Below are 72089 nucleotides of genomic sequence, written 5' to 3' on the forward strand. Positions count from 1 at the left end.
ATCAATGTACACAAGTTGCTCGTCACCCCCCGGTTATTTTGCTGCAGCCGGACTGCAGCAAGGATGAGTGATTGGAGGGGACATGTTGGTCTAAGGATACATAATCACAACTAAGAGGAATAAGGTATTTATTACATAGCATGATGACTATATTTAATGACAATATATTATGTTCTTGAAAAATGCAAAAAATGGTTGTTATGTGCTCTTAACACAAAAATGGTAACTATGTGAGTTAATACATGTGTAAATTAGATAGATTTAATCATGGCACAATGTATTTATACTTCTAAACACTGTCGAACATGATAAATACATGTAAATTTACTATCAATTAAAAATTATTTATGTTCTAATAATTTTATATTCATTTATGAACTAGAGAGATTCTTTTTAAGTACCTATGATGATCAAGCTCATTCAGTAATAAAGCACTTTAAATTCTTACTCTCTTTATTTACTATTCTCCTCTTTTATATTTGACAGCAAAATGTATTTTAAAACCAAAGTCTAAATATGCATTTCCCTGGCCAAACCAAATTAGTAAAGTTGCTAAACATAACTAGAGATGGAGGCAGTTCACTAGAACCTAGAACTTGGTATAAACTAAGGTAAATAGACCGTCTAGAAGATGGGATGCAAAAAAAAAAAAAAAATCTCTGAACAGTAGGACAGGTACTGAGAAGCTAGCCTCCTAGGTTTGGAGCCTAAGAGCACATATGCATACACATATGTAAAATAAATTTTCAGTTAAAATATTCATCTGACACTTGTTTATAAATTATGAAATACAGTGATAGAAAATGCAAGAAAACATTCCTACTCTAACTCTAAAACAATAGTTACGCTGACATCTAGTGGTAATGTACAGAAAAATCCAGATTTTACCAAGTTTGATGGTATCACTTTTCTTCACAAATTTCCTTCCTTTTCTGATACGCTTTCCTAAACTCTTCACCAAGCATATCAATATCATCCTCTTTTTTAAATATTCCCTATAAGAAAAATATTTTGTGTTACTTTTTGAATGGCAGAATATTGTACTAAATGCTTTAAGACTAACAAATATACAGACATGAGTTTAGTAAAGTTATCCAAAACAATGAAATTTATTCAATAAATTTATGAAACTTCCAAAAATATGACTTTACGTTATAAGTATTCTTAGACATAATTTCCTGACTTATCAGATCCAGAGCAGGAACTTGTGATAGGAATCTGGGATCTTCCACTTTATAATTACAATTGCCTGGAAGGAAAGGAATTTATATTGTACCCTACTCTTGTCTAAAACAGTTCTATAATAAGATGGAGGTTAAAGGTGAAGAGACTAAGCTCTACTAGACTCATACATGGAATCAGTTCTTCATGCCTCTCTTCTATGGCTAATCAGTGAACATTCTATCTGTCAGGAAAGAATCCAGATTTGGAGTTAAGTCATTTAAACAAGCCCTTTGAAATTCTTTGAAATTCTTCATACTTCTATTTATTTTTCTTTTCCCCTATAGAAAACAGCAAAAGCCTCTTTAAAACAAAATTAAACTGAAATATTTATCTTGCATTCTAAAGGAAGAGGTTAGTTAAGTTATCCAAAACAATGAAATCTATTCAATAAAATTTATGAAACTTATATCAATATTTTCCAAATGATTAAAACAATCATTTAGGTCATTTGGGGCCATTAGGACAAAGAATAAAGGTCATTTTGGGGTGATCAGGATTATAAGATCATCCTCCTGCCTCCACAATTATTCTCCCCACAAAAAATATTGATACCCAGTTACTCTCCTAGAATTTATAACTATTTTATGAAATTTATCAATTACATATAGATTTTTCATTAATAAGTCCATTGAGAATAATAATAAACATAATTAATTTCATTAAGTCTAAACAATTAGACCAAAAGGTCCTGAAGCCAGGCAATAATTACTCATATATTTATCTTTCTTCTTCCTTAGTTTTGGACTGAACATTAAAGATGCATTTGATTCTATGACATTAGTAAAAAATCAAAAGATAGATTTATATATTTGAAGTATGGTGATTTTAATTATATGAGTCCAAATGTTGAGGTGACCTATGAAACTCATTATTTTATGAGATATCTATGAAAATTTATGATCTTTTGGAATTACTTTTGAAAATTAAAGTTACCTAGACCTAGTTATAACATAACCTCCTAATATAGAAAAGATCTGTCTCAAACTCAGTTCAAGCAGAGACCTGTCACTGTGTTACCAATTACAATGTTTTCACATAATTTATTATCTTTGGTACATAAAGTATTGTGGTTGCTTTAGGGTGGTTTATTTCTAGATCTCTGATGCTGAAAAGGGAGAAAAGAATCTAAAATCTAAATTCAATAAATAATCTCATAGCTCAATGTGCCAAGACCAATTCTCTCATTTTAGAGATGTTTAAATATGATCCCAGTGAGATTCAATGCCTGGCCAAAGTTCCACTAATGCTTTATAACAGAGCAAGATATGTGTGACAACTTCATTTTCTGATATTCTAATATCACATTTTTTCCACTATTAGAGGCCACGAAGGTTATACCTTGAGCTAAATCTCACTTACCTTAGGGAGATATCCTAATAATTTTGTAGCATGTTCTTTGAGAAGTTTTAGCCTTTCTTCCTCAATAATATTGTTAATACAACCTTGTCTTCTTTGCTGTAACTGCCATTCTTCCAGCTCACGTTGCTGGAAATGCAAATCAGGTTTTATTAATGGTCATAGAATATGTTAATCTTTTAAAAAAGTTTTCAAATAAAACTATTCTTTCAGTGAATTAGGTGATAAAATTGATGAATTATTTGTGAAAATAAGTTCAAAAGATATTAGTGCATAATATCTCATACTATTTTATATGTACATACATAAGTTTTTTCATTTTTTAAAGTTACAAGAATAACAGTTATGACTACAATTTTTTAAGGAAACAAGTATATATAGCAAAATGTCAATACCAAGTATTAAAGGAATGATTTCCTAATAAACAGTGTAAAAACAGTTTACTGTGTAAGACAAAAACAATTAGTGAATAAAACAGAGTAATCTAAAGGATAAATATTTTCTTATATACATTAAATTTTTTCAAAGTCGATATGAAGCAAAGGAGAAACAGCAAGAATTCCAGCAGAAGAACCAGCATTTCTCAGGAAAAACTCTTAACACTCAATCACATTAAAATTCTGTGCCATGTAGTGCAAATGTTATGACTGTAGGTCAAAGTTTGAGGTCTTAATTAGGGACTCATGGAACTATCCAAATGTGCCTATTGGATAGGGAAGGATACAAAATGCAGATCATTGAAATAGTGATGCATCTCTACCAGGAACTGCTTGGGAGTAATGCTAAATTTTCCCTTGAAATAATAGACTGAGGTCACTACTTATTCGGTCTACTCCTCATCGAAGATATATAAACCATAGGGAGTATGTGAAAACAAACTTCTATATAAGCTAATAACTCATCTAAGTTACTGGATAAATATAAACAAGAATGCTGGCACACAGCCAATCCAATGCCACTGAAAACTGGAACTGCTTCTCAAAATATTTTTATCTACTATATTAGATAAATTTTTATTTTTTTACAGAATAAGAAAACATTGATGTTCAACTGAGAAAAAACTTATACTCTCACTGATTATTCTTGCTACTGAATCAAGGGTTGAGTTGCTCTTAATTAATTTGTCTCTAAGATAAAATAGGGTATTGGAATCTGCCATGAAATTGCTGTACCTGATTTTTATTTTTTGAGTTACACTTCTAAGGCTTCTTTATAGCCAGCTGTGGGCACAAAGTCAGTGGAATGTAAGTGACCTTCATATGGAAGCTTCCACCTTTTATCACTAATCTCTGCTTGAAACGTGGATACAAAGGCTAAAGATCTAGCTGAGATCATACACACGGGGTGAGATCATACACATCTATGGGTTACACCCATAGATGCCGGAGTGAAAAGCTAGAAGGAATCTGAGTCCCTGAAGACCATGAAACACAGCCTCCATTTCAGCCCTGGATTGCCTACCTGTAGATTTTCATATGAGAGAACAATAAACTAACCACTCATCTACCGTTAATGAGATTCAATTTCTAATCCTAATTGTGACATTCTTAATAAAGGGGAGATGTAAGAAACTCCTGTAATATTGGGGGAAAGCACAATAATGCAGAGTATCTCATTTAGGTATAATATAGCAATTTCCTTCCTTGGACACTGGTCACAGTAAGTGTATATCCTAAAAAAAATTCTGGTAAATAGTGTAAATGACTTAGCATGAAACCTATTTACCCATATAAGAGAAATTCTGAATAGCTCTCCTAGTAGGAAATTATGGGGAGTTTCAGATTTTGTCTAATTATAAAACTCTTTAGAGGTAAACACTAGCTAGGAACAGTTCTGAACTCTAAAAAGCAGGATCAGAACCTCACACTTAGCAGTGTAAGTCTAATGGAATGATGATTTTTTTGTTGCCTGAGGCCAAAACAAAAACATGGCCCAATCCTCCTGACACTTAGCTAAGTCCACAGCCTCATACTGGGGCTGTCCATGATTTTTTTAAAAAATTAAGACATAAATTTTATAATTTACAATTTATGCATTAGGTGGTTTTCTTTTTTTCCATCTTCTGCCTCAAAAAATTTTTTTATTATTTTTTTTGCATTACAATTCTTAATACACCTTTATACCACAATTTATCATGTCTCTGATTGTATATAAGGTATGTTGAGGTGGGTTTTTTTTTTTTTATTGATTGTTCAATACATTACAGAGCTCATGATATATCATCTTTCATACATTTGACTCGATTGGGTTATGAACTCCCATTTTTACCCCAAATACAAATTGCAGAATCACATCGGTTACACACTCACATTTTTACATAATGGCATATTAGTGACTGTTGTGTTCTGCTACCATTCCTATCCCCTACTATCCCCCCTCCCCTCCCATCTTTCCTCTCTACCTCCTCTGCTGTTGTTCAATTCTCTCCCTTTTTTCCCTCCTCCTTTCCCCTCACAACCTCTTATAATTTTGTGTAACATTGAAGGTCTCCTACCTTTTCCATATGCTTTCCCTTCTCTCTCCCTTTCTCTCCCCCCTCTCGTCTTTGTTTAATGTTAGTCTTTTCCTCATGCTCTTCCTTCCTGTTCTGTTCTTAGTTGCTCTCTTTATATCAAAGAAGACATTTGGCATTTGTTTTTTAAGGATTGGCTAGCTTCACTTAGCATAATCTGCTCTAATGCCATCCATTTCCCTGCAAATTCTATGATTTTGTCATTTTTTTTGAGGTGGCTTTATTTCATTGCCATTTATAGATGTCTTGCTGACTATCTCTCTAAGCCATAAGAGAGGACAGTCAGTCACTGGTTCTACTTTTTTTTATAAGCAAGATTCAAAGCCTTAAGGGAATTCCAAAAATCTTTTAACTTTCTGTCTTTTTAATTACTGTGCTTCCTAACATGGTTGGTCACATTCATTAATACAACATTAAGTATTTATCACACATCAGGCACACTGCTAGGTACTTTATAATCATGTCCCTTAATGTATAGAGTTAAATCATGACTGGTTTATATCAAGGCTAAGAAATTGAGATTTTACCCTGTAAGAGTCCACTGAAGTTTAAGCAGGAGAGGGACATAATGAGATCTTTTAAAACCCTGGTAACTTGTGGCAGACAGACTAGTGTTACAAAGTGAACAGTTGGAAGACAATTTCAGTTAGTCTATGGGAATGCTACTGAATGTCTGAACAAAGTTACAAATGAAATACATTTCAGAGTAATTGCTGAGGTAGAATCAGTACAATTTGGTAACCAACTAAAAATCATTAACTGAGTAAGAGGGAAAATCTAGGAATGCTTCCAAGGTGTGTTAGGCTTTTGTTGCTGTGACCAAAATACCTTCCTTTTCACAGCTTTACATGTGGCCCTCTCAGGACTACCTGCAGGGGTTCTGACCCTGCGACACTTGTCTGACCTCCCAGTTCTCGTTCAGTGACTCTTACTGGTAAAGGTCCAGCTTCTTAACACAGTATTCCAGGTACTCATGCCCTGTCAGCTCTACTCTGCCATCAACACCATGCATATCTGTATAACAGTACATGCATGTGACATATCTTTATAATTAGTTTTTGTATTGTTCTCTCCACCAAGCCCATAAATTCACAGATGACACAGACTTAGCTGTATTTACCTTTATGTTCTCAACACCAAACCGTATTTAGCACATACAAAACACCAATAAATAGTTTCTTGATTCCTTAATAAATGCTTGGTCAGAAAATATATCATATGATTGATAAACAGATATCTAACACTGGCATATAAAAAGGTCTCAGTAAATGTTTAGTGGATGAACAGATAAGTTTATTGCTGTTCAGTGCCAACAAAAAACCTTTTGCTCTTACCTTGTCTGCAAGAAACTGGTTGCGACGTTCTTCAATAAGTTTTTCCACAGCCCTTCTATGTTCCAGTTGCTTCATTCTTTGTTTCTGAGCATTCATTAATTCTATTCGGTCATCCTCAGCAAGTTTAGCTAGCATTGTTTTTCTAAAAGCCTCCTCTTCTTCTTTTGCAGCCTGTAATACTAATTCCTTCAAAGCCATTTGTTCTTCAAAATCTTGCTTCAACTCTCTCTGCTTTCTCAATTTCTCTTCTACTTTTTCCTAAATAATGTAGATAAGTTAATTTAGTAATCATTTTTTAAAATCCAATTTACAAAGAGTGAGACAATTGGCTAAGCTTAATACTACAATATGAAATCAATTATGAAAAACTAAAAAAATTATGCCTTTTTATGACACTTTGCCCCACCATTTAAAACTATTTGGATAAAGGACACGTTCCTATTACTGTATATATTTCTGATCTTGGTCCTATACTCATAATTAACATATAGCACTTTGAAAAGAGTTAATTTTGCACACCTGACTGTACTAATCTGTGGTCTCTGAAATGTGCACCAACTATGAATCATTCTAGAAACTTGCCGGAAACAGCTGTCCAAACCACTAAGTATTTTTCAGTTTCCAACTTCCTGTTTATCAAAGCTGCATTTATCCAACTTTAGTCTTCTAATACTCTCTTCATTCTCAAAATTCTCTAAAATTTAAAAACAATAATCTAACAATGACAATTAGAGAATTTTCAGGGAAATTCAAATTCACTTGGAGCAGCAAAACTCTTTTCCTCCAAGTTTTATTTTCCAAACACTGATGAAAAATTTCAAACACACCAAAAAATTTAAAAAATTTTACAGTAATCATCCATATCTAATACCTAAATTCTAATTATGTTTTATTAGTCTTGCTTTATCATCTGTCCATTCAATTAGGACTATTATAAAAAAATTATATGTATACATATATACATATTATATATAAAGTTATAATTTACATATACATATAAAGTTATAATTCCTTTTTTAAAAATCTAACCAACTTTGCCCAATTCTAGCACAAGCTCCATGTAAGCCAATATCCTCAATGCATCTAAAATAACTGTCTTAACACCTGTATTGGTGAGGGTTCTTACAAATAACAGGGACCATAAAAGATTTACTACAGGTCATTGTGTTGCATACAGGACTTCTGGAAGGACCAGAAAACCAACGTTTCCCCATGACAATGCTGTCAAAACTGCCCCCAAATGATCTGCTCTTCCTGTGGTGTGGCTGTTATCTCATTTTGCTCACTTGTATCTTCACACCTTAAAAGGAGGGAGACAAATGTGGGAGATAATCTAGGTCATATGAAGACCTTAACTAAAAGAAGAGTCATTTTTACTTTTTAGTTTTTATAATATAGTAAAACAACTGTTTCCAAAAAGGGAGGGTAGGAGTAAGTGAACATCAGCTTTATCAACACTGTTCCCTATATATAGCTACATTGAGTATTCATCTCTTCTTTATCCCTTCTTCATTATGTCCCTGAAGTCCTACTCTGTCTATAAAGTTTTCTCCAGTCTAATATTCATCTTCCTTTCTGGCCTCTTAATTTAAAAACATCAATTTATCATCTAATTGTATATTATATATATAATATGTCATATGTCCTCACTGAAAATAATTTCCTAGAGGACATATTTTGTTTTTCATTGGGATGCTGGCTGCATAAATGTTTCTATGATGTATATTTTGTGTTTATTTGCTACGTATTATGTAGAAGGCTCACAGAGGGTAGAGTTACTTTCTCATTTGGTTTGGAATTCCTCTAGAGTTTATCACAACACTCTGCATACAGAAATGTAATATATACCAAATTTAATATAGTAATATAGTTGATATTTCCTGAAATCCATCTCCCATACAAAATTTTAGTTCAATTCAATAGTGAAGACATCTAGCTAAAAAACAGGTAAATGTTTGGCAAAAACAAAATATTTCCAATATAGAGTGTTCCTGTACTCTTTGATAAGTCTAGATCAGTATTATTCTAATTATATACCATGAACTGCATGATTTTCCATTCTGTGGTTTTAGAAACAGCTGTTCATTGAAACTTTGAAATAATTTGCTATAAAACTACTTTGACTCTGGGAACTTTCAGGAGATCTCCTAGACTGGATTCTCCTACAAAGACTAGATATTTTAATGGGGGAGATAATCCCAGTAAACAGCAATGAGGGACAAGCAGAGTAAAACAGGAAAGGAAGAAAAGCTAACACACAATGTTACATCGCTGAGCTGGTGACCATGGTGGACAACTGAGGCTCAGTCCTGACAGGACCTTGTGAGGAGTATGTGGATGTTAACTTTCTGCTCCCAGAAACTGTCAGCACCCAGTCAGTCTAAGCTTTCATAAAAGTTCTCCATAGCCGTCACTGAAATTGGAGGTGGGACTGAGAGGACATGAGGCAAGGCACAAAAGATTTTGGAGGCAGGAGATATCTGTCACAATATTTTGCCTGATCATACTATATTTTTTGAAATTATTTTTAATTTGGAAAATTGGCTGGTTTAGATTTCCACATTAATATATAATTGAATAAGTAACCTCTCTTTTTTCCCCTGATCATCTCTATATTTCCTTTGATAGACCACTTATCCTTTCTAAATCTATTTGGACTTTTTCTTTCTTATGCTCTTTTTGATAAAATGTCTTAGTTTTTCCCTAATAGTAAGCAACTGGATTAATTGATGATAGATAGTGTGTTTCCTAATCTTAGTTAATTTCCACTTGTAATCTTTATTTCCTTATACATTCTCACTCTAATACTTGAATTTGTATCCTTTTTCTAAGTTCACTGCCTAATTTTTTTCCACGAAACTTCTCACTAATTGCCACAGGTATCAGTATTATAAAATCTTATATATTTTGATATATAGAAATAGCATCCTCTGAATAGTTGCAGTTTTTCTCTTCAATCAATAACCGAGAAAGATGTTTTTGAATATTTAGTTAGTTGATTAAAATATTTCTTACTAATTTCCTGTGATGTGTTAAACACCCTTGCATTATGCTGGTAAATTTCCTTTAGATTTCTAACAGCTTTAAAAATTATGTATTTCAAGGCAATGCTACATGGAAGATTAGATGTTTCTTTTATTACACCTTCAGTATCAATTATATTTTTTAATCTGTAATACTTGGGATTTGTTTGATGTTCTACTTTATCTGGTGATAACCCTGAATCTATCTGCTTCCTATTTGTTCATAAATACATAATATGCCTTTATTTATGATTTTATTAACTTTTCTGCACAGTTTGATCTTATGTATGTAGATTACATTAAGATATTCTAAAAGGGTCTATACATACTTTTTACATTTTATGTTGTTAATCAAGAATATACATGCAATGTATTTTATATCAATACATGTATGTATCAATTTCCTCCTCACTAATGAAACAGTGTATCTAAAAGAACAATCTGTTTTGATAAAGCTGAAAATTATTATACAAAACAACAGTACTAGTTACAATTTATTATATGCATATATCTTGTTTTGTGAAGAATATGTTAAAATCTTTTTGCTTACTTAAAGATTGGATTCTTTAAAGACTTCAGTATACATACAGTAAAGTGTTCTTTACAACTTACATAAAGGTTTTCTGCAAGATTGAAATATAGGAAGTATTTTATCCCAGACTGTGGTTTGCATTTCATTTTCCTAGAAATGTTAGGAAGTTATTAATGGTGAAAAAGCCCAATCTCTAAATTTTTCTTTAAAAAGACATGCCTTCTTTTAACCTATCAACAAATGCCATTCCCAATTTCATGAAGACCCTCTTGTGTTTGCTTCTGTAAATTATATAGTTCTAGCTTTTTTGTTCATATCTGAGACCCATTTTGAGTTAATATACTAAAAAATAAAATAACAGGAGTTGGTAAAAATGTGGAGACATTGGAACCCTCAGACGTTATTAGCATGAGAATATAAAATGGTACAGCCTTTGTAAAAAGCAAAGTTAGGCAGTTCATAAAAAAATCAAACACAAAATTACCATACTGGGGCTGAGGTAGATAGCTCAGCAACAGAACTCTTGCCTGGCATGCCTGAGGCCCTGGGTTCAGTCTCCAGACCCCCCACCCAAACACACAAAATGGCCTAGCAATTCCACTTCTATGAATATACCCAAAATAATTTTTTAAAGGCGTTCTAACAAAAACTTGTATACAAATATTCATAGTAGCAATATTCAAAAACGTCAGAAGGTAGAAACAAAAACAATCAACTGTTGAATGGATAAACAAAATGTGGTATGTCCATATAATGCATATTATTTAGTCAAAAAAGGAATGAATTACTGATACATGAATGACCTTTAAAAACGTAATGTTAGAACTGAGGATGCAGCTCAGTGGCAGAGTACCCAGCATTTGCAAGGTTCTGGGTTCAATCTTCAGCACAAGAAAAAAAAATATGCTAAAAGAAAAAAGCTGAGCATAAAAGGTCACATTTATATGAAATAACCAGTAGTAAAGTCTATAAAGACACAAAGTAGACAAGTGGTTGTCAGGGGCTAGGGTAGAAGAGAATGCACACAAATACCCTTCTCAGGTAATGAAGATGTTTTGGAATTAGAGGTGATAGTTTCACAACATTGTGAACATTCTAAATGCCTCTGAATTATACACTTTTATTTAAAATAGCTAAACTGGTAAATTTTATGTCATGTGAATTATACCTCAATGTAAAAAATACTGATATAACTGAAAGGCGAAATACACAAATTCACAATATGTTAGAGACATCAATAAACCCTCTCTTAACACTTGACAGAACAACCAACACAGAAAATCAGTAGGGATGTGAAAGAGTCAACACCATATCACCAAGTAGTACCTAACCAACATGTATAAACGATTTAATCAACAAGAGCAGAATATGCACCCTAAGTGCCCCAGAACAAATTTAATGAAATCGAGATCAAACTGAGTGTGTTCTCTGACCACAGTGGAATCAAACCAGAAATCAGTAACTAAAAAGATAGCAGGAAAAATATCTGGATATTTGGAAATTAAGCAGCATAATTCTCCATAATTTATGAATCAAGAAAGAAGTCTTAAGAAAAATCAGAGCCAAGTATAGTGGTGCACACCTGTAATCCCAGCGGTTTGGGAGGATGAGGAAGGAGGATCGCAAGTTCATAGCCAGCCTTAACAAGGCCTTGTCTCTAAATAAAAATATAAAAAAGGACTGGGGATATGGCTCAGTAGTTAAGCAACCCTGGGTCCAATCCCCAGTACCGAGAAGGAAGAAAGAAAAAAATCAGTAAATTTTAGTTAATGAAAATAAGATGTGGCAAAATTTGTGAGATGCAACTAAATAAGGACTGAGAGACATTTATAGCACCAAATACGCACACACATTTAGGAAAATGCATATGCAGGTTCAGTATCCCTAATCCAAAAAATTCAATATCCAAAATCCAAAGCTTTTACACTTCATGCTGGCATGTCAAGATTTGGATTTTAGAGAATTTCTGACTTAGGGTTTTTAGATTAAGGATGCTCAACCAGTGAAGTCCATAAACATATTCCCAAATCCAAACACTCCAAAATATGGAACACTCTGAAAGCAATAAAAGATAGTAAACCTGTGTGACACTAATTGCATGCATGTGAGAAAAGTCTAAAATAATCTCAGCTTCTACCTCTAGAACCTATAAAAAGAGAAGTAAAGTAAACTGAAAGCAAGAGAAAGAAAATAATAAAGATATGACCTGGAATCTAATGGATTTAAAATTAGGAAACAAAAAGATAATAATTTATGAAACAAAAGGCTGTTTTTTAAAAAAAAAAATCAGTTAAGCTGAAAGACCTTTAATAAAGTTAACCAAAAATAAATATATAAATAAATGACCGGTATTGGGAATGAAACATAGGATATCAGTAGAGACCTACAGACATCAAGAGATAATAAGGGAATACTACAAACAATTCTACACACATAAATTTGGCAACTTAGAAAAAAATGGATCACTTTCTTAAGAAACACAAGCTACCAAATCTCACCAAATATCGAAGATAATTTGAATAGCTCTGTAACTATCAAGGAGTTTGAATTAATCACTTAAAACTCCCTCAGAATAAAAATCCAAGCCAATATGGTTTCAAAGGAAAATTCTATAAACATTTAACAAATTAAAATTAATACAAATTCCTTATAATCTCTTCCAGAAATAGAAGAGGAAGAAACATTTCCCCATTCATTTATGAAGCTGAATCACCTTGAGGTCAGTATAAAAAACGAAAACTACAAACTGATATTCCTCACAAATATGGCTGCAAAAATCCTTAACATGGTATTATAAAATAGAATTCAGTCATTTAAAATAAGTATTCACCATGATCAAGTGGGATTTATTTTAGGGATACAAGGCTGGTTTGGTACTCAACAATCAATCGATGTAGTTCTCCAGACTAAAGAAGAAAAAGCATATGACCCTAAGAGCATCTGTTACAACTCTACAATTAACATTATACTTTACAGTGTTAAGACTGAATGCATTCCCCCTAAGATGGGCAACACTATTATTCAACATAATGCTAGCAAATGATGCTGGAAGTATTAGCCAATACATAAGGCAAAAAAAAAAAAAAAAAAAAAAAGGAATCAAAGGTATACAGATTACAAGAGGAGAAAATAAATTGTCTCTATTCATAGAAGACACAGCTAATAAGTCAATTTAGCAAGATTGTAAGATACAAGATCAACATAAAAAAATCAACTCACTAGCAATGAATACATGGACACTAAAATGGGATTTGTATGCTGAAAACTATTTAAACACTGATGAAAAAATACAGAGATCTAAATAAAGGGAGCTATGTTGTATTCATGTACTAGAAGATAGAACATGTTAATTCTCCCTAAGTTGATATTCAGACTTAATGCGATTTCTACCAAAATTGCAGCAAGGTTATTTGCAGACAGAGACAATTTATTCCAAAATTTATACAGAAAGGTAAAGGAACTAGGATAGTTAAAACAATTCTGGAGAACTACTATACAGCTAGAGTAATCAAAACTGGCTGGTATTGGTGAAGAGAACAAAATAAGAGGTCTCAGGATTTAGACTCATCCAAAAAGCTCAATTGTATTCTAACAAAGGTGCAAAAGCAGCTCAAGTGTTAGAGAGAGTCATTCCAATAAATAGTGTGGAACAACTGGACATCCAATGGCAAAAACTATATTTCAATCTATGTCTCATACCTTGTAAAAAATATTAACTGAAAATCACAAATTTAAAAAATAAAAATGCAAATAAAAAACTTTTAGGAAAAAATAAATTCTTCAGAATCTAGACAAAGAATTGACACCAAAAACTCATAACTCATAGAGGAAAAATTGACAAACCGGACTTTATAGAAATTGAAACATTTGGCCTGAGAAAGACTGTTAGGAAGATGACAAGACACTTACAGACCAGGAGGAAATATCTGTAAACTTCCTACTTGACAAAGGACTTGTATTTAGAATACAAAAAGAACTCTCTAAACTCTATAAATGAACAAACACCTCAATTAGAAAATCAGCAGACATGAAGAAATATTTCACTGAAAAAGATGGTAAGTAAGCATATGGAAAGATGTTGGCATCATTAGACATCAGGGAGATGCTACAATAAGATATCTAAAACAAGATATCACTACAATAAGATATCACTATGTAGCTATTAAAATGACTAAAATTAAAAAATAGTGAAAACACCAAAGGTTGGCAAGAATGCAGAGAAAGTGCATCACTCATACATTGCTGGTCAGAGTGTTAAATGATATGACTGTTTTGGAAAACAGTTTGGCAGTTACAAAACTAACAAGTGTTATCTCAAAACCCAGCTAATGTACTCTTGAGCATTTATCTCAGAAGAAATGAAAATTTATGTTTATACAGAAATCTATACCTGAATGTTTATAGCAGGTGTATTGTATTTGTAAGAGCCCAAACTTGGAGACATTCCAGGTGCCAAATATACCAGTTCATTTGATACATGGATGAAGTATCAAATGAACTGGTACATGCATATCAAAGACAGACTACTCAATAATAAAAAGAACAAAGTATTGATAAAGGGCAACATGAATGAGTCTCCAGGAAATTATGCTCAGCAAAAAAGAACCACTCTCAAAAGGTTACATATTTATTTCTTCCCATTTATATAACATTCCTGAGATACTTTTTTAAAATTAAGAAAAAATTAAAAGGTTCATCAATACTTTAGCATATATCAGCACTTCATTTCTTTATCATTGAATAATATTCTACTACATGGATATGTTTTGCTTATGAGTTCATTAGATTATTTTCACTTTTAGCCATTATGAATGGTGCTGCTATGAACATTAATATACAAATTTTTGTGTAGACTTAGGATCACTAATTTTTCATTATTGTTATTTTCTAACATATTTATTAAAACACATGAACTCCCCATTAAGTACTGCTTTAGCAGCTTCACACATATTCTGGTATACTCTTCTTTTATCATCAATTTGAAAAATCTAATTTCCACTATGATTTCTTCCTGTGCTCACTGCTTATTTAGAAGTGCATTTTTTATTTAAAATATGTTTAAGGATTTTACAGGTGTATTCTCAATATTGATTCCTAATTTAATTACATTGTAGTCAGAAAACATACTTGGTATGTTTTAAAACCCTGTGAATTTATTGAGAATTACTTATGTCCTAGAATATGTCTGTCTTGGTGAATGTTCTATGTGTACTTGAATGGAATTTGTATCCTGCTGTTGTTGGGTGAAGTATTCTCTGAATGTCAGGTCAGGTTTGCTGGCATTGTTGCTCAGCACTGAATCCTGTGATTCAGACCACTTAGTCTATATATTAGTAAGAAAGGAATATTAAAATCGTGGGGACTTGTCTATTTCTCTTTTCAAACCTGTCAGTTTTGCTTCATGTATTATGAAGGTTTGCTAGTTAGGTTCACATGCCTTTAAAACTATTATATCCACTACATTAATCTTACAAAAATCCTTGTTCTGAAGTTGACTTGGTCTTATATTAAAATAGGCACTCCAACTTGCTTTTAATTGACTAGGGTCTATGCAGTATGTATTTCTCTTTTTGCTTTAAACTACATGTTGTCTTCATACTTAAATTGTGCTAATTATAGACAACACAGTTACATTACACTTTTTATGATACAGTCTATGAACTGTTCTCTGAGTGACGCTTTTTTATTCAACTCGAAAATGTCTTTTAACTGCATTGTTTACACCATTTACCTAGAGTGCGATTATCGATAGGTTGGGTTTTAATTTACTCATTCTACTGCTTCATCTCAATATTATAGTCTTCTATTAATAATTCTTTTAATATCTGAAACTTACTCTTAGTTGCCTCCTGTATATTTCAGCTTGTTCTTCCTGGTATAATTCCTGTCGTACTTGTTCCAGGTCTTCACGTTGCCGCAGCATTTCCGCCAATTTCTGAGTCAGCTATTAAATTAAAAATATATATATATTTATAGGATCCAAATTCGATACCTAATTATTTCAGAAATTCACCAGTGTCAGAGAAGTGGTTATTTTAATACCGCATTCTGAAGCTGCAGCCTTTTTTCCTCATTTTCCTGAACTTTTGCCATCCTATGTTCTTCTCTTTGCTGCTGCATGTTGGCAAACTCTATAATTTTTCTGTTTTCTTCTTCCATCTCCTCACGTTTCTTGTTTCTCCAGATAGTCTGCTCTTTCTGAAACTCCTCAATGTATTTTCTAGTTGCATTCATTTTTTCTAATTTTTGTTGTCTTTCCCTAAAGAGCAATAGCAGATATAGTTTTATAGTAAAAGAAATAATAAAATATCAAAAAATAAAAAGTTCCTTCTGTTAATAATAATGTGCAGGGAAACAACTTCCCTATTTACAGTTTGTTCATTAATACAACAAATGCCTATTACGTACACTACAAATTTTCTCTGGATAAAATACTACTGTACTTCTCTTTTAACCTACTAATGGAGTTTTATGCATCTCATTTCAGAAAGGCCATGACCTGTTAATATGAGCCTTGTAGTCTACTCTTAAACTGTCTACTAAGGAAATTTATCAGAAAACATGTCCCATAACATATGGTATGGATATATTTAAGAAACAAAGATTTAGTCAGTAAATAAGCATTTATTAATTATGAGATACTTATTAACAATCATGCTGACAAAGATAAAGAAGAGCTGGTCTCAATTTTTGTGATCATAACTAATATATATTGAGCATTTACTATGTATTCACACTGTTATATGTGCTTCAACTCTTCACAACAAACCTGTGATCAATCTGAAGTAAACGTTCAGGCATTAAGAATTTTAAGTCTCCATGACAAACTTACATTTGATCTTCTTCATAGATTTTCCTAACAATTTCATCAATCATGAGTTTCTCTTTCAGCAAGTGCTCATAAGCTTCCTGCTTTTTTCTCTCTTGTTCTTCCAGTTGTTTCTCCAAGTCAAGACAGTACAGTGCTTTCACTTTGTTTTTTCTGTCTTCGGCAGCATGCTCTTCCTTCATCATTCTCTCGTGCTCTTCCATCATGGTCTTGGCTATTTCAGCATCACGTTTCTGATATTAAAACAAAATTTATCTTTCTCTTTTCAAATCTGAACCCAGTATGATAGAATACTTTAAATAAATGTAACTGAACATTATAAAGCCTGTTATATAAAATAAAATTTTTCAGCTGTCTAGGTAAAAAAGTCAAAAGTAAGTCATTGTGACCTAAAGGGTCTGAACGATGAGTCAGACCCTAGAGATGCTTGGGTAATACCTGATAAGGATAATCAATAAGTCTGTACCAGAAAAACAGTAATAAAAATTATGAGTACTTTATTAGTAACCATTTTAAACTGTGAAAGCAGTAGTGATCTTTTTCTTTTGTTATAAGTTGATTTTCAATTTTGATTTTTCATCGTATCAGTTGCTATTTGGAATCAAGATGGCACTGCCATTTTCATACAGGTCTGCTATTAAATGACTCTGAGCAGCTATTAAGTTTCTCCTAGTTGAAGCTTTCTTTCCTCCCATGAGCCCTTGAGTTTTTTCCTTCTCATGTATTAAAGGCCCTTTGTAATCTCTTTTACTTGAAAGGGTCATATATGCTACTGTGCCTGTTTTCTGCAGTTTGAATACACTCACTCTGTACTATTCCCACTAAGTTAGAGACAATCCTTTTCTTGGATGGATTAAATCCCTTAATTCTTTTGAGCAATTTCAAATCATTTAACAAAATATGTTTAAATTAAATATAATGGAGCATTTTTTTAAATTAATGTTTGCCTTTATGATCACATCCTAGCATTTTTGGGTGTGGGGGGGGTACCAGGGATTGAATTCAGGGGCACTCGACCACTGAGCCCATCCCTACCCCCATCTGTATTTTATTAGAGAAAGGATCTTTCTGAGTTGCTTAGCGCCTTGCTAAATTGCTACGGCTGGCTTTGAACTCATGATCCTCCTGCCTCCGCCTCCCAAGCTGCTGGGATTACAGGCATGTACCATTGCACTTGGTCCACATCATAGCTTTAACAGCATCAAATATAAAAAGCAGATTAAAATATGATAAATGTCATTCGTTATATAATTAATGCTTATAACATGTACCCTGTTAATATATCTTAACCAAAATTTCTTTACACTTTTCTTTGTACATGTTGACTAAATTCTTTAAAAAAAAAAAAAAAACTTTTATGTACAGATTACAACATACTTATAGAAATATATTGTTCTTATTTTATAGATGAGAAAACATAAGCTCAGAGAGACAGGGCCAAATACTAGTACCTAGATATCTGTCACCTAGTTAAGTCAAGTCCTAGGAGTATTTGGTTTCAATTTTGTGGATCAATTTTGACTTAGAAAATAGCAGCAATTCTTTTAGAAATCAGATTAGAATATCTATAATGGTCTTGAATAACCTCAACTATCAGGATAATTAAAACTACAAACCACTAGACAAATCATACATTGTGTTCTAGTTTATTTTGAAAGGATAGACTTTATCCTTTCAGAGGATATCCTTTCAAATAGAGGATAGAGGCAATGAAGCCTCTCAAATTTTCCTACCAGCTGCTATACCTAAGGTTTTCATTATTAATAGCATGCTATATTTATTTCTACAAATATATATATATATATATATATATATATATATATATATATATATATACACAAAACATATATACCATTTATAGCCTGAATCTATTCCTAATGAATACTGCACTAGTTAACTATTTTGATATCACCTCTATAACTGTGTGTATGAACATATTTATGTTGATATACATATCTATGTGTACATACATTCAAATATAATTGGCCTTTCTGTGTGATGATACAAACTCAAGAGATAAGGTATACCCTGTTTGTGTTAACTTATGGACTGTACTTTATATTTATACTGTATTACATTTCTTGCCCTCAACTGAGTAGCATGTGAGGAGTTAGAAAAGGGGAACAAATAGAAACTTGAGAAAGGGGCTGCTTTTGTAAAGCAGACAAGTTTCCCATACAAAATTATCAAAATATAAATCAACATGCAAAAAATATAGTTATCAGCTAAAAGACTCTAATATTAAGTTAAACAGTGTTTCCTATGAAATCGCTGAAGATTTTGGATACCTTAAGAATCTGAAAAGTATACCAGTATTTGGAAATCGTGCAGTGTAAATTCTTTACAGAATGCAACAATTTTTAAAAAAAGGACTCTTTTTTAGTATCATAAAGAAAACCAAAAAAGTGACCAGAAACAACATTACCATTTGCTCATATTTAATGGCATCCTTCTCAGCAATCTGGGCTGCTCTTTCTTTATTCATGTAAGCTGCTTTTAATTTCTTCTCCAATTCTCTGAGCTCAATACTATGGGGAAAAAAGTCAAATTTAAATCTGCAGATCCTTAAGAGAATTAAGCTCCACAGAAAATTAAGTGACAACATTTTAAATTTTCTCAAAGATAGTATACAACTGGTATTATTTTAGATCCATAAGAGAAATAAGTTAGTTCCTTAATGGATGACTCACATTCCTATCAGCAATGTCTGAGGGTTCCAATTATTATTTTCCATTGTTTTTAAAGAGCCTAACTGATGCAATAACACCTTGTTGTGGCTTTAATTTGCATTTTCTTAGTGACTAATGAAGTTGAATATCTTTTCAAGTGCTTATCACCTATTGTGTATCTTCTTGATATAAATGTCTATTTAAGTGCTTTAGCCATTGTTTTAATAGGATTGTTTGGTATTTGTTGTTGAATTATCATTTTTCTTTATATATTCTGAATATTAAATCCTTATCAGAAATACTAATTGTTCTTCCAACCTGAATGAGTTCTGAGTTAGGTCAAACAGAGATGAAAATTTTTTGTTAATCCTCCAGGTAGCCTCAAGGCAAGTTAGAACAGACATAAACAATAAATTGTAAATAAGGTATGCTCTGCTCCCTCCTTAAACCAGGGAGCAAGGTCTCACTAGGAACATGGGCTTAAAGACTGCCTCGGAGCTAGGAGGAGATCCCACAAGGGCGAATAAAAGTACCACGAAACTTTCCTACCATTTTTAAGGTGCCTTTTTCTTGATTCAATATTTGCTTGGTTGCTATAAATCTTTGGATATTAACCAGAGTTTTTATAAATTTGGTTCTGACTATTTCTCCATGTTTTTTGATGTTTCTGGTAGGGGAAGAGGTGGGGAGGAACAGGAGTTTGGAGCTGCCCACGCTGCTATTTTGTTAATGTCACTCCAATCCCACAACTTTTACTATGAGGTATTTTCATGATCAGTTAAAATACTTTCTAATTTAAATTTTGATTATTATTTTTTGATCTAAAGGTTATTTTGAAATACATTTGAAAATATACTAATCTACAAAGATTGGTAATATTTTTGTTTCTGGTATCTAGTGTAATTCCACTTTAATCAGAGAGCATACTATGTGTAAATTGAATCCTTTGACAATCTGTTATGCTTTCATTTCAGTACAGTAAGTCATCTATTTTGGTAAATAGTTCAAATATGTTTACCATAACTACTAATAGAGTTGAGTTGAGTTTAAGTTGACAAGCTCAGTATCTTCTACTTGTCCTCCGTTCTGTGTTCTCTTTTTTGCTTCTATGATGGGGTTCCATAACCACCCCCAGGTTGGATGATTCACTAAGAGGCTACACAGGACTCAGCATATAGTTTTACTCAACTGCTATAACGAATTCCAGTGAAAGGTAACAGAGCAAAATTGGCAAAGGAAGAAGGCACATGGGTGAAATCCAGAGGAAACCAGGTGCAAGCTTCCAAAAGTCCTCTCTCAGTGGAGTCTCACATAACATGTAAATTACTGAGTTGTATCAACACATGAGAAATGCTGTCTACCAGGGAAACTCATTAGAAAGTCCACACCTAGAGTTTTTATAAAAAGCTATATTAAAAAAACTGCATGGTACTGATGTAAAAACAGACACACAGATCAATGGTACAGAATAGAATACACAGGGACAAACCCACACACCTTCAGTCACTTGATCCTTGACAAACGTGCTAAAAACATACATTGGAGAAAAGATAACCTTTTTTTTTTTTTTTTTTACTTGTAGAACTAGTAAGTTTTTTTGTTTGTTTGTTTGTTTTTTTTTAAATTAATTTTTATTGTAGGTTGTTCAAAACATTACATAGTTCTTGATATATATTTCACACTTTGATTCAAGTGGGATATGAGCTCCCATTTTTACCCCATATACAGATTGCAGAATCACATCAGTTGCACAACCATTGATTTACATATTGCCATTCTGGTGTCTGTTGTATTCTGCTGCCTTTCCTATCCTCTAGTATCCCCCCTCCCCCCTCCCCTCCCCTCTTCTCTCTCTACCCCCTCTGAAATGCAAATCAAAACCACCCTAAGATACCATCTCACTCCAGTAAGATTGGCAGCCATTAGGAAGTCAAACAGCAACAAGTGCTGGCGAGGATGTGGGGAAAAGGGTACTCTTGTACATTGCTGGTGGGACTGCAAATTGGTGCGGCCAATTTGGAAAGCAGTATGGAGATTTCTTGGAAAGCTCAGAATGGAACCACCATTTGATCCAGCTATTCCACTACTCGGTCTATTCCCTAAAGACCTAAAAAGAGCACACTATAGGGACACTGCTACATCCATGTTCATAGCAGCACAATTCACAATAGCAAGACTGTGGAACCAACCTAGATGCCCTTCAATAGACGAATGGATTAAAAAAATGTGGCATTTATACACAATGGAGTATTACTCTGCATTAAGAAATGACAAAATCATAGAATTTGGAGGGAAATGGATGGCATTAGAGCAGATTATGCTAAGTGAAGCTAGCCAATCCCTTAAAAACAAATGCCAAATGTCTTCTTTGATATAAGGAGAGTAACTAAGAACAGAGTAGGGACAAGAGCATGAGAAGAAGATTAACATTAAACAGGGATGAGAGGTGGGAGGGAAAGGGAGAGAGAAGGGAAATTGCATGTAAATGGAAGGAGACCCTCAGGGGTATACAAAATTACATACAAAAGATAACCTTTTTAACAAATGTTGCTAGGAAAATTGGTTATTCATATGTAGAAGAATGAAACTAGACCCTTATCTTTCACACTACATAAAAATCAACTCAAAATGGATCAAAGACCAAGGAATTAGACCAGAAACTATGCAACTCCTAGAAGAAAACATAGGGTCAACACTGTAGCATACAGACACAGGCAATGACTTTCTCAACAGGACCCTTAAAGCTCAGGTAATAATGCCAAGAGTTAATAAATGGGACAGCATCAAATTAAAAAGCTGTTCAGCACAGAAAACAATTAGGAGCGTAAAGAGAGAGCCTACAGAATGGCAGAAAATCTTTGCTAGCTACTCTTTTTACAGAGGAGTAGAATGTACAAAGAACTTAAAAAAACTTTACACCAAAAAGAATCAAATAACCCAATTAATAAATGGGCAAATGAATTAAAAAGTCACTTCTCAAAAGAAGAAATACAAATGGCCAACAAATATATGAAAAAAATGTTCAACATGATTAGCAATTTGGGAAATGTAAATCAAAACTACACTGAGGCTAGGCATAGTAGTGCATGTTTGTAATCCCAGTGACTCAGGAGGTTGAGATAGGAGTATTACAAGTTCAAGGCCAGCCTCAGCAACTTACCAAAGCCCTAAGCAATTTAGTGAGACCCTGTCTCGAAATAAATAAAAATTTAAAAAGGGCTAGGGATGTAGCTCAATGGTAAAGTGCTCCTGGGTTAAATACCAGTGCCACTCCCCCGACTCTGCAGAAAAAACCCTACACTACACTAAGATTTCATTTCATACCAGTCAGAATGGCAGTCATCAAGAATGTAAATAATAAAAATGAAGATAATAAATGCTGGAGAGGATATGGAAGAAAAGAAATAATTTTATTATGCCAGCAGCTGGATTGTAAATTAGTACAACCACTATGGAAATCAATATGTAGGTTCCTCAAAAGATGAGGCATAGACTCATCTTATGACCCAGCTATACCACTCCCCAGTATTTATCCTGAAGAATCAAAATCATCATACTACAATGATGCATACTCAAGTTTATAGCAGCACAATTACAACAACCAAACTATGGAAACAGCCCAGGTGTCCTTCAGTAGATGAATGGATAAAGAAAATGTGGCATATATACATCATGAAGTTTTATTCAGTCATAAAGAAAATGAAATTATGTCATTTACAGAAAATGGATGGAACTAGAGACAATTATGTTAAATGAAATAAGTCAAACTCACAAGGTTAAGGGTCATATGCTTTCTCTCATATGCAGAAGCTAGAGAGGAGAAAGGAAAAGGTGCAGGCATGAAAATCAAAAGGAGATCAATAAAGGAAAGTAGTGGGAGGTGGGGTGGAAGAGGGGAGTGGGAGGTGGGGAAGAAGAGGGGAGCTGCCAGGGAGTGATACTGGCCAAATTATGTTGTATATTGTGTATTGTGTGCATATACAAATATGTAACAACAAATGTTGGGTGTAGTGGTGCACACCTGTAATGGTAGCAGCTCAGGAGAACTGCAAGTTCAAAGTCAGTCTCAGCAAATTAGGAAGGGCCTAAACAACTTAGTGAGATCCTGTGTCAAAACAAAAAATAAAAAGGGCTGGGAGTGTGACTCAGTGGTTAGGCGTCCCTGGGACCAATCCTTTGTACCCCCCACCAAAAAATCCCATCAGTGTGTAGAACTATAATGCACCAATAAAAAATGAGAGGGGGGAATATTTTCCTGCATCTAAGAAACATGTATTTTAAAATTCCTTTGGTGAAAATGATTGTATAAAATGGATATAATGAAGGGAATCTATTCACTTCATGAATTGGGAAATGTAAATCAAAACTATACTGAGGCCAGGCAGTGTAGTTAAAATTTTAACAATAAAAACAAGTATTTGTTTCAAAAAAATAAAGAGCCTAATTTTAATATAGGTGATTCTGAATTGCTTATGATACATTTTAAGCACCACAGCAAAAAGTTCCCTGAATTTAGACCTGCCCCTGCATGTCTGTCAAAATGTCAGCATGGCTTACACACAAAATAAAAAATAAAACTTGAAAATTCTGGCACTGTTAAGTGAACATATTCAATTTCAAAGAATATCCAACTGACTGACTCTGCCCTTAATTCTGAAGAGATTTTTTCACAAAATATAGAATTCTGGATGAGCTATAATTTTTTTTCAGCTCTTCAAATCAATCATCTTCTAGTTTTTACTGTTTCTGTTCAAAATTCAGTGATATTTCTTATTATTGCTTATTTGAAATAGCCTTTTTGTCTGGCTGCTTTATTATTTTTATGTATTTTGTTGTTGTTTTACAGTTCGGGGAATGAATCCAGGATCTCTTGTGTGCTAGGCAAGTGCTCTGTCACTGAGCTACATTCCCCATCCTTTTAAAAATTACTATTATTTTATATTGTTGGGTTTCAATAGTTTGACAAGGATGAGTTTAGGTAGAGTTTTTATTATTTTGTGTGTTTGACACTGAGACTTTATGTCTTGTATCATTTTTTTAAAATTCTTGACCAGTATCTCTTCAAATAATGCTTCTATATCATGTCTTTCATCTGTGCAACCAGGACTAAAATTATGTGTTAAAACTTTCCACCATAGCCCATATTTTCTTTTAAGTTTTTATCTGTATTTTTTATCCTTTTATCTCTCCATGCTTTATTCTAGATATTCTACACTAATCTTTCACAAGACAGCCATCATTCCTATGTAATAAAATCTAATTAAATTGTATTATTAAGGAATAAGAACTTAAGAGTAAAACTTGATGAATGGTATTGAACATGTTGCCATGAGTTTATCAGCCAAGCTCTGCTTTGCATAACTCTCAGTTATGTTTTCAGTAACAACAGAAGCCTCCAGGAGAAATGCAGCCACCAATGCCAGGCTCACCAGTTTGGTTTCCTTCCTTTCCCGGTTCTTATTTTTACATTTTCTCCAGACTCTTTTCTCTGAGGGAACATAAATCTAAATCATCTAATCTGCAATGCTAGACGTGGACAACTCTTCTATTTAACTCTTATTATCAGTGAATTAGACAAAGGCATGAGGAAATATTTGCTTCATCTTCAAATGATATAATGCCACAAGTGATAGCTAAAAATGATTAGAGAATTAGGACTTCAAAAAGATAGTTTGAGACTAGTATAACATATAGATTTTGGCAGTAATTTTAAGCCCACCTCCTCCCCTGGGACTAATAATTTCTTAGAGAATATGATTAAATTGTAGACCCAGAAAAATACAATATATTTACTGAATATATATTTTAATGAGGCTCAAAATCCCTGAAGCTCATCCACGATTCCTATGATACACAAAGAAGTCCTTTGAAATAAAAGGAACAATTATCAAAGTAAATTTCCAATATATTCAACTATACAGAAACAGAATGAACATTAAGTTGGCCATAAGTTTGATCAACAGGTGACATGGCTGTCCCTAAAAAGTCATTTAATCTTAAACATTAAGAAATCTATTCTATGAATCTGACCAAATTTCCTATCTAAATATATGAAATACCATAGTGAAGCTCATCTTTATGTATATCGACAAAGTACTAATTAAAAAAAAAAAAACTATAAATAAATAAAAGAAAGACCAGTGAAGTAGAGAAAGGGAATGGGGGGGAGGGAGGAAGGAAGGGAAAGGAGAAGTACTGGGGACTTACATTTCATGTTTATATGTCAAAGTGAACCCTAGTATTATGTATGAATAAAATGAACTAATAAAAAAAAAGAAATCTATTCTAGAAATAAGTAAGTCTGTTTTTTGTAAGAAGTCATTTTAAAATTTGTGCTTAAGGGAAAGAACAGAAGGGGCTGATATTTATTAAATATTCAACAATTACTTCTATGAATACAACCTATTCTCTCAAATGAATATTCTGGGATTTAAAGCAATATTTCCAGGCAAAATATTAAATAAGTGCAATGATTTAAACAAAGAAATTTCACTTTCAGGTGCTAAGAATTACTTAAAAGTTTAATAGTAAATAGACTAAATAAATACAATTATAGAAACCACAATACCTGTTTTCTCTTACTTGTTGTCTCATCTTTTCATCCTTTAGAGTTTCATGTTTTAATTTTGCCAATTCCAGAGCCAATTTTTCTTCTTGTTCAAGCTGGAGTTCCCTCAATCTCTTGTTTTCTTCTGCCTGAATAAAAAAGACAACTTTAATTATTTGTCCTGAGGAATCAGACTTTTTTTCATCCAAGGTTGAGTTTGTTTATTTTACAATGTAAAACTAAATGCCTTAACAGCAAAGTTCAATTATTTGTTTTATTTTAAAGTATAAAATATTTCAATAAGTACTTATTCAAATATTTTATCATGGAAAGATTTGGAAGAATATTAAGTAATGTTGAAGGCTTTTCGTCACTTATCTTTTCAAAAATTAACATTGTGTGTTAATTGCTTTTTCTCTTGAATTCCACTCTATTTTCTTATTCATTCTCTGCTATAATATTTTACAACAAATCTTAGACATAATATCATTTACCATGTAAATAATTCAATATGGATTTCTACCTGATAAGAATTTCTTTTTATATAGCAACCATGCCATTAAACTGTATAAATAAATTAATGATTCCTTACTAATACCTACACACATTCAAGCTTTCACACCTGTCTTATAGATAATTTTTCTTCTGGTTGTTTGTTAATATCAAAATCCAAACAAGGTCCATATGCTGCATGTAGTTATTATTTCTCTTAAGTTTCTTTTATATTCTATAATGGTCACCTACACATACATGCATGCACTGTTTTTCCAAGCCATTGATTAGTTGTAGAAATTAGAACATACAGCTCAAAGAATGTCCCAAATTCTGCATTTATTTGAGTGATTGTCAAAAGCATGTCACTAGTTTGTTTTATATTTTATATAAAATGATAGATCTACAAATTCAGATCTGTATTTAAGAAAAATAAAGACTGAAAAAAATGTTCAACATCATCAGCCATCATGAAATGCAAATTAAAATTACACTGAGATATCACTACATCTCTATTAGAATGACTAAAATAAAAATAGTAGCAATACTAAAAGTGAGAAAATGAGAAACTGCATACTCATAATGTTGGGTGGGAAGGTAAAGTAGTACCTCCACTCTGGAAATCAGTCTGTTAGTTTATTATAAAGCTGACATGCAACTACCACACAAATCAACAGCTACACTCTAAGCATGTATCTCAGGGAAACAAAATTTATATTCATTTCAAAATTAGTACCCAAATACTTACAGAGATTTATTCATAATAGCCACTGCTAGAAATATACTAGACAACCTTCATCAGGTGAATGATCAAGTAAATTTAGGTATATCCACACTTTGGAATACTACTCAGCAATAAAAAGGAATATAAACAACAACTTGGGTGAATCTCCAGGGATCATGCTGAGTGGGGGGAAAAGCCAATTCCCAATATGTTAAATACTGTCTGATGCTACCTATGTAACATTCTTGAAACACCCTTTTTTAAAAATTGAGATAATTTACATAGAATAAAATTCACCTTTCACAATCTACAACTTAGTAGCTTTTGTATACTTACAATATTGTGCAACCATTACTATTATCTCTTTAAAAAGATGGACTTTATTTCTTTGGCATTTTGGGTTCATAGAAAAATTAAGCTGAAAATACAAAGAGTTCCCATGTTTTTCAAATTTCTTGGGTATATACTTAGAAGCAGAACTGCTCTGTTAGTATGCTTAACTTTTTAAATTACATTTATGTAACTTTTTGAAAAGAAAAAATTACAGAGATGGAGGAAAAAAAAAGTAGTGGTTGCCAGGCACAGTGAGGGTTGAAAGAAGTGCATGTTACAACAGAGTAGCAGACATGAGATCTGTGTGGCGATAAAATAGTTTTATAATTTAAGATGGTGGTTGAGCACATCGATGCATGTAATAAAATAACATGTAAGTATACAGATATATTGTGCCAATGTCATTTTCCAGAGTTCGATATTATACTTCACTTATGTAAGACTTGACCAGTGGGGAGAACTGGCCAAGAGCACAATGGAGCTCTCCATACCATCTTTGCAAATTCCTGAGAATCTATAATCATTTCAACATAAAAAGTTAAAGAGAAGAACAAAAACAACCAGATATGGGGGAAACAATAGAGTGCAGACTACGGCAAATTAACCTATTAAAAGTGAAACACTTAACCACACCAGAGGAGAACAGGAAATGTGGACGTGAACTTTGGGAAACAGTGTTTGACTCGATAATGGGAGACTAAAGACAGAAAGAACTATACCTGTCTGTACTACAGAAGTAAATTTGTTTTTCGTAGGGGTGCAGGTAAGCAATTCCAAAAGTACTTGTGTAGTAGGGTTGAAAGAATGTAGATATCAATAGCCAACCTTCTTTTTGTTGGAGAAGGCAATTACAAATAAGGTAAGGGAGAAGAGTGAAATGCAGCTGACAAGGCAATGGTTTCATTCCAGTCTGAGTCTGAAGGCTTGAGAACCTAGAGGACCTACATATAGTTCCTGTCCAAAGACCAGCAAAGTAAGACCTAAGAAGGGCTAATGTTTCAGTTTGAGGCCAAGCAGGGAAAAAGCATCAGTCAGGCAGAAAGAATTCTCTCCTATCTGGTGAAGGGTCAGTATTTTTGTTCAGTTCAAGCTTTCAACTGACTGGATGAGGCCCACCCTCACTAGGGAGGACAATCTGCTTTACTCAATCTACCAATTTAAATGTTAGTCTTAGCCCCAAACACCAGAACAATGTTAGATCAAATAACCTGAACACACCATGGCTCTGTCAAATTAAAACAAAATTAACCACCACAAGCCTAAAACATATTGTTCTGATAAAAAGCAAGGAAGATATCAAAGATTAAGGGTGTCTTGTTAAAAGAGCACAGAAGCAATATAAAAAAGCATTCATTGGCCAAGGACAAGATAATTTGAGCATCAAAAAGAATAATAATGTAATTATAAGTATATAAAGACCCATGAGTTCAGATATTTTAAAAAACATTCAAAAAGAAAACAAATTTTTTAAACAACATAGATACCAATCTACTCTAAAATTAACTATTTATTCCCCTTTCCAGTAAGAACAAATGAGTCTAGTTGATGAGGAAAAGTTCATTATGAAGGAATTTTCGCTAATTAAATGTGAAAGGAATAATAGAAAAATCAGTGTATTGCAACTCCTAATGAAAGAAAACTTTTTTTGTGTGAAACTACCTATGAAAGTTTGATGAAAACTTTTATAATAAAGGAAAGAGGCTCTCTCACTGAACCAAGTGATTAACACTGGTATTGTTAAAAGTGGAATGACCAGACCACAGGTTCCCTAGGATGTGACACAATGCCAGTATCACCTATGAAGCATTCTTGCCAAGAGACCTGATCTCAAACTAATCATTTCTTTAGGGCTAACTTCCATTTAGAGAAAATATAAGAGGTAGAGACATAAAGTAAAGAAAACATGAGGAAACAAACAGATAAATACAGAATGTGGAACACTAAACAACTGCCCTAGGTAATTTTAACAAGTTAAAAACATTAGGTTAGGGCTGGGGTTGTATCTCAGTGGTACAGTGCTTACCTAGCATATATGAGGCACTGGGTTCGATCCTCAGCACCACATAAAAACAAATAAATAAAATAAAGGTATTGTGTCCATCTACAACTAAAGAAATATTTAAAAAACATGAAGTTAAAAACACAAAGGATGAAAAAGGAGCTGTTTTAGATTAAAAGGGATTTAGACATAGCAAGCAAATATATTGTATGAACTGTACTGGGCCCTGATTAAAACAAAAAAAATTGTAAAAGAATATTTTTGATTCAGTCATGGAAATTTTTTTAAGGAATGGATAAAATAATGTCATTAGGGAACTCCATGAAACTATCCATATTTTGTTTGATGCATACTAAAATATGCAAAGACAGAGAGGGTATAATATCTGGGATTTTCTTGAAAAATTGTAGAAAAAATTGAATAAAATCTTCTTGCTCAAAGTTAAAAAAAATCACATCTAAGCTTTTAGAATTTGGAACACAAAAAGGAATGGATAAAACTTTTAAAACTTGGTTTTGCTATTCCCTGCAATATCCTACAAGATGGGGAATATACAGCCGGCACTCAAAAAACTAGTATCATAATATTTCCTTCACATTTATGAGACTTCATTTCTTTCCTGTATCTCACTTCTTATGAGTTTCCCTTTTTATATCAATTTGATCCTTGAAAATATTTAGAAATAGCATTGAAAAATGATCTCCATATTTTAGGAGTTACATACATATATGTGATACCTGAATTATTCAAGGTAGTATTTAAAATAGGAATCAATTTATACCTAATATGTAAGTGTTCGGTTTCTACTACTTCATAATGTACCTGTTTAATTTCAGTAAATTCAGAAAAGACATCCTTATATTTTTGTCCTTAGAAATATACAGAAAGTAACACAATTATACTTACATGAACTGTGGAAGTTAATAATTATGCATTTCACATTTATGTTAAAAAATCCAGGCGCTTCTTTACCGAGAACTATTCTAAGGGTTGTGCATGTATTTACTTATTACTAAAAATTTCTGAGTAGGAGGTACCATTATTACTGCCCAGTTGTAGATGAAGATAAAAAGTAAAAGTAAAATACCTGAGGTTCTGAAGCAATGATATAGTATAGGATTTTAAAAGCTGGTCTAGCTCCAGAAAGTTGGCTCTTTATAACCATACTGGATGACTTACAATAAGGCATCCCTTACCTAACATTTGTCTTTCTAGACAACTACAGTATTAGCAGTTGCTTTTATCATTTCCAAGGTGAAAATGAAGGGGGAAAATGTAATTATCATAGTAAAACTTACTTTTTGGATGGCTTCTTCCATATCCAACTCGAACTGTTCATTCTGTAATAATCTGAGGAATCTCCTGCACTCAATACTGTCATCAGTTTTATTCTTCTCCATTTGTTTGCTGATTTGAGTCTGCATCTCTTTTAGTGCTTTAATATCCAAATTTCTGCGAAAGTTTTCATCTACTAATTTCTGATGCCTTTCACTAAAGTTCAAAGTTCTCTTTGGGGTAGCCTATAATGGATAAAATGTGCATACTGAAATATTCCAAAGTCTGACTTAAAAAATATATTGAGGTAATATAACAAAATAAATAATAATGATGAAGAGTCTTTGGCTTCCTTCCTAAATTCAGACTATACCTAATAAAAGAGTAAATGTAGTAGCTTAATACTTTATTAATTAAATAGCTACTAATATTATTCCCTATTTCATACATGAGGCATGAAAAGCAAAAGTAATTAAACCCAAGGTCCCGCAGCTTCTAAGCACCAATACTAGGCTTCAAAGATAGGCCGTGGAACTGTACAGACCCAGCTGTTAACCACTACCCCGGGAATTCCTCCTCTCCTTCCACCCACCACCACACCAGAGGGCCACAAAGTACTATTCAGAAGCTGGCCAGCTTTTCCTAATATAAACTAATAGGTAAACCGCTGCTACTAATCTGTTGGCTCTGTCCCAGATCCATATCTCCACTCATTGATTCAGAATTCCTATAAGGCAGATTTTAAAATAGATCTACTACTGTGCAGGGCGGGGGTGGGGGGGTGCCAGTGAATGGAAATCACTGCGACTGCCCCTTAAGTAACAGCACCCGAGGCCTCTGAAAAGCAAACACCAAGTTTCCCACTTAGCTCTCAGATTAAGCACTTCCGAGTCCTTTTTCAGAGGTTGACGAGCTTTAAACCATAAATAAGTAGTTTTGAGTCCCTCAACTGGCTCACCATCTTGGCTCCCACAGCCACCACCTTTCTGCAAACGCAGGCTCCACCAGGTGGAAGAGACACTGGCTGGACCGCGCGCTCCTGTGTTTACGCGGTGTCCCGGCAACCGCCGCCACCCACCCGCCCTGCCCGCGCAGGACGCGGCTTCCCATTGGTCACGGAAAGATCCAATCAACATTGAGCTTCTTCGGAGGCAGGCAGAGGGGCTCCTTCTAATAGGTCTGAACTAGACAGGCGCGAAGTTCAGATCATCGCAGGCCCAGCTGCAAGTCTTTTGCAGACAGCTAGGGAGCTCAAGATTTCCCTCCAGCGTCTGTACGCTGGTTTAGAAGCCACCTGAGACCGGTGTAAACTATTTGCAAGAAATACACAAACCATTGTTTAGTATATTGGGTCGAAGACGCTTTCACGCCCTGAGCATCCTGTGCCTTCAATGCCTACCCTACCTTGGAAGTGGGAGTCCTGGTTACCGGCTGCTGTGCTGGGTAACAGTGGGTGGTTTGTGCTTCCAGGAACCTTCACCTCGCCCTTCACAGACACTGTTAATAAACTTTGGGGATAAAATATGCAAAGCCACATGGATCTTAATTCTGCCATATGGTCCAGGTACCAGTGAGAGAACAGGACAGATGATAGCCCAATATTAGTCTGACTTTTTTCACTGTTGGTTAGATACGAAAGTCCATTTTAAAGAATTTTAAGTACAACAAATGATCAGAGAAATAGCTAATTTCTGCTTAAAGATTAATAATAAAAAGGACTTAACTTTTTTTCCACATGTAAAATGCTAAGAAATTGCCCTCCCAACCTTACCATCAGGAAAAAGTTGAACAAACTAAAAATAATTTGAAGTCTCTGGCACTTTAAGCTATAAGCTAATATTAAACACAGTCTAAGTCCTAGTCACACTAAATGCCTATTAGTTCCTATTATCCAATAAATCACATTCAGCTTTCAACAACAACAAGGCACAGTAAGCATCTGAACCAGATTAGGTATGACGCATTTGAGGATTATTAAATGGGAATTTTAAATAATTGAGTAATGTGCTAAGGACTAAAAAAATGTGAATGACATGCAATTATAGAATGGGTAATATGAATATAGAGATGGAAACTTAAAAAATCCTAAGGAAATGCTGGAAATGGAAAACACTATAAAAAATGAAGAATGCCTTTGATGGCTTATCAGTAGATGGACACAAGTGAAAATCAGTAAAAATGAAAATATATCAATAGAAAGTTTCCAAACTGAAATGCTGAAAGATGAATAACAAGTTAAATAACCCTACTGCTCATTTAGACCTCATGTTAGATGCAAATTCTTCTCCTACATGAAAAGACTACTTATGAGAGGCATGGGAGGGGGAGGGGTATCAAAGTTTTGGTCTTTTGAGGCTCTTACAATCCCAATTACCACAAATATAAAATTGTCTGAAATGTGTTCACATGCAAAAAAATTTGAATCCAGTATACATCTCTTAACATGCATAAAATTCCCTGTTAGTCTAAAAACCTCCACAGGAACTCTATAAAATAATATGATATATATATATATATATATATATATATATATATGTATATGTATATCTATGTATGTATACCTATACATACACATACATATAATTTTATTTTTACTGATATATAAAAACAAAATTTTTTACATATTAACAGGGTACCATGGAATGTTTCAATGCTTGTATATATTACATGTTTGAATCAGGCTAAACATATATATCTTTTTAAACATTTGTCATTTCCTTTTTTAATATTTATTTTTTAGTTGTAGTTGGACACAACACCTTTATTTCACTTGTTTATTTTTGTATGTGGCGCTGAGGATCAAAATCAGGGTCTCGCTCGTGCGAGGCAAGCACTCCACCGCTGAGCCACAACCCCAGCCCTTATCATTTCTTTATGCTGAAAACTTTCTAAATCCTTTCTTCTAGTTTTTAAAAATGTACTGCACATTATTGTAATCTACAATCACCCCCCTATGCACACTAGACTTGTTACTCCTATCTAACTTAGTACCCATTGATCAAGGCTTTTCCCATCCTTCCCTCCTTCCCTTACTTTCACTGGTCTCTGGTAACCACTATTTTCCTCAGTCTCTATTGGATCAGAAGTTTTAGATTGTACATGAGGGAGAACAATACTGTACTTGCTTTCCTGTTCCTGCCTTATTTCACTTAACAAAATGATCTCTGGTTCACCATCTTGTAATAAATGACAGGGTTTCGTATTTTTTATGCCTGAATAGTATTCCATTTTGTTTATGTAGCACATTTCCTTCATTCATTAGTTGATGATCACTTACGTTGTTTCCAGTTCTTGGCTATTGTGAATAGTGCTGCAACTTACTGATTTCCTTGGGATATATATATATACATTCAGTAGGAGGATTGCTGGATCAGATCTTAGCTCTATTTTTAAGGTTTTTGAGAAACCTTTATACTGCTTTGCATAATGGCTATACTAATTTACAATCTCACCAACAGTGTGCAAATGTTCCCTTTTCTCCCCATTCTTACCAGCGTCTGTTATCTTTAGTCTTTTTTTAGCCATTCTTATTGGGGCAAGTTAATATATCATTGTGATTTTCATTTGCATTTTCCTAATGATTGATGTTGATCAATTTTTCATATGCCTGTTGGACACTTGTATATATATTTTTTGAGAAATATCTATTTAGATCCTGTTGCTGGTTTTTTACCAGGTTATTTGTTGTTTTGCTATTAAATCTTTGGAATTCCTTTATGTAGTCTGGATATTATCAGATGTATAGTTTGCAAATATTTTCCCTGGTTCTGGAGATTGCTAGTATACTCTGTTAATTGTTTTTAGTTTTTTTCCATTTGTCTATTTTTGCTTTTGTTTCTTATATTTTGGTGGGTCTTATCCAAAAAAATCTTTGCCTATTACAAAAAGAAAGAAAGAGCTGCCCATTTACAGGGACCACCACTTGACCATTTTCCCAAGGTACCACACCCTTCACTCTCTTCCCATCAAAGCCCAAAGCCTCATCCACAAAATACTGTGAACCCCAAGAATTGGCCCACAGTCAAGCAAATCTTACAGCACCCATGGCTGAGGCAGGGTGAGCAGTATGTACCCCATCATTATAGTGTGGCACTCCCCAAACACCCAGACCCCCCAGTAATGACAATCCTGTTTGACAAGTGTTTTGATTCATACAAAATCCTGGGTGTCTCTGGCCAAGAGGAAGCTCAATGCCACAATGGCTATGTACCTGATACTGAAGCATCAGAAAGGCCAAGGGGTAGGCGTTTCCCAGGGTTATGCCTCACCCATGCCCCAAGGATTTTCCGATGTCCCTGTCCTCCCACAGAGGAGCACCAGCAAGCCTGCCCCTTACATCTTCCCCTTGTCCTGTGAGCATCAGATGCTTGAGGATGCTCAACAGTCAGGGCAAAAGGGCATCAGAAGTGCCACCCTGCCTGCCATTCCTCTCCGCATCTTGCCTGCAGTGCCACCCAAGATGACAAGAATCATCGGAGGCAAAATAAGCCTGCTTGCTGTTGGGTTAAGGTGGGAAGCTAAACCAACAGGACTGAGTCTCAGGAAAGGTTGCTGGGAAACAGAAATCAAGCTGTTCACTGAAAGTCGGGACTTGAAGTGGAGCCAGAGGAGGGCAGGAGAGGAGGGAGGGGTGCGGGAAGAGCTTTGAAGGGAAAACAGCCATGGCCAATGGGATTGGTCACCATGGGACTGTGGACGAGGCCCTGTTGCTCCTGAAGCAACATCAGAGTTGCTTCTCTGATGTCATGCTGTCCTGGGAGTTGCGTTGTGGACTCTGGCTCCACGTTCTTGTACAGGAACAACTGGGGCCCACAGGTGTACTACTGAATTATGCAGGTAAGTTCTTGTGGATTGGATATCACATTTTGAAAATCTCCACCCCTGTCATGGATGATCTTTCAGGGCCACACCTGGAGAGAAGGAAAACCCAGAACTGCCTGAAGTTGGAAGAAAAGGACCTCTGTCCAAGGAGGGGTCATTCTGCATGAAGTGGCAGGTGGGCAGGTGTCCACACAACAGAGTGGATGAAGAGCGGGCTTTTGAATTCCTGAGTTAAAATTCTTACTTTGCAAAGCACCTGGTAGGAAAGCCCTGGTAGGTTTTCATTTAACCTTATTTTTGCAAACAGAATGATCAAAGAAAGGAAAGGAATTTGGGGAGCAGAGGTGAGGGAGCATCATGTTGAGCGTCTTCCCTAGTGAAAGAGATGATCCATAGGGTGTGAACTGAAGGGCATGTGGTATGGGAACATTTACAAATTGGTGCATGAGCTGTGCTCTTAAAACATGGTGTTGTACGCCTATAATCTCAATGGCTCAGGAGGCTGAAGCAAGAGGATCACAAGTTCAAAACCAACCTCAGCAACTTAGAGAGACCCTGTCTCATAATTTAAAAAATAAATAAAAGGGCTGAGAACGTAGCTCAGTGGTTTGGTGTACCTGGGTTCTAGCCCCAGTACCAAAACAAAACAAACAACAACAAAAAAGAAAGGAAGGAAGGAAGGAAGGAAATAAAAAAGAAAAAGAAAACTGACCAGATAGAACCAGCAAGTCAGGGTCCTCTGAGCACATCTGTTAACCTGTGGATCAATCCCTGCCCACCAGGGGGCACCCTGTAACCAACCTGGTCTCTCAGGAGTTGACTAGGCTGAGTCTTCAGCAGGCCTCAGGGCCTAGGGTGGATTGGCTCTTTGACTTGCCCCTTTCTGGATTCCTTGGCCCTTCCAGGGTGCTAACCCCAGAGGGAAGAAAGCCAAGTCGGGGGAAAGGAGAGGTGCAACCCCCACCCCAGATTCAGGAGTCCTGTTTGGTCTGCCCCCAGGCCTAGAAGAAGCTGCTCAGGGATCTTTGAAAGAATGTTCTAGAGTGGCTGGAGTTGGGGCCCAGCGACAAGGGAGCCATTTAGACTTGGACCTGGAAGTGGATGTGGAAGAAATGTAATCTCTTGTCCTAGAAGAGCTTGTTAAATGCCTTTGTCTTCTCTCGTATTTTGTATTAAGTATTTTACATCAGTCAGGCACCTCTCACTACAGTAAAATACTTGGAGCACTTTACCTCACTGGGTAAATAACAGAGGCTAGAGCAGCTTTTTGAAGGCTGAGGGGCGTAGGTTAAGGAGCAGAAGGCTCTAATCTCCTGGAGGAGGCAGCGGGACATCTAAACTTTCTTGCATTGTCTCACACATGAACTTTTGGAAGATACCTCATATCTAAACCATAACAGTAGGTGCTCTACCACTATGCTACATCCCCAGCCTACCCCCAAATAAGAGCACGTGAGGACTGGAAATCCACCAGCTCATGTGTCCACAAGATAACATGTGCTTCGGGTCATGGAGCAGAAAAGCAGAAGGAGCCTTGGTTCTTTTTGACCACAGAGCTGCCACACCAGCCTGGGCTTCCCAGCTCCTGACTTTATGTTATATAAAAAACATAATAAATGCCTAATTAGTCTAAGCCTCCATGTCCCCTTCTCTCTGTAGTAGTCTATTACTGTTAGTCAAATGCAATTCCTCCCTGATACAACCACTATCTGTTTAATCTCATGGGTAAAATGATTAAGAAAAACATCTTACAGTCTTTATTGCTTTTTTTACCAATATTTTATTCTAAATATTATTATTAAATAAAATGAAAAACCTCTGATTTTCCTTCTCACATTTTCCCTCTTCCCTTTTTATCTTCCAGAAGCTACAAGCCAATTCCTTTTCTTTAATCCCTGGTTTCACAGTCTAGACAAATTTTGATTCTTGCTTTTGTTCTCCAAACTATCAATGCAACACGTTTGCCTGATAATCCTCAACTTCTAAGAGTCATATAATTTACAAATTGGATAAGCATGTATTTTATATATTTTTGGCTATCTCACATATAAAAATATATACCAGAACTAGGACAATGGGGAGGCCTGATGGACACCACTAGAATATTTCTGCCAATAGAAACTTAGCAGCAATCTTTGAATTTGGTTTTTCAACTAGTTACCAATGCATTCATTCTAATAATGTACTACCAATATTTCTATACTTTTTCTATAAGAATTTACTGGGCAATTTTTCCAAAAAGACTTCACTAAAGTCCAAATAAATTATGATTTCTTCATTGCTCTTATCTAACAAGGTTTGATTGATTTCTTGACAACCAAATAACAAATCATTTTGGTTGCACGTATTCAGGTCAACATTGTTTACTTGAAAAGCTCACAGATCAATAAATATAAATGTCATTAAAGCATTAACAAGGAGGAATTATGATCACCAAGTGCTAACTTTAAAAGGTAAACACTATTATGTTTTATTAAACCTGAAATTATATTACTTGCAAAATAGACTTCTAAATCACACTAAATATGTTATTTTTGCCAGGAAATAATTAACTTAAAGACTAATTCACCAATCAAATGTAAAAAGTACTTCACTTGTCAATACAAAGATAAGTAGGCAGTTAATTGTCATCTACCATTCACTTCTTAAAATACACAGGTACTATTTCAGAATAGTTTAAATGTATTACTAATTGTCTAAATTTACCAAAATTTGTTTAGCATTGAGCCCTGAGCATGGTATAGATTAACAAATTTGCCGCAGTCTCTGGCTGGGCACAAATCATGAGTCTCCACACAGCTTGTAGATTCAAACAGCAATTCTTTATTCCCGAACTCACACCGGCCGTCTACAAACACGTTCTGGGGGAATCCACGTTCTCTGCCCAAATCCACTTCTCCCAAATCCACTCCACATGGGCTTCTGTCTCCCAAAATATACTGTCTGACCCTAAGCACTCAAGAGGAACTCAGCAGCAGGATACGCCCTATTCTAAAGGGGGAACACCCTAATCTCCTATTATGCTAAACTGCCCTATTCTAAAGGGGGAACACCCTAATCTCCTATTATGCTAAACTGCCCTATTCTAAAGGGGGAACACCCTAATCTCCTATTATGCTAAACCACCCTGGTCCTTGAGCAAGGTCACCTTTCAGAAGTCCTTCCACAGACAGCATGGAAGTAAGCTGGCAAGGAGATTGTCATACCTACTTGGCTGATGGCTCCCAGCATCTCCCCACTTCTGATTAATTAAACAACAAGTAATGTGGCTTAAGGACCGTGCCTGGTAGGTTGTCCAGTTCAACATATGGCTCTTACCCGTCATTGGAAAACTGACCTTTAGGCGTCAGCCTCCTGTCTTAGGTTGATACCATTGCAACTGGATCATACCCGTCACTGACTACCGGTCCAGCATACAGCCATACTTGTGGATAGGTCTATGCACCAGTGGGGGGGGTGAGGTTCTTTGCCTCACCTCTGTTGGCCCCCAAATTTGGCCTTGGTGCCAGTGGGGGAGTGAGGTTAATGTGGCTTAAGGACCGTGCCTGGTAGGTTGTCCAATTCAACATATGGTTCTTACCCGTCATCGGAAAACTGACCTTTAGGCAACTGACCTTTAGGCGTCAGCCTCCTGTCTTAGGTTGATACCACTGCAATTGGATCATACCCGTCACTGACTACCGGTCCAGCATATAGCCATTGGCCCCCAAATTTAGACCATCACTAGCAGAAGGGAGGAGGATACAGAAATGCCACGACACCAAGCCAATTGACAGTTCCTTTGGAAAAATTGCATCATTGGTGACACCATCAGCAAAGATATGTCAGCATTACCACAATTAACATGGGGTGCGCTGGCAAGGAAATAAAAATTGCATCACTGGTGACACCATCAGCAAAGATATGCCAGCATTACCACAATTTGCTGCACTAAACGTAGTTACATAGTCTAGGCAAGTTCTGTAAGCAGTTCAAAGTGGAGGAATCTATCAATCTGTCCGTCTCCTCCCAAAGTCCGTTGCCTCCCAAAGTAAGTTGACTCCTTGATTGAGCATACTTGTTGAGTTATATTCATTGGGATGAAGATAGGAATTCTGGCAATGATGCTAAAAAGACATTATCCTGAAAAGAATTATTAAATATAATGAAAAGGAAAGGTGAAAGTAAACAAACAGATCTGTTAACCTCCTTAAAAAGCAATCTTTAACAGCTGTTTACCTGATTTAAATTAGTAAACAAGCAGATCTGTTAACCACCTTTAAAAACAATCTTTAACAGCTGTTTACCTAATTTAAATTAAGCCATTTAAATCACGTGAATAAAAAAATAATAATAATAATTTGGATCCATTTTTCATGAGCGCTCCTCATATGAAATATGGACATACACACACACAGACATAACACAAAACACAAATGTGCAAACAAACGTACAACACATAAGATAATAATAAAGGCCTTGTAGCTTTACCTAGGTGAAATCTCCATTGCAATGTTTAAAAACTCCAGTCAAAAAATAAAACTGATCAGAAAAACATTAACCTAGGTTTGTATGAGCTCAAAAAATAAAAATAGAGCCTTATGATGTGGAAAAATGCAATAATAAAATAGATATTGAAAAAGGCATCCTGGTTAATCACAGTCGCAGATATGTCGACATTATTCTAAAGGGGGAACACCCTAATCTCCTATTATGCTAAACCGCCCTGGTCCTTGAGCAAGGTCACCTTTCAGAAGTCCTTCCACAGACAGCATGGGAGTAAGCTGGCAAGGAGATTGTCATACCTACTTGGCTAATGGCTCCCAGCATACATTGAAGAATTGGCCATGTCTATAGAATGCAGTAATTTGAGAGGATGATCAGAAAGGTAATTCAGAAGGAGAATCAATCCTGTAGGAGGAGGGAAGGATATTATATTTAACCCACAGAAAAACAAAGGGGCAATCATGTAGGTCAAGACATGTAGGTTGATATAAAAAATTTTTTTAAAGGTTGAAATGTGGGATAGTTTGCATGTTTTTAACCATAAGAGTGAGGAAAGTCAGAAAGATGACAGAACTCTGATCAGGAAGAGTGGAGCTCACACGGGCATTGGCAATAGGATCCAGTTGCCTTGGCAAAAGGACTCCCATCTTAAGTAATGGCACTATGATAAGTAACATGCAAACTAATGAAAGGTAAGGAAGGCCACACACAGGATGAAGGAAATTGTGGTGAGAAATGTATATATGCAGCAGGGACCAAGGCCATGAGGAAAAGAACTTAAAGCATAAATTCTTAAAAACCTTAACTTGAGCCTCAAAAGAATTCGTGGGAGCTGCAAACTTTTTGTTCCTCTCTGTCCTGGGGTCATGTACAACATGGTTGCATATCTATGTTATCTCTCCTGTTCTACTCATTGGCTTTACTGTCTGAGAGAAACAGAAAGCACTAACTTACCCTCTTGGTGGCTCTGTGTCAACTGGTCAGCACTGGGTGAAGCAGCAGCCTGTTAGATTTCTCTTCGTGGCACAACCATCTCCCCAAAGGGTTGGAGTCTCTGTGGTGTGGGTAGGAGGTGGGGATAGGTTGAGAGTAAAATACCTGCACTCAATGGAATGTGAGTTAGAATTTAATTTCAAACAGCAACAGAGCAGCGCTGCAGAATATTTTAGCAAACAAGTATTCCTTTTCATTATTATTTGCTTTTCTAGTTGAAGACCTTTGGTTCTACAGGGAATGTTAGTCATAGCTACTCATTTCTAATCTATCCATGAGTGTTAGAGAAGAATCCATGTACTTTAATAGGTTGTGTCTCCAAGAAAAAGACTTTGGGGGCAAAACAGCCTAACAGTTATTACTTTTAGAAAGTTAATAGACTTCACAGTGTTAGTGCAGTTTTAGGTTTTACAGAAAATTTGACAGAATACATCAAATTTCCCTTTGTTCTCTACACCTATAGTTTCCCTTATTATTGGCAATATACGTTTGTGTGGTACATTTGTTGTAAATTATGAACCACTATCAATACTTTATCATTAATTAAAGTCCATAGTTTACATTAGAGTTCACTCTGTTTTGTACGGATATATGGGTTTTTACAAATGCATAAAGTCATGCATACCCCATTATAGGATCATAAAGAATAGTTTCACCACCATAAAAATCCTCAGTGCTATACTGATTCACCTCTTCCTCCCTCCCTCCATTCCTCCCTCCCACCATTCCTCCCTCCCAGGTCCCAAATCCCTGGAAACCACACATCTTTCTACTGCCTCCATACTTTTGCCTTTTCTAGAATGTCATATAGTTGGGATCAGACAATATGTGGCCTTGGCTTCTTTCTCTTAGCAATATTTAAGTTTCCTCCATATTTTCTTGTGTCTTGATAGCTTCATTTATTTTTATCACTAAATAATATTCCATTGTATGTCATTTTTAAAAAATTATTATATTTAAAGATTATTTCTAGTGATAAATTATTACTATCATAAATGATACTTATTGTTAAGGGAAGATTTATGCCCTCCCAGCATTAAGGCAAAAATCTTCGGTTCATTTCCCTTTGGAAAATGGCTTTTTACCTACAGGTCTATATTAAAGGTCTAGGGTACTGAGGAGAAAGAGATTTCCCTACTGTTAAATGATGGATTATACTGATTAATGTTTCCCAATAGTTACAACATAACCGGGTTGAACACATCAGAGTTGTCTGTCTGAAACAAAGCATGGGTATGCAGTATAACTTGTTACTGTACAGTGAGAGTTATTTCCCCAAATTCTATTGCTTTATGAAATAAAGCAATTAGAACAAAACAATTTTTCTTTCATTCATAAAAATGCCCAAATCTAATCTAATTTGCCGCAGCTGGACCCCACCTGCAGATGACTATTTAAGCACTCTGAACATTACACACTTATCTTTTAAATATTGATAATGCCATTTTTCATTTCCTCGACATGAAATCCCACAGGGAATAATTATGCTAATAAACCTTAATGATTCTTGCAAATAAATGATCAAACCAAATTGCTACTGTTGATTTATATTAATGGATGCCTTTAGGATGAGATTTGCCAGTACGGTACTGCCTCTTGAATCTCAATTTATCTTATTTAGCTGAAGAGTGTACATAGTTTGTTAAATAGATGAAGTGTTTAAAATATAATGTGTTCGTGCAGTTTTTGCACTTCATAATGTTCAAGCATTACCATCTTGCCTCCTGGCAAATCTTCACTTAATGGCATCATTGTATATAACTTCTTTTCCTACTTGTTTTGTTACATGCAGTTAGAAAGTGACTACTTTCTGGTTGATTCAGAATAAACCAGTTTCCATATGTTGAATCTGATTGTTTCATTAAGACAATAAAATGTATTTCTTGATATATTAGCCACCGTAATCTGGAAATCAGATTGCCTATATGATGATGTGATCAAGTGTTAAACTGTTCGGAGGTTAAAAGGACGCTATTAAATGGCTTGTTACTTATTTGTGATCTTTCCTGCTCTCTCACTCTCACTTGCTCTTGTGTCTTCACTAAGTCTACCGGAAATAAGAGAATGCTGACTTTGTGAATTCTTAAAAAAAAAATTGAGAAAGAATGACAGACTTATTATATCCTCATTTTCTGTATAGTGAGGAGCACTATACAGAAAAAGTGCTTATTCATTGTGGATATGAATGCAAATTTATCTGGGTAATTTCACTAAATTTTCTTAAATTTAATGAATTTGTTTAAAATACCACATAACTGAGAAAAATCACCTTAATCTAGATAATTTGCCTCAATTATCCATTTTTACACATTAAAAGTCACATTCTAAGCATAGGAGAGAAACAATACACACACACAATAGTTGTAGGCACAGAATCACGTTAAAAAGGTAGGTAAGTCAGCAGTAAAATTGGAGACTAGAATATACTTATATACATTTATACAGAGTATAGAACTTGTGAGGTCAGATTGTCACAGAGGGATTTGTCATGAGGTATACAGAGACTGTCATTTGATTAGTGGTGAACATGACCACATTATACATGGTGGCACACACCTGTAATACCAGCAACTTGAGAGGATGAGGAGGGAGGATCCCAAGTTCAAGCCAGCCTCAGCAACTTAGCAACTTAGCAAGAACCCATCTCAAAATAAAAAATAAATTAAAAAGGGCTGGGTATGTAGCTCAGTGGTTAAACACCCCTTGGTTTAATCCCTGGTACTAAAACAAACAAACAAACAAACAACAACAAAAACACCTGTAAGTCTTATTGATTTAAAAAGCAGCATACCTACATTGATGCATATGTTCATACACGTATTAACTACCTTTAAAAGGTTTTTTTCTTTTCTTAAAAAATAGTGCCCAATATGATTAAAATTTTCTATTTATGACATTTTTCTCTTGGAAAATTAACCAGACCAAAAACTTAAAACCACTAAATGCATAATTTTATTTATTATGGAGTTTTCAAATCTAACAAAAAAAAAATTAGGGGAGGGCAATCCAAAAACCGAATAAGGGGATAGCTAAGTCAATTACAGTATATGAGCTCCTTGCCTGAAAAATGTGAGAGCGTGCAGAGGGCCAGAGGGGCAGACCTAGGAGGGGTGACCTGTGAGGACAGGGCAGCATCACCAGAAAGAAGAGCCAGGCTGTGAGAAGCTCAGCACTGACTCTAAGGCTTTGGGAAAAGAGCGACACAATGCCCTCCAGGGAACAGAAGACAGTGGCCAATGAGAAGGAAGAGTTAAAGAGCTCAAGCTTGCCGAGAATACAGAGCAGGAAAGAAGTACTGGACCAAGCTGTGTGCATTGTCTTAAGACCCTGACACCACCCGACCATTGCTAGATGGCAGGGAGATAGAGAGGCTGAATCAATTAACTGAAAGAGCACGCAGACAAAAAGAGCTTCAAGGTAACAGATGACAAAGTGTGCAAAGAAGTGGCGTGGAAAGCACCATCCTGCTACCATAGCATTTATTGAGCACCTATCACATGCTAGTCACTTCAGATATAATTGTCTTTACTCATCACAACAACATTTTCATTTGAAGAAAATGAGTTTCAAAGCAGTAACTAACCAAGTTCAAAAGTGGGGCCACTGGATAGGACAGAGATTTATACTAAGTCTGATTCCCCAGCTCATGATCTTTTCATGAGTCCAATGTTTTTAAAACTGTGGATCACAAATGGAAGATAACAGTCCAGAAAACATTTTATGGAATATTTTCCTCAGTATCTCAGGCATCAATCTAGCACAATACTTTTTCAACGAGTCACTGAATCAGACATGTCTAAACTGTTTTCAACAAACTATACTAATTCTTCCAATGATTGTGGCATTATAAATCAAAGCGACCCTTCATTTATTCTCTCCTAGATAGGCCCAACTTTATTTTATTAAAATATGCATGACTATAATTATAACATATATTAATATAATATTACACTGTTGATATACAATAAAATATGGAACATACAAAAAGCATTATATGACATATGTTCTACAGCAATAATAACTATTTATCAAGTATCTAGAGCTGGTTGATTTGTGTCCAGATAAGCATTAATTTTCTCAGAGGCAGAAACTTCCCTATGTTGGAAATATGAGGAATACTAGGGGAAACTGAGGCAAGTACACAGGCAGCTTCTGGAGAGAAAAAAAAATAACAATTTCTTTTTTTTAATTTATTTTTTAGGTATAGTTGGACACAATACCTTTATTTTATTTACTTATTTTTATGTGGTGCTGAGGATTGAACCCAGGGCTTCACACTTGCTAGGTGAGTACTCTACTGCTGAGCTACAACCCCAGCATCAGAAACTACAATTTCAATTCTAAGTTTAGAAGCAACCAGTGCCAGCGGATTCCAAATAGATCAGCAGATACAGTGATGGCATCCAGACCACAGATCCTTCCATCAAACCCATTTCTCTGAGACAGTTGGTAAACTTACTTAATTTGTTTGGTTGTCTACTTGGTGACTGCTGGTCACATAGAATGAAAACTTTATTATCATTGGTCTCTTGTTCTATAAGATGCTGCTGGGAAAATGGCTAATAAAGAAGCATTAGTCATTAAAATAGCCAAAAAAAGAAGAAGAAAGTTTAAAGAAAATAAAAATGGGGTCTTAAGTGTCAAGAGCACATGTTCTACTCCCTGTGCTTTTTTTTTTTTAGTGCTTCCTTGGTTCTCTATTTCTAGATTAATGGATTCATATCAACAATCACCCACTGTGTACCTCTCCACCACATTTTGGTCTCTAGGACTTTCCTTTTTTAGTAGATATTCCTAGGAAATAGTCAAATAATAATCCACAAAGGCTAATCTAGCCCCTTAATTTTTTAGAATTTATTAAGGAAACTGGCATCTAGTGACTAGAACTGAACTAACTTTAGTTTATCCATCAATAAGAAGAAAAATCCCTGCTAACCAAGCCATCGTGAATCATCTATTTTAACACCCATCCCAATAGCAGAAAGGTTATTTTTTTTTTTAATGTGTATCTTAGAATCTGAGACATGGATTTTTTTCCCCTAGAAGTTAATGTTATTCCCACACACATATCGGAATGTCATGCTACCATGAAAGAGTCCAAATAAGGAACTGTGATAATGGCAACCTCAACAACCAACAGAAAGTAGTGCTGTCAAGCCCTCACTAGAAGAGCAGGTTCCTAACTCTTTTATAGTTATCTTTTTATTTTTCCTCCTTGGCATCAACCAGGGTAATCCTACACTATGCATCGGCTAGGGGTTTTCTGAGACAGATACCATGACAGAATTGAAGAGTCGAGAGATTTCTTTGGAGTACAGCCCATGAAGAATAGAGGGAGTGGAAGGCACCGAGGGCCTTCAAACATAATCTGGGTCTGACACCTGTAAAAGGAGCGAGGAAAAGAATAAGGAGGTGCCTCAAACTGTAGCACAACTCTAAGGAAGATGATTAGAAAGTCCCGAGTGAAGACTTCCCATTAGCGAAGTCCCATGTTGAGCCCAAAGCTCTCACACCCTGCTCAGGTATTGACTGAGAGCCCTCAGGAAGAGACTCCTCTCGGTGAACATGCAGCTTCTGGAGGTTTTTGGCCAGAGACTTTCCCTAAGGACACACCTGAGCAGGGCACCTCCGCACCTGCCACATGGGGTGCACACTGACACATGGGGTGCCTCAATGCTTCCCACATTTAGAGTGGCAGTCATTTCCTCTGATCTCCTCATGTGTCATCTTTGTCTCTGTTGTTCTCCTTCACTCTTTTCTAAAAACACTCTCCATGCTAGTCTGTTCTGCTCGCATTTGCATTTTGTGATCAGGCATATAGAATCCTTGAGGGATAGCAGAGCCAGTAACGTACTACTAGGACCAGGCATCACTCCTGCTGTCAACCCAAACCCCGGTTTTTCCAGGAGTCCTACCCGAATTCTCCTCTATTCCCAGAGTTCCCCTGTTAGGTATGCAAATTAAGACACAATCCTTCCCACTCCCCCTTTTGCAACTCTTGCTGCATAAACAGTGCTGAAAATATTTAAATTTTAAAAACTGAGACTTGGACAACCTCATAAGGAAACATGATAAATCTTCAGGTACTTTATGAAAGGTTATGAAGAAAGAACAAGTATTCAAATAATATTTCAAACACATACTCATAGCATCTTTAAAGATGCAATACAGAATCAATTTGTAGAGTACAGTGGCAAGGATAAACAGTATCTTTGACCTTGAACAAGTCATTTAACCTCCCTGACATCTGTTTGTTCCTCTATAAAATGAAGAGGGCGAGCTAGATGATCCTTGAGGCCTCTTCTAGTACTAACGTTCTATGAAATAAAAGTCAACTTAGAGATTAATTGGGTTTCTGAGCCTCGAGCAATTAATTACACTGTTGCTGCCCTTTAAGAGACCCATCACAGAAGAAAATTAGCTTCAACCGACAGATTTAATCTTTACAAACTCATGTTGATTTTAAGTCCAACGTTATTTTTTAAGATTTGCAAATTGATGATCTCACAAAAGGTTCAATAGCTTTCTGGGCAAGGAGTTAGACCTGATAGACAAACTGCAATACTAAGGTCATTCCTTCCCATTTAAAAAAAGTTGTCATTGTGCTGACGTTTTTTTTTCCTCTTCATTCTTTTAGTACTCAGAACCTCAGCGGGATTATACGATTATATCATGTGCAAGTACGAATATGTAACAATGAATTCTACTGTTATGTATAATTATAATGCACCAATAAAAAAGAAAAAAAAAACACAGAAGCTCAGCAGGTACTACACCAGAGTTTTATAGAATGATAGACTCTGGTTTTGTGAAGTTCTTTGCCAATTTCTAAAATGCTCAAGGATATTTGATCAGAGACTTTAATCCCATTGCGTTTTCTTATTGAGTTTCTGCATTCCCCTTATTTTGTCTTTACTATATTTGGGTCAACTTTGAACTGTTTGTAGAAAATGTGGTTAATTTTCCAGCAAATTTTTTAGCAAACCACAAAATCAGTTTTGATTTCCAGTTATAAGGAACTATTTTATTTTATCCTCCTTTTAACCTTTATATTTAAACAGTGCTGATATTTTTCTCACTTTCCTCTTGAATATTATAGTGTAAACCTACTTAAGATTTATTTAGGTAAAGAAGATTGAACCTAGAGGTGCTTCCACTGAGCTACATCTTCAGCCCTTTTTGAAACAAAGCCTCAATGAATTGCTGAGGTTGGATTTGAACTTTCAATCCTCCCGCCTCAGTCTCCTGAGCCACTGGGATTATAGGCATGTGCCACCATGCCCAACAACCTACTTAAGATTAAAAACTTAATCCTACAACTTTAGTTTATTGAACATTTATAGCTTTCTGACATCCAGTTTATACCTCCATCTCATGTTCCCTTGCATTGATAATTCTGACATACAGAAAGATATGGAGAATATAAGAGTGCCCATGTACCTATAACTTGACATGAAAACTATAGAAGCCATTTTTGTGCACCCTTTCTCCCAAGAGTTAACACCATTCTGTATTTAATAGATGTCATCTCCTTGCATGTCTTTATGCTTACAGTACCTCTAAAAAATTGTGATGTTATTTTGCATGCTCTAATAATATTGAGACATACTTCTTTAAACTACTTTTGATTTCATATCATCTGTGAGATTAGTCTATGATATTACATGCACATCTACTTAGCGTTTTCATTAAGCTATGGTTTATATTTTTACTTTCTCTTAGATGCCTTTGAATGAACAGAAAATTTAAACTTAATATCAAAGTTAATCATTTTCCTATGTCTTATGCTTTTGTCTTAAACAATCCTTTAAAATATGAAGATGTAGCTCAGTGGAAGCACCTCTAGGTTCAATCTTCTTTACCTAAATAAATCTTAAGTAGATTTACACTATAATATTCAAGAGGAAAAGCCTTAAGTGACACAATTTTAATTCACCTAGGATTTATATGTATATTTTGTCAAATGTGAGGTAGCCATTCAAGTTTCTTATAGACATGCCTTGGAGATGTTGTGGTTTTGATTCCAGACCACTACAATGAAAAGAGTATCACAGTAGTGTAAGTCATGAGTTGTTTTGGTTTCCCAGTGAATATTAAAGTTAATTTATATTATGCTCCTTGGTGTACAGTAAGTAGTCCACTATGTATATGATAGCATTATGCTTAAAAAATAATGCATATGCCTTAATTTAAAAATACTTTGTTGCTAAGACATACCATCATGTGAGCCTCCAGAAAGTCGTCATTTTTTTTGCGTGGAGTGTATTGCCTGTACACTGATGGCTGCTGACTGATCAGGGTGGTGGCGGCTGAAGTCTAGGGTGGCTCAAGCGATTTGTTAAAATGAGACAGTGAAGTCTGCCTCATTGACTGACTCTTCCTTTCATGAATGATTTCTCTGTAGCATGCGATGCTGTTTGACAGTATTTTACCCACAGTAGAACTTTCCAAATTGGATCCAATCCTCTCAGATCCTGTCACTGCCATTCCTTATAAGATTATGTAATACTCCCAAACCTTTTGTTGTCATTTCAATAACATTCATAGCATCTTCACAAGGAGTAGAGTCCATCTCAAGGAACCATTTCTTCACCTGTTCATAAGAATCAATTCCAAATCTACTAAAGTTTTATCATAAGATGGTGGCACTTCCATTTCATCTTGAGGCTCCATTTCTAATTCCAGTTCCCTTGCTCTTTCCACCTTATCTGCAGTCACTTCCTCCACTGAAAACTTGAATCCTTCAAACTCATCCATGAGGGAATCAACTTCTTCTAAACTCCTGTTAGGGTTCATATGTTGACCTATTTCCATGAATCACACATGTTCTTAATGGCATCTAGAATGGTTGATCTTTCCAAGTTTTCCATTTACTTTGGAAATTCATCAGTGAATTCACTTGAAGGAAGCTACGGCATTATGAAATGTATTTCTTCACTTTATCTTAGCCAAAAGGCTGAGAAGCAATGCAAAATATATTTCTTTAATCATAAGTCTTGAGAGTCTAAATAACTTCATCCCCGGGCTGCAGAATGGATGCCCAATTCAATCCTGCCATTATGTCTAACTATAAAGAGGAAAGGGTCTCATTGGTAATTATCAACTCTACGTGGGAACTATTCTTTATTGCTACTTTATTTACTTTTTGGTATAAATTCAAAGTATTTTCAATTTCACCAGGGCTGGTTGTGCCAGAAATCGTCCAAATGATTCTTCACCTCATTTCATGCCTGTAAACTTAATCCTAACAAATAGTACCCAACATTTACTCATTTTACTATTGCTATTCGCATTTCACATGCACTAACTCAACCTTTTCAATAACTCTGTGGGTAGGCACTATGATTATTATTTGATAAAGACAAAAATGAAGACCCAGATTAGTTAACTTAGGATATCTAAGATAATTCAACTGTGAAGTGATAAAGCTAGGATTTGCTTGTCCCTGTGCCACGCCACTGGACCACAGTGCTATCCAAACAAAACATGAATAGCAATAAGCTGTATGTAAGCAGATGAACTTCTCTCAGTACCTCCAGATGCTGGGAGTAGTGCAGAGAGGAGCTGGGCCTAAGAAGTGCCTGGTACCAACTCCTAGCCCAACCACAGTGTTAGAATTTCAGACAAAAAATAAGAATCTGATTTTCCAAATGCTTGTTCAGACATATGCAGAATTTACTATAAGTTCCTTACTCTTTCATGTACAGGTTTTTGCACAAAGATAGAATAAGATATGCTAAGAGCCATAGCCAAGTAGTATGATGCATGGCATTTTTGGTTGAAAGGTGACGCCAGCAAACCATTGAGATGATATGATTATGTTAAGATCTGCATTCATATGGATATTAGACCCCTGCTGTCCACCTAGGCCTGCTAAGGGACTCCTGGAGAGTTCCCATTGGTTGGGGAAGTGCGGTAGGAGGGAATTCCGGAGGAGGGATTTCCTGTTGGTGTCTGGGAGAACGCTGTGTGTGTGTGTGTGTCTGTCGGCATATTGCCCAGAGAGCATACAGGGCATTGGCAGGAGTTTCAAAATAAAGTTTGTTCCTGTTTGAGTGGCTCGTGATTTTGTGCCCAGGCAGACTTCGGCAAAGGTAAAGTATAATTTAGTCTTATTTCAGAGACTAAACTTGCCAGGGTGAAAAAATCGAGGTAAAAGAGGCTGTTTTGTTTGCATCCACTAGCCAGGCCTGAGTAATAAAGCCTTCAGTCATTTGTTCTTATTGCTTCACTGACACAAGAATCCATTTTTTCCTCATGTGGGCTGCCTCCACCTTATTTCCCACCTCTAAGCTACAGAACACATTAATTCTCAGTTATGCTTACTCAGGGCCCAATCTGCAGTTCTTACATAGGCAAAACTATAATAGGAAGCCCGAATAATTAGTTCTTCCAGGATCATCCAGGCTAAGGGTTTTATTTTGTTTATTTTAAAGAAAACTCAGGGGACATGAATGTAGATGAGGCTGCAGCATTAGTAAGAGTTGGATTTTATTTTTCTAATCAGCCAGACTGGCTACTGCAAGCGACCAGGAAAAGTCAGGAGTTTGGATCTGTAAAATCTGAATTGTCTACATCTCAGAGATCTTGAACAGGTATGTACAAATCTATAGTCAGAGAAGTGAGGGCTAGAAGTATAGACCTTCAGAGTAGATAGTGAAAAAATGGATATAGCTGCTGTCTCTTATGTCCCAAGGATGGGATTTGGGGGCAGGACCACTCAAATTCAGGACTCAATTCAAACATTTCTGGCTTCTTCTTGCCCAGGGGCTTGGATACCTGGTGCCCTTCAAATAACACTACCTTGGCTACTTACCTGGCCTCAGGTATTCCACAACTCACTTAATACATATTTAGCACTTGTATGTGCTAGTTATTATTAGGTGGTGGGGATGGAAAGCCAAATAAAATACTTTCTGTTCTTATGAAATTTTCAATTTACTGAGGAAGAGGGTCACAAATAATTACAACACAATAGTTATCTTGATTCTGCATCAGTATCAGTCTGTTTTCCATGCTCATTTCTACTAACCTAGTTTAGGTCTTAAAAGTGACTAATAATACCCTAACCACTCCATCTGTTCAATCTCTCCCATCTTGCTTTTCCAGTTTAAACCTTGCTGCCAGATTCCTCTTCTTGAAACACAACACTGTTCATGCCATTTGTTAAGTAAGGAAGCATTCATTGAACAACCTACTAAGTACACACACACACACACACACACACACACACACACATAAAACAACGACTACAGCAACATAAAAAAAAAAAAAAAAAAACCCAAGGTCTCCCCGTAATGTAAGGTCAATTTCTGGTTCAAACATCCAAACTACATAATCCATTAGAAATAACCTTCTAGAAGTAATGAGTCGTTATCTAGTCCACGCATGAATGCCCTTTAAATGGTATTAAATGGTAAATTGAAAGTTGAATAAAATCACATTTACCTTAAAAACTTCTAAAGACACACAATGAAGTTTTACGAAAGGAGCCCAGTATAAGTTTAAAAAGCTAGAAATTTGTGTATGTAAGTCCTTCCTGCTTACCAGTGAGAGACTCTCGGCTGGTATTCAAGGCCTTTCCGGTTAAGGCATTCCAGGATTAGCTTTTGGGATTCTCTCTTCATACTGCCTTTCCTGAATGTGTTTTCACAGTGCCACTCTCCACCCCGTTCCCACACAATCCAATCCTACACATCCATCCAGGTCAAGTTTAAGTCCCACCTCTCAGTAAAACCACCCCATTCCCCCCAGCTGAGCCATTACCTCCCTCACCTGAGATCTGTAGGCTTTATTTTTTCCCTTTATGGGTTTCCACTTTTGATGATCAGTGCACCTGTCCCTAGAAGGTCTGTGAAATCTGGCCCCATCTCTTGGATGCCTCTATCTCCTGCATGCTGCTCAGCATCAGGACTTGAAAGTTTTATTAGAGTTTTGTGGAATACATAGAGCAGCATTTTTCTGGATCTGGCCTCTATTTTGTAAAGAATGGAAGCTCTATTAATGTTCCCACTAGATGTATATTCTGATTCCTAAATTTAAAGCATTAGATATCTATTGGTATGTACCAAATACTAACCCCTACCAATGCCTGATACCTATCTAATATTGTGGGTTTTCCCTTTCAAAAGATAATTGTGATTTTTGTTATGGGGGAGGGGGATAATAGATGAGAAACAATTAGCTTATACATAAAATATAATAAGGTGTTAGTTGTAAGCAACAGAAAACAACAAAGTTGCTTCTAGATGGAGGAGATTCATGTGATTAAGAAGCAGTGTGGACTATTGAAAGGGAAGAGTTTTTAGCTGAACTGGGATATGAGTTCCTATTGAAGAGTTTGGAAGTCCTGAGCATCTTAAGGCTGATCCAGGGACACTAGAGGGAGCCAAGGCTTGCAATGTGGAGAGAACACTTCCTGGCTTAATCAGCCTTGGGTTCACCACTTCTAAAACATTTGCTTAGTAAATTGAGCAGGTTAATCTTTATTACACATTCAGATGCTTCTAGAGAACAGTTTCTAAAATTCAAACTGTGTTGTCTATTTTCAGTGGATTTATAATAATAAATACTCAGCACCCAATGTCTCTATTTCGTATTGCTTTGCCAGTCACTGTTTCCTGAGCCTTAACTATGAGCTAATCTAAGACATTTAACAACCACTCTGTTAGGGGGTGGAAGTACACAAGGATCACAAGGGACCCTGATCCATGCACCTCTCACCCACTTGGACTCTCCCAGAGCAGGGTTACCCCACAATACCCACTCTCAGAGCCTTGGTCTTCACCTCATTAGGCCGGCTGTCCAGTGGTTCTCCTTATGCTTCCCAACACCAAGCCTCTGGGATTGATTATGACTCAGGGGTCACCCTTTTAGTCTTTTCAATCAGTCCCACCCACAGGAGTCCTAAGCTAGTAGTGTTTAATTTTCCTAGATGTTCTGGGTCGCAGTGTGAGGTCAGTCTGGCCAACAGCACCAGCTGGCCTGGTTTGGGATCTCGAAGGACAGCCCAGGTCTAAGGCTGAGGCTCTCTCCACGGCAGACGGTAAGAGTGAGGAGAGGTTGAGTTGGGGTGAGAAAGTAAATTGGGTAAATCTGATTCACTACCCTACCTCAAACAGTGTGACATTAAGCAATGTGAAATTTATATGTCCGCTGAAAGATAGAATCATGTTTTTTGCTGTATAAAAATGTTGATTTGTCCTAAACTTTGGGATACAAGAAATTCAGAAATAAAAAAGGATCCTGTGACACTAAATCAACAGAGATCTGAAGCTTACCATGGCCTAAGGGAAAAGAACCCTCAGGGCTAAGAGGGGCCCTCCGAGATACCCTGGCATGGTACCCCGTGCTACTTATTCCTGGGGCTAAGGAATCAGAGGCACAAAGGCCTCACCAACCACTGCAGAGATGTGAGGGGTGAGGGGTACACCCAACAGGCTCCCTGTTCATCCAGAACTTCTCACAGGAGGCTGTCACCCTGTTTCTGGGTAAGTCAAGGACAGGAGACTGAAGACCCCGTGCTGGAAGGAAAACGGAGAGAAAATTGTAGGAACAGGCTTCTAAGGTGAGGTAAAAAGAGAAGAGTATCACCCAGGATCCCTCTTTGCCAACCTCCCACAGCCCCATGCTGCTGTCCAGGTGTCCTGAGGAGTCCTCCCATAATCCCAAAGGGAATAAGGAAAGAGACAATAGCAAGCAGAGAGGGAAGAATCACTCTGGCCTCTAGATGCCTGGTACCGGGAGCCTGGTGAGCAGAAGCGAGAACAAAGCAGGAGTCGATACAAAGCGGGGTGGAGGTCCAGGCAGGGTCAGGGAGAACAACCAGGAGCCTCCCACGTTGGGCCAACGAGCTTCCTGTGCTGGCAGGAGGGCTGTGGAGACCAACCTGAAGGCAGAGGGGTGGGGCAAGAGGCTCACAGCCGAGCTGCAGAGGGGCCATAGCTCCTTGCTTTTGCTGTCTGGGCTGCTCAGTCGTTCTCACCAGGCTGACACAGAGAAGTGGGCAGCACTCCCACTTCATGAACTCCAGAGCCAGGCCTGCTGCAGGGAGTATTAATGCCCACCCCGTGTGAGCAGTGAGGTGCTGGGCCCACAGGTGCGCCTTGGCCTACCATGGAGGCAGGTCCAAGTGGAGTCACTGCGCCATCTTCACCTGCCTCTGCCAGAGGCAAGTTAGATGAGAAGATGCCCTGCACATATGAGATGAGAAGAAGAGGGAACACGAGAAACTGAGAAATGAAAGGAGAGAGTTCTGTGGGTGGGTGGGTGAGGGGAGCCGAGGACGGCCACATCAAGAGGAGCTTCGATTCTGGCAGATGGAAACATCCTTTGTCAGCAACTCCTCAGGAGGATCTGTGTCTCGAGTCCATTTTGTATTATTATCAACAGAGCACCTGAGACTAGGTAATTTATTAAGAACACCGGTGTATTTCTCAGTTTTAGAGGCTGAAAAGTCTAAAATCAAATCAGTCCAGGCAATACTTGTGTTATCCATAGCAGAAGGCATCAAATGATGGAAGGGCAAAGACAGGGTGAGAGAGGGCCAAACGCACTCCCTCCATCACAGCCTTCATCTGGCAGCACCCTCAGGACCGGAACACTTCCTCTTAAGCCCACTTCCCTGCAGCATTAGGGACCAATTTTCCAACATGTGAGTTTTGGGGTCATCAAACCAAGCACTCAATGCAGATGATGGCCACAAAGGACACTGGTCTGGTTTCGAGTTGGACTTAAAGACCTAAATGCACTCATGCTGGTACCCTCTTCCCTCATCCCCATTTAACAAATCCTTCAAGATTGGGCTCAGGTTGCCCATAAATCACCATAAAACCACCCTGAGTCCCTCAGTCGACCCATTGCCTCTCTCACCTGAGACCCCCAGGCTTTATTTCTTCCTTCCTTGTGGGCTTACACTTTGGGTAGTTGGCGCACACGCCCTCTTTTTATCCCTCTCCTAAAGGTCCACGAGGCATGGGTCCATCTCTTGGATGCTTCTGTTTCCCTCACAGCAGTGCAACTTGAAAATGTCACTAGAGACTTATGAAGCAAGCAATTCTGTTTCCTTTTCCGTTAAAGAAGAAAGCTACATAAATGTTCCCACAAACTCTTGTTTCTAATTCCTAATTTAGATTAAATATTGAACACCTGCCACATACAACTGATCACATTGTCTCTTGATTTCAAAGATGTGAAAGACAATTGTGATTTTGTTGTGGAAACACAACATAAAAAGGAACACTTAGGTTTTGAGACTGAATAAAATAAAATGCGAAATTGCACATTGTTAAGAGGAGCTTAGAAACGGGCGAAAGGAATGTGGTCTAGGAAAGAAATGGAAAGCTAAAAGAAAAGTAGTTAGTTGAACTAAGCATTGAGGATGGGTAGCATTTGTACATGTTATAGCCCTGCAGATGTTGCAGCCCTTGCCCTTGACATCAGGCCAATGCAGGACTTCACCAATGGTGTTATCACTGAGAAAACTGAAGATAAGCCAGGAGCCCAGAGTGGTTCCTGGTAGATCAGGACACTTTTCCTATTTTCTTTAGCCTCCCAGGCAGAGGTTGCAGTAGTTACCAAGAAAGGCCAACCATCAGGACCTTTTTTAGATTTCTGCTGCTCAGACCTTGAGAAAACCAGGCTGGGAGTCTTCCTTGGATGCTTGGTTGAGTAGGAACAGGCTTCGATGTAATGTTGTCTACGTGTCAAATATAGACCTTGTCCTGATCATCCAGGATAGAAACTTCTAACTTCTTTTGGAGCTGCCCAGGTTTTTACTGTGTCTTTGTCCTTGCCCTTGCACTCACAGTGTCTTCTTCATTTTTCCCATCCTTCACTACTGGGGAAGTGATTCCACAACTCAGCTGGTGGTCAGAGGAACTTCATTGTACTCAGGGATCCCAAGATGCTGCCAAAGGCCTCTACCTGAGAGCTCTGGCCTTCGTTCTCCAGAGTCTGGTCTGCGAGTGGTGTTCAGTTTCAATACAGTTTGAGTGTGTCCCCCAAGAGCTCATGTGGAAGAAGTCTGATCTCCAGTGTGGCAGTGCTGTGAGATCAGGGAATCTTTAAGATTAGTGCAAGGTAATTAGGGTATTTGGTGTGCCCTCAGAAAGCATTAAAGTAGTTCTTATGGAACCCCAGTTAGATTCCACAAGAGTAAGTTATAAAAGAGCAAAGTCTAGATCCTCCCCATTCTCTAACTTCCCATCTTGCCATGTAATCTCTCCCTCTTACACACATTCCGGCCATAATGCTATCCCAAAGTGATGAGGGTACCAGATCTTGAACTTTTCAGTCTCCAAAACAGTAAACTAAATAAACCTTTTATTTATAAAGTATCCAGCCCTAGATATTTTGTTACAGCAACAGAAAACAGACAAATACATCTGGCTTAATAGGTAGGAAGAAAAGTCATGGACCCTTAGAGGGTAAATTTGCTGTCCTATCTGTCAACATGATGGATGGGAACAGCAGCTTGTGGGAACAGAGTGAGAACAGCATGCCTAGAAACCAGTCTTGGGCCCCAGCATTGCCTTTTTATCCAGATTGAATTGTTGCTCTGGGATAACATGGTCTGCTCTAACAAACAGGAATATGCTAAGGCAAGAACACAGGCCCTATGCTTCCCAAGGAGCTTCACTTTGTTTCCTCCTGTGGCCACCATTTCCCTCCTCCAATGTGTCTTTACTCCTCCAGTGCCTATCTCAGAGCCTGGCGTGTATAAAATGATTTATATATGATGCTGAACCCCCAGGGAGACACCTGGCAGATGAATGACACTAGCTAATACAGCCTTGAAAGTATGGTGTGACACAATGATAAAAATAAATATCCTCTATCTCATTTCATAACAGCAAATCTGAAACCCCATCTTTTGGAAGAACATTGTCTGCACTGAGATGCCCATGTCAACGATCCTGCTTATCAAATTCTGTTGAGCCAGCGTGGAAGGAGCGACTGTCTGTAATCTATTTACCTTAAGGAGCTCAGTCACGTGTTCAGCTCACAGCCCGTTTATCAGGATGAAGGATGCTCTCTAGAGAGAGCAGACAGCAGGACAGGCCGAGCTCAGATGACAGTCTGCCCAGTGGAGATTGACTTTAATGAAGCACAGAATAAACAGGAAGATTAAGAGGGTGCAAAAAATCAGTGACAAGTTCTAAGTTCACCTCTCTGTTGGAAATGAAGGTTCTCTGTACAGCTGAGAGCTGTCTCTCAGCTATAGATGGGGCATCTGTTTGGTCACTAATGATCCCACACTATCTAAATCAGACTCTGTGTGAAAGAAAAGTTTTCTTCTAATTTATGGACCTACTTCTGTGCTTTTTATTTAAATCTCCCCACAAGGCAATTTTCTTTAGAGCAAGTAGAAAGGTTGGATTTATTAAAGGGGTTGAGAAAATAGTCAGTATATTAAAATGTTATCCTGACAAGAAGGAATTATTTTTTTATATTGTTCCATTACACAATCCTTCCACTTTATGCTGAAAAATCATGCTTACTCAGCCATCCATGATGAGGGCGGTCAGTCCTGCAGGGACAGTCCACCTTATAAAAGTGCTAATTTCCTGGAATAAAAAGGCAAGAAAAACTAGCCTTCTTCAGAGAACCATGCCACTTACATAGGAATTTGATGACATTCAGATATTTTATTGTATATTGTTTCAGTTTTTCGTTTGATATATGATTTTTTTTAATAAATAGAAAGACACCTAGGTTACAAAACAACCAGAGGGTATGGTCCAGAATTCATATCTATCTTTCAGAGATGACAGTTTCATTTATAGGATCCTAATAGAGAATTTTTGAAAAATGTCATTGTCATGTCTTGTTTGAAAATATAGGTTTTACTAAAGATGGGAGCAAAGAATTGACTTGATATAGCATATTGTTCTTTAATCCAACTGTGAGAACTAATGTGTGTGTAAATGTGCGAATGCCTAATGAGTAGAATAGAATGTAATCTTGGTGGTGATGTTGCATTTACACCAGTAGATGGCACTCTGATTCAAATTGCTTTCCCACCCTCCTTGTCCAGCAGTCTGTTCAGAGGTAACTATAAACAGGACACTGCTAAGATGTACCCAAGTGAAAATGTGTAGTAACACAAAAGTAACTTAAACTGATATTAGCGAACTATTTTATGGAAGTCGACATGTACACGGGTACAGCGCACAGTCATAATAGAGTCATCAGAATGCCTGGAACCAGATGGGATTCCTTGAGAACTCCTTTATGGAAGGGGTTCATTAAGTAGAGTGGAATGGAACAGAAGGGACATGGGGCAGCAAGCAGCAGGCATTCCAGGTAGAAGTGGCCTCTAGAAAGGTTTCTTGGAAGCCAAAGTACATATGAGGAATATGAAACAATTTGGGTCTGCTTTGAAGAAGTCATCTGAGACAGACTTCAAGTCAATAGCCAAGCTTCATATAATGAGAAGAAAGGTGGGGGGCGGGGCAAGAGAAGCACCAGTTCCATACAAATAAACAAACAGAACATGGTTGGCCAAAGTTATTCCTTTCATCCAGTTTTTGCTTTTGATTGTTATTAAGAAATAGAATTCAGGGGCTGGGGTTGTGGCTCAGTGGTAGAGCATGCACCTTGAATGTGGAAGGCACTGGGTTTGATCCCAGCACCACATAAAAAATAAATAAAGGTATTGTGTCCATTTACAACTAAAAAATATTTTTTAAAAAAGATACAGAATTCAAATTGGCCAACTGAGCCAACATTTTTATATAAGTACTTACACTTACACTTTACATTATGTAATTCTGCAGCTGGTTCAACTTGTACTAGTCAAATGTAAATGCTGAGTTTTCTATCTAAATAAAGAATTCTGAACCCCAGGTCTCCAGCACCTCCAAAAGCCATCCATTCGACTTTAATTTTTGTTGTTGTTGTTACCTTGGCAAATAATTTCCTAACCTTTTGGCTGCTTCCTGTAAATTTTGTGTGTGGTTTATTTATTTGCCTAAGCTTAGAAAAACATAAAGGTCATAGGGAAAGAAATGTATCTGTGGTGAGAATTAAGCTTGTACTTATTTTTAGAGCATTTGAGGCAATGGAGGAGTCTTAATTGGCATTGTACTTTCTAATGCAAATTCAAAGTTAGAGCAGGAAGGAGGTGTTTTAAATAATTCAGCAGAAACGGCACCAAATGAACAGTTAGTGAAATCTCTTTAAGGTCTCAAGTACAGTGAAGCATTAATGGGAACTGTGTTGCTTAATCTACAGAAAGTGCTTTCCACTCACCATATGTTACCAGGACTATCATTAAAGTCGTAATTTATTATGAGGATGAATCTTTAAAATGCTGTTCTGAGGCCCCAGGTTCTGGAACCACTGGCTAGGTCAGCACTTTGTTTGTGGTTTTAAGCAGTGATGTGCCTTGGGTAAGAAAAAGAGAATGAGGTTCATTAATTCTCAAAGTAATTAAACACAGAAATTCTGGTTTTTGTTTGTTTGTTTTGTTTTATTTTATTTTTCTCTAGAAGGGGGAAACATCTTGGAACAAATAGATTGAATATATGATTGGCTAGTTCTATTCAAGAATAATAACATCTGTCTTTGAATTTGTTTTCTTTTCTTTTTAATTTTGTTTGTTCTGTTTTGAAATAAGGGTCTTACTATGTTGCCTAGACTGGTCTCAAACTTGTGAGCTCAAGTGATTCTCCTGCCTCATCCTTCCAAGCAGTGGGGATTATAGGCATGTAAAGACCAGCTCCCTTTGAATGTAAATGGATTTTCCCAAACAGCTGTCATTTTAGGGCTTTGAGGTTTGTTGAATGCAGGGATTTTAGGTGAACCCAATTATGACCAAGAGAACTACTCTGTAAGATGAAGAGGTAAAGTACAGTCTCATAGCAAAGAGTAGAAGAAATGCAACTGCCATGCTGGGCCTCAAACCTGTGAGCCCCACTGTCTTCAGCTCAGCCAGTCACTCTGAGCTGGTGTCCTATTGCTGGCCTTGGTATTTGAAGGAGTAGGCAACATGCCTTGAATATGAAAATGTGTGTCCTGCTCAAATAAGTTTATGTGATGGAAGGGAAGGGTGGGTTGAATTAAGTGGATGAGGAAGAAAAGATTAATTTTAAAAGACAAGAGGAAAAAGGGTCACATTATGGATGGCCTTGGACAACCAGCACTTCTTTTAGAAGCAGATCTGGGACTGAAGCTACACACACACACACACACACACACACACACACACACACTCTCTCTCTCTCTCTCTCTTACTTAGTCCCAGTAGTTTATTATGTATTTGCCAAAGCAGTTGCAACTTAAAAATTTTATTTCCAAACATAACCCATGAAAAGAATCGTCTGGCTCCTAAAATATTCATGTTATTGCTACTGCATGCTCATGCTTGCATTTGAGGGTTTGCCTTCAGCTATACCTTAGCATAAAAGAGATCGTACTAAAAATAATTGGCATAAAGCCATCAACTTGCTCATTTGCTCTCTTTCACTGTAAGACAATAAAGAAATTAAATGATGTCTCATTTGGCTTTATACATTTGCATAGTTAAATGTTCGGATACTTCCCTGCTAAGTAAATTGGGCTTGATCAGACTGACTAGTAGTGGGTGAATACCCCAAATTTTTAAATGTGTTCATTCTTTCTGGCTGTGGACGATTAGCAAATTTTTGACTATTTATGTGACATCAATGATACATTGTTGAATGAATAAAGCAGGTTAACACAGCTATATGCTATCATGAAAAAAGTTACATAGATGTTATTTATATTTTTCTAAATATATATATGATAATACACATGTATAAAATCCACTAGGTCACCATCTCATGAATACAAACTAAGTCATATTAATATTTAATATCCCAAACACAATGGCAGTGGGCCCTTCTGCTTGATTTCCCGTCTTTTACAAAGTCTAGTTCCCAAAATATTTATACTCACGTGAATAAGAAAATATTAGTCTCAGGCCCTATCATTCCATTAATGTGTACTTTATCTGTATTCCTGATAAATTTGAGATAAGTTCACACAAAGCAAAAACTGCAAACAAAAAAGTAGTTGCAACTTAAACACCCATTCCTGCAAACCATAGTGTAGAGCTTTGTTATTTTGCTGGGTAGCAGGAGTTCATAGGTGATAGCAAAGTGTGCCTTCTCTCTATGTTTCCCTAACATTCAAGATGTCCTAAAGCAGTTTGGTGCCCAAGTGTTCCAATTCATGAAAGGGACACACACCCACACACACATACACACACACACTTTCTTCAGGCTATATTCTATCCACAAGGTCTAAATTGGAGCAACTTTCTTTAATTATCTGGCCACCATGTGGAGAATACACCCAGCAAAGTCCCATATACTTTCTTACTTCATTTTCCACTTCCACTTTTCTCACAACTGTAAATAAAACACACACCTTGATAGGTTCTCAGCATAGTCTGCTCACATTGGATAAACAGGATCAAAATATTCCCTGCCCCATCACCCAGCACATGCTCAATATTGTTTCATTAACACTAAACTCTGGATTGTGACATTGTAAGCAAAATGGCCAACTTGTGTTGAGAAAGAAAGAAAAAAAATATTATATATGTGTGTGTGTATATATATATACACACACATATATATATACACACACACACATAATTTGAATAGCATAATTAAGAATTTTAGTCAAACTACCTATATTTAACTATAATCTATTATATATCTATAGTATTTAAGAGAAAATAATATACTTCTTTTTCAAGTACATCCAAGACAATACAAATGCCAAATACAAATACAAAGAATTAATGCAAGATAAAATATAAAATGAGAATTGACTCAAGCTGTTAATTAAGTTGGAAAAATAAATAATTCACTCTTCCATTAAAAATAATTATTCTCCCTCCCCAGGTTGTTGTATAAATAAATTCTACCAAGTTGTCAGGAAAAATACAGTTCCCACCATTTGCTAGGTGTTCCAGAAAGAGGAAAAAGAAAGTTCCTCAATTATCCTAGATTCCAATACAGAATGGAAAACCCTATAGTATCAAAAACCTATTAGAATTAATAAGACAGCTCATAAAGGTTTGACAAATTCAACATCAATTTATAAAAATTCAATGGTATTTCCATTAGCACCAAAAATGATTAAAGAGAAAAGTATAACTTTAAAAAAAGGCACCTTTCATAATTACAACAATTGCTATTCAATACCTCACAGTGAAAAACAAAACATGTATAAGACTTCTATGGAGAAAAATATAAAACTATTAAAGGACATTAAAAAATGAGATCTGAATAAATATAGAGATTTTGCATGTTAACAGAAAACTTCAAGATGTCAAGGTTTCCTCAAATAACCCACAAATGCAAATAAATTTTAATTTAAATTTCAGTATCATTTTTTGAGGAACTTGACAAACATTCCAAAATGTAGAGAATAAAAAAATAACATCATCAATTTTGAAAAAGAAGGAGGGGATTGAGGACATTTATCCTATCAGAAACAAGGCTTATCACAAAGCATTTGTGGTAAACTTGTAGAAAAAGAAAAACAGGACATGGAACAAAATAAGAACCATAATAAATGGACCCATGGATGTATCAGTACTTGGTAAATAAAAAAGATGGCACTTCATATCAAATGGATTCTTGTATAGGTAGAGTTGGAGTAACTTGCTCACTAATTAGAGAAAAAACAAATCTCAATCCCCACCTCACCATTCAAAAAAAAATGAATAATGAGTCACAAACATAAAAGATTAAGTCTATACAGCTAGCAGACGAAAATGCAAAAGAAAGTTTTGACCTACTTGAGATTTGAAGAGAGAACTTAAACAAGACTTTAAAAGTCTAAGTCATGGATTTAGAGACACAGCTCAGTGGCAGATTCTTAGCTAGCACATGCAAGGCCCTGGGTTTGACCCTTGATAACTGTCCCCAGTCATCATCACTGGGGGGGGGGATGTCTTGTAGGGTAAAGAAAAAAAAAGTGATGGATTTGATTTTTATCAAAATTGAGTGTTTCTGTGCAATGAAGAACACTATGAATAAAATTAACAGGTGATACCTGGGGAAATGTTTGCAATGATTAAAGAAGTCAAGATATTAAGAAATAAATACACAGGCTGGGGCTGGGGCTCAATGGTAGAGCATTTGCCTAGCATGTGTGAGGCACTGAATTTGATCTCAGCACCACATAATAAATAAATAAATAAAGTTTAAAAAAACTAACTTCTTTAAAAAAGAGAAGTAAATACACAATGAAAATAGTAGTCTTACCTTACCTATGGGAGATACATTCCAAGAATCCCAGTATATGCCTGAAACCATGTTATTTCCTACACATACATACTTATGATGAAGTTTAATTTAAAAATTAGGCATAGCAAAATATTAACATTTGTAAATTGGGACAATTCCAGCAATATACTGCAATAAAAGTTATATGAATGTGGTCTCCCTCCCTTGAAATATTTTATTGTCCTGTACTCCCCTTCTTTTTTGTGATGACGGGAGATGATGAGATGAAGCCTACATGTTGAGAGGAAATGAGTTGAATGACATAGGCATTGTGAATAATAGGCAGGTGGAATATACAGTGTGGATACATTGAATGAAGGGACAATTCATGTCAAGGCCAGGACAGAGCAAAACAATGTGAGACTTCATAATGCAACTCAGAACACCATGAAATTTAAAACCCATGCATTGGTTACTTCTGGAGTTTTCCATTTAATATATTCAGATTAGTGTTGACTGTGGGTAACCGAAATTGTAGAAAGTAAAACCGCAGCTATGGTTACCCACAAATCAATAAGAAAAAGAAAGGAAACCCAGTAGAAAAATAGGGAAGATTATAAATAACAAATACACATAAAGGGAAGTCTGAACACCTATCAAATCATTGGAGAGATGCTCAACTATGTTAGAGATCAGAGAAACAATATATGAATGAGACACCACTTGATATACCTAATTTGGGGAAAGTCAAAAAAATCCAATATGTTGGAGAGAATGAAGGGACATGGTGCTCTCAGGTGCCATTAATGGGGGCATAAACTGGTATAGCTATTCTAGAGAGCAGCCTGCCAGTAATTAGTGAAACCAAAGATTCATACAGGCCTTTCCTGCAACCCCAGTCTTGATTCTTGCCCAGACTCAGAAAAGGACATATAAACAGGTGTTGATCACTGTAGGGATTGTTCTAGAGGACCTGAACCTCTTAATCAACTTGAAGAGCATGAATTAGAAAAAAGTGAATAGATTCTATGGGATAGGGGTAGGAAACTAAATAAAATACACATGGAGCCACAAGATAGATTAAAAAAATATGGATTGAACAAAAAAAAACTATATATCACAATATTGTTCATGTGAATTAAACACACAATAGCACAGCATAAGTTACAATGATACATCGATATCTGAGGACATCTTTCAATTCCATCAGAATGGATACCTCTACAGGGAGAAAGGAAAAGGTGTGGGGATCCTGGTTGAAGGAGGAAAATAAAATAAGATAGAAATATAATTAAATGAAAAGGTCTGTGCATAGAGCCATGGAAACAGGGAGCCATGAAGGAGGATTGAGATAAGCTTGGCTCTTGGTGCCTAAAGGGGAAACAGACCCATAGAAAGGAAGAAAGGAGGGATAACTGTGTCTGAAATGAATCTTGATGGCTTCATAGTTAAAAATGTCAGGAATTCCTCAACCTCTCCTTCACCTGTAAAGTAAAACCCATGCTTCTTGGCAATACATTCAAAATGTTTGCCATCTTGGGCTGGGGCTGGAGCTCAGTGGTAGAGAGCCTGCTGCCTTGCACGTGTGAGGCACTGGGTTCCATCCTTAGCACCACATTAAAATAAATAAAGATATTGTGTCCATCTACAACTAAAAAAATTTTTAAAAAATGTTCGCCATCTGATTCTTTCTCTTGATGACATATATTCTTTCTCTTGATCCAACTTGTCTCAAAGACCTTGCCACCTCCTCTTCTTCTTCCTGTGTTCCATTTCCACCACTCTATAAACAGCAGCAGGCAGGTTTGGGGAAGATACATCTTCTTAGTATTTCTGACTTGTTGATTTTCCCTAGAGGGCTGTTGCTGCCATTGTTGTCTGTTAGAGTCTGTAAACAAGTCAAGATGGCGCCTGGCATTTTGCAGAGGGAGTGGTTTGTGAAGTAACACCAGTGAGCCATTAAGTGTGGAGATTCCTTATTGGTTGACTGCTGTATCTAGTTTATGTTAATTAAGATAAGCTGTGTGGAATGTATAAATACCCCTCCGTTCCTACAATAAAGGGCTCCCACTCCTGCTATATCAATGTACACAAGTTGCTCGTCACCCCCCGGTTATTTTGCTGCAGCTGGACTGCGGCAGATGGTGGCCCGTTATGGGAAGCCCCGGGACACTCGGGGGTAAGTGACCAAAAAAAAAGCTGCCCGTCCCTAGATAGGACAGGAGCGAATCTGCTCGTCCCTAGGCAGATAGGGCGAGAGGAAAAATGGCCATTTCGAGAAAATGGAAAAGATTGATACAGTATGTTTGTGTCTTGTTTTGTCTTGAAGTGTTGTATTGTCTTTATGATAAAAATATGGAAGGGGTGTTAAGTAAATTGATAAGGGAAAGAGGCACCCCAGTGGAACCAAGAATAGTTAGGGCATGTGTTGATAGAAGCCCAGGAACTCTAGTCAGAAAGAAAAAGAAAGCTCAGAGGAGGAAGGATTATCAGGAAAAAAGTTGCAGCAAAAGTCTATTACTGAATACTTTTCGTTACCGGAGGGTGCGTGAATCCGCGCGGCGGCTGCCACATGCATGAGCCAGTCTTGGCGCAGTAAGGACTTTCCAAGTGGCAGCAGCCGGCTCTTCCCCACCCCCCGCCCGGGGACTGGGACGCCACTGTGAGAGCCCAAATCCAGACCTGACCCAGAGGCACAGTCTCACAGGCTCTTGCTCCCTGTGCCCAGTGGCAGTTTGAGTCCTGAACACTCCCCGGACTCTCTCCGAGGCCATCTGGGGCTGCCCTGGATGCTGCAGGCAGAAGATGGCCTGCATCCCTGAAGTTTGATCATTTCCAAGGCCAATAACTACAATGGTTCTCCCACACCTGGAAGCTAATGAGTAATGAGCACTATTAAGGCTTATTTCAAATGTAAAAAACCTTGAGATAATGTACTAAATTGTTCAGAAGGTTGTTTTCTCAGCACTTGCTGGAATGCTACAGGATCTTCTTTAGCCAGCATTGTCTGAGTTCCTGCCTTCATCCCAGTGCCGGTGAGGATGAGGGTGGAAAAATTTCCAGTGTTGCTGAGAACTGGATGAGACTTCGGATCAAGCTAGCTGCCTGCAGAACTTACCTGGACTGTGATTTAAGCTAGCTGCCTGCAGAACTTACCTGGACTGTGATTTACCTGGACTGTGAGTTGATCTATTGAGACACTGCTTTACCTGGACTGAGACAACAAACTGTAATCTACAACAAATTGTAACTCAGTATCTTTGCTAACAGTGTCATTGCTGGTATAATTTTTCCAAGGGCTTCTTGCATGGAGCCATCAATTGGCTTGGTATTGTGGCATTTTGTATCCTCCCCTTCTGCTTGTAGCAGATTATTTATGGTATTTGTGTAAAAACCACTATGGTCGTTATTTAAATTAAACAAAAGGGGGAAATGTTAGAGTCTGTAAACAAGTCAAGATGGCGCCTGGCATTTTGCAGAGGGAGTGGTTTGTGAAGTAACACCAGCGAGCCATTAAGTGTGGAGATTTCTTATTGGTTGACTGCTGTATCTAGTTTATGTTAATTAAGATAAGCTGTGTGTAATGTATATATACCCCTCCTGTCCTACAATAAACAGCTCCCACTCCTGCTATATCAATGTACATAAGTTGCTCATCATCCCCCGGTTATTTTGCTGCAGCCGGACTGCGGCAGTTGTCACCTTTGTGTCCTTCCACGCTTCCATCTTCCCCCAGTCTCACAAAGAGACTGGCATTTCAGAGCAGCTTTCTTCTCACAAAGATCTCCCTAAATGGCCCTCTTCTATGGTGGATCTTCTCTTTGTGAGAGTCAGATAAGTCCCCTCACTGCATAATTCGAAGACAGTGCCTTGCAGACAAATGTACACTCATTATCAGGTTATCACATTAGCAACTCCATTGTCTGGACCAGGGATCCAGAAGTACCTCTTTGTACGGAGTAAGGTACAACAGACAAGACAGGGAGATTTAGGGGACACTCCCTGGGTCAGGCGAAGTCAGCAGGGGAGGGCTTCAAGCATTAAATAAATAGCACATGGGAAAAGGAAAGAGAATGAGGGGCAGGGTGGACCAAGGGCTCAAGATGGCTTTCTCTACTTTATTTTCTATTTTCTATAGTTGTTTAGTTCTTATTATAGGGTTCTTACACGAATAGCCTTTTTGGCTGTAACCTTTTCTTTTTAATTTTTTTTCTTTTTAAAATATTTTTATTTGGTACTGTGATAGTAGGAGCAAATGTGACTCCATTTTGTTTTATGACTTCATCCTGTAAAACAAACATGCCAAGTAGAAGAGTCATGACTGGAGCAAGATGTTCTCTTCCTTTTGCTATAGAAACCTTTAAGAACACAGAACTACCTAATGGGGCAGTTTCTGTAACTAGGATAACGGGGCTCTGTTTCTGTAACTGGGGTGACTGGGCTAACTGTGATTGGTTAGGCTTCCCTCCGCTTGACTGCGCTGTCCCGCTTCTGTAACCTGCCTTGCTTGCATTGGCTAGACTCCCCCAACATCCCTTTTGCGGTTTTCAGGCTGATAAGGAGTGCCCTTGCAATTGTTCGGGGCTGATCAGGGGAACAGCTTTATGTTCTGGTCAGCCGCCACCAGTGTGCTTCAATAAAGGCTTGATTCGATTATACGTGAGTGGTCTGGAAGTCAGTTTATGAAACCTTGGGACGAAGCTTTAACTATAACAGTACCAGGGATTGAACCTGGGGGCATTCAACCACTGAGCCACATCCCCAGTCCTTTCCATTTTTTATTTTGAGACAGGGTATTGCTAGGTTGCTTGGGGTCTCACTAAGTTGCTAAGGCTGGCTTTGAATTTGTGATCCTCCTGCCTCAGCCTGCCAAGTCACTGGGATTACAGGTGTGTGCTACCATACCCAGCTTTTTTCTTCTCTTTGATCTACTTCCTTATTTTCCTCAGTGACTTTTTTTTTTTTAACTCTGCACAGGAAATTTTTTTTTTTTTTTTTTTTATCATGAGGCTCATCTCCACTATCCCAAATAAACTCCCAGTATAAAGTTAAACTGACTGGGCTATAGGTCAGTCATTTTACATTCAAATAAACCTAGGGAATATCAAAAACATCAGGAAAAACAGCACAGATGTCTGCAGCTTCAGTTTGATAAGCCTGGCAGCTGTGGCCATTTGAACCCTCTCATGGGAATTAAGAAACTGAAAAATCATAAAACAATCTTCAGGCAATAAGACCAGGTCTGCCTCTCCTCAGAGAATAGGAATCTCTATGGAGTAAGGCTTTAGCATCAGTGAGTTTGTTGCCAAATCTAATTATTTTCTGGTGTGGATTTGCTATGGGAAATGCAACCATTGGTAATATCTTTTAAACAGTTCTGAGCCTATTGGATCTGTGACCTCACTTAACAATGCATTTCCCATTAAGTATTATTAAGAATGAAGTCAAAAAGGAGGGAGGGAGAGAGGGCAAGTTTTTCTTGTCTGTTGAAAATAGGACAAGTAGAGCTCTCCATTAAAACTCTCAAACTGCTTATACAACTCTGAAATCTACTCCTTCCTTGACGTGAACTACAAGGTCTGAAAGTCAGTCACGTTCCACTAATGTATTTATGCTTTGCTAACCAAGAATTGTGATTTTTCAAGTGAAAAGACAAAAAAATAATGGAAAAGGCAGTTATGCATATATTCTTACCACAAAATAAACTTGATATCTGGTACCAACAAGCTGATTATTGCTTTCCTCTTCAGGAAGTTGCCATTAAGTAGCAAAGAAACACAGTGTAAGGTAGTGGAGCCTTATCCCGGCACTGTTCAATACAGGGCAAGTTCAATTCATCTCATGAGAAACCCTTTATAAGAACACAGAACTTACAAAACAGAAGTTGTGACTATCCACTTTTGATGAAATTAAAGGGCTTTTTAAATTGCTAATAATAACTGTAGCCATCAGTGTGCTTTTATTGAGTACCTATTATCTATCAGGTCCTATTTTATTTGTTACATATTATATTAGTTACATATTATAAAGAACATTTTAAAAATAAGAAACATGAGAATCGGAAACAGTAAGGCGCTAGATCACAATGCAAAGAATTGAGGGGCAAAGCATGGATGGGAATGTGCTTCTTCAAGACCCTAAAGTGTAAGCTCTTTGCTCCACATACTCTCTCCCTGAACTAACACATATGCAGAGGCACCAGCACGTGTTTCTGACATCTTTGGAGAGGGAGATTTTGTCTTTCTAGAGTATACTGGATAGTTAAACAGCCAGTCATCTGGAGTCACACCTGTTGAGTAGGGTGAGTGAGCAATCCTGATCTGAATAAAACCTAACGTGTATCGTTTAGGAGGAGGCTGTTTTTCCTGGTGTACCTTACACTGCTACTTCATTCTCCTTTCACTTGTAACAGGGGTTGTATTTAGATATATATTAATGTGGAGACAGTGGGCTCCAGGATTTTTATTTTGTCTCTCTTCTTGGGGTCAAATCATTAAGACAAGATGGTTATGGAAACACCCAGCTACACTTCAGAGCACGCCTTGCAGGGAGCAGCACATGAGAAAGAGCTGGAGCCTTCTTTTGTTCCCACACATCCCGGGTCTGAGGGGCCTTGAGGGCTCACCCTGGCATCAGTGTCTAGAGGTGACTTCACAACAGAGGCTTGGCGCGGACCCTGGGAGCCAGGGAGCTGGGTGAGGCCATTTGGAACCCTGTATGGTAAGGACACGGCCTCTAGACTAGGAATAGGCAAGCTAGGGCCCATGGGTCAAATCCAATTGGGTGACTTATATTTGGAAATAAATACTCATTCCTTTACCTATTATCTAGGGCTGCTTTTGAGCTGGGGAGCTGAGCAACTACAACAAAAACCACATAATCCTAAAATACTTACTATCTGGCCTTCTATGGAAAAGTTTGCTAATGGCTACTCTGCTTTGCAGGACGAGACCAATAAGGCAGACAAGAGAGTGAGAGAAGATGGGAGAGGCTGAAGAGCACAAGCAAGTCCAAGGCCAAAGGCTCCTTTCTTCAGTCACGAGGTCTCCTATCATAACCCAGTGCCCTACTTCCAGACACCCAAATGCTGAAAAAGGGACCAAAGACTGAACTAAGAAATTCAAGAGACTGGGCATTTTTACCTAGAAAGCCCTGTGATTATCTAAAGGTATCGTTACATTATTTCATTGAACATAGTTTCTCCAGCACCAAAGGGTTGAGATTCATTAGGAAATCCAGGTCAGTCACAGGTAAAGAAATTACATTTGCTTCACATAAACCCACACCCACTGATTTATAGATTGTGAGACCTGATGGGAACCTTAGAGATACTTTTCTCTCATTGTACAGGAAAGAAAACAGTGAGAGACTGCTCTGGTAGGCTTGGTAGAAGATGAACTGAGATTAGAATCCAGTCCCCTGAGCCATTCCAAATGCCAACTTTTGGTGGCGGGATTATGAGACCTCAAGTTCTCAAGAGCAAAAAGCAAATTTGAAAGAAACAAAGAGAGTTTGTTAGAGAAACTGTTTACAACGGTGCATCCATAGACCAACCAGAGAGAGCGCAGCCCCACAGCGCTACCAATCGTGTGGAGTTCTCATTGTCCAGGGACTGGGGCAAGGGAGAGAGAGAGAGGGAGTATCCCTTAGGAGAAGAGCCAACAAGAGTGGAGAAATGCAGCTAACAAGGTAACCAGCCCACGGGAGGAAAGTCCAGGGAGATGAATTTCG

At 36.8% G+C, this 72089-nt stretch overlaps 1 protein-coding gene across 1 annotated transcript; it reads right to left on the reverse strand.

Moving 5' to 3' along the window:
- Positions 1-902: 902 nt before the first annotated feature.
- Mns1 (meiosis specific nuclear structural 1) lies at positions 903-31885 on the reverse strand. Its single transcript, XM_076848601.1, has 10 exons — positions 31808-31885; positions 30873-31094; positions 26048-26175; positions 19236-19338; positions 16814-17043; positions 16024-16240; positions 15818-15925; positions 6427-6684; positions 2584-2709; positions 903-995 (listed from the first exon to the last, which is right to left on the reverse strand). Exons 1-10 carry the CDS (start codon positions 31808-31810, stop codon positions 903-905), a joined length of 1488 nt encoding a protein of 495 aa, XP_076704716.1. The 5' UTR covers positions 31811-31885.
- Positions 31886-72089: the final 40204 nt, after the last annotated feature.

Source organism: Callospermophilus lateralis, chromosome 3, assembly GCF_048772815.1.
Source record: "Callospermophilus lateralis isolate mCalLat2 chromosome 3, mCalLat2.hap1, whole genome shotgun sequence".
In the NCBI taxonomy this organism is placed as follows: Eukaryota; Metazoa; Chordata; class Mammalia; order Rodentia; family Sciuridae; genus Callospermophilus; species Callospermophilus lateralis.

Excerpts from the sequence above, each read along its gene's own strand:
- Mns1 (XM_076848601.1), bottom strand. Across the intron at positions 19,339-26,047 it reads CAACAAGTAAGAGAAAACAG|TATTGAGCTCAGAGAATTGG; the intron begins GTATTGTGGTTT and ends TTTTCCCCATAG. Across the intron at positions 996-2,583 it reads TATTAGGATATCTCCCTAAG|GGAATATTTAAAAAAGAGGA; the intron begins GTAAGTGAGATT and ends TTTTTCTTATAG.